The following is a 64,408-nucleotide window of genomic DNA, read 5'->3' as shown; positions in this document are numbered from 1 at the left end:
AAGAAACGTATTTTAACAGTATTCAATGATTGACATAAAGGCACATGTTCAAGAAAAGTCACAGTGAATTTTTGTTTTCAGAACATTTTATCACAAAATAAATGCATAGCAAGTATAGAAAATTAAACAATAAAGCTCATCCAGCCCAACATTCTTATCACATTTGTTTGTCTCTCATCCTTTAAAATATTTTATGTACAGGACAAGGTTGGTTTTGCTCGAAAGCAATTACGAGCAGACAAAAGATTGGGTAAAGTATATTGACTGATTTTTCTTCTCTTTGTCATTTTATGCATATCAAAATTCCTCTTGAAACATGTATAATAATAAACAAATATGGCTAAGAATTTTCAATGAGGCACTTTTGGGTTTCCCAAAGAGAATGAGACTTAGAACATATGTTTGTTTCTCTTTTCTGTTTAAAACTCAATGGAAATTAGAGAATAGATATAAATATATATTTTAAAGAATCAAACTGCATCATACTGGGAAATAATCAAAGGATGAGAATGGTGCACTATACTTTTTGAGAAATTCCCAGAATGTTAAAAAAGCAGGTACAATTGCAGACACACAGATACACAGACACAAACACATAGACACACAGACAGACAGACACATGTACAGGCACACGCAGCAACAGCAGCAGCCATCCTCGAAAGGACTCAAGAGAAAAATGTCAAGAGAAGTTGCATTGATAATTAATTCATTAGCCTCCGATTAATTAACTGATGTTAGCATTTCGGTTGCCCTGCCCCCAGATACCGAGCAGCTGATAGCAGGGATCTTTGCTCCCAGGAGAAAGCCCTCCAACTCAGTCTCCAGGGACAGTGGGAGGTCTGCCCGAGAGATGCTCAAGAAGGAATGCTGGAGCCTGAGAAAGAAGCAGAGCTTCAGATCCTACCTTCCCACCCCCCAACAGATACAAAGAGAGAAAAGCACCTCGTCCGTGCAAGGAAAGATACCTATCCTCAGAGAGGAAAACGTCTCCCACAGCTCCTCCCCCTTTGCTGCAGAGGCTAATGAACTGCTCATGGGAAAAGGTATTTGGCTAACAGCACTTAAAACTGCCCATTTAGCCCACACTAAGTCGAGTGTGTCAATCAGTCTAGACAGTGGTACCAAACTTTTATCTTGAAAAAGAAAGAATTGCCCAGGAGCTTGTTAAAAGGCAGATTCCTGAGCCCCAGCCTTGGAGACTGGTATTCAGCAGGTGTGAGGTAAAGCCCGAGAATGTGCATTTTAACAAGTGTGTCAGCTAATTCAGAGGCAGGTGGTCAGTATGTGACGTAGTGGACCTACGGGAGACCAAAGCAAACTAACAAAGGAGCCACAGCAGACAAAACAAAGCAAAACTTCTCCAGAATAACCCTAGTTGCCTTGGGGTTGGGATTTGCTTGGATTGAGTCCCTTTAGCACCAAGACCCTGTTTTTTCATTTATGAACGTGAATGACCAAAACTGTTACCTGTCTTTCATTGCTTTTAAGGATTGGTGAGGTGTCATTTGCAAAGAGATTTCATGGGTAACTTTGCTCAAAGGTTTTTGGTTTTAAAGTTATGTTTGTAAATACTGTTAACTAATTATTCTGAATTTATCCATAATAAAAGCAATCATATTTTATGAAAAAGATCACAAGTATCCTGATGATATCAGCAATTCATGTAATTAATTTTTACTTTATTTAATATTATTCATTCACCATAGTTTAATATGGCTTTAAAGAGTCCAAAGCTTGTGGATTGATACCTGTTTGTATGAATGGCCTGCTTGGATAATGTGTTTTACAAATATCGGTGGTAAGTTCCAGCATACAGGCTTCTCAGGCCTTATTGACTGTCTAGTTTACAAACAGCTAATAGCTGTGGCTGCCCTTTTGGCTAGTCACTTGGTATTTGGGGACAGCTGTTTCTCTGTCTCAGAAGGCTGTCCTGTGAATTGTCAGGTGCTTAGCGGCCTCTCTGGATTCTGTTCACTACATGCCAGTAACATGTAGTGTGACGCACTCGAAATGTGCCGCAACTGAAAATGTCTCCAGATGTTGCCAGATGTCCCCCTGGAGGACAAAACTGGCCCTGGCTCAGAGCCACTGCTGTAACGCACAGGGAATTTTTCTAGAGTCGTGGGAGGTGCAACAAAGAAATAAAGGAAAAAAACTGGCTGGGCAAGTGTTCAGTGAGGCCTAGGAAACGTGAAAACATCGTGCTCATACGATCATATAAATAGGAGAACAGATGCTACTGAGTAGGACATCTAGAACTTGGCAAGTGACTCAGTGTGTACTTACTCATCTATAAACAATAATAATGCCTGCCTCACGGGGGTAATATAAAGATTAATTTTATGTAAAGTACCCCGAAGAGTAGCTGAATGTAATAAAGCACCAAATAAATGTTATCAGTCAGTATTATTACTATTAACCATTATTTTTCTGCTTGAGTAGGGTAATGTAACAGGTAATAATTCTAAGTAATTTACGCAAACTGAACACTTTTAGCTTGTAGTGACTACAGAGGGCTCCCTTTTGAAAAAGAGCACACACACCAAAAAACCTTAAATCTTTAGTAGAATAAGTGGAAAATGAACTTTATTCGGTAATTTTGCACGTATGTGGTTATGAGTGTATGTTGTATTATTTAGATCTTTCTACTTCCAAAAAGCATATGAGATGATATAATACATACAATACATAATATAAGCAATGCTATTAAAATAGAGGTATTTTCAGACATGCAGAAATAGAAATAAAAGCCATCCCGTTCTAGTGTTTCAGAGCTAGCCAGCCATTAATAATCTAGACATTTTAAAAGCAAACCCATTTTTCACTTTGGCACACAAGTGATGGCTGATGGTGACAGATTTCAGATCCTCACTGTCAAGAGGAGATGAGGGAATTACTGTGCTTTACCTATGGGAATCATTCCTAACTGTATCAGATTCTGGGAGACTGAACATTCTTCAACTCAAATTGCTGTAAAGCAAGATTTCTGGCGTTTTGGCGATTATGACTCTAAGAAAAATAGAGGACAGACATTGCTTCAAATGAAGGTGTTTACATACACACACACACCTGTAAAATAATATCAGTTGTCTTTCTTCAATGCCTGAATCCAAAACTCATAAAACAATACAAAGAATTTTTGACTCAGAGATTTCTGGTGGAGTAGCATCTCTCTCTCTCTCTCTCTCTCTCTCTCTCTCTCTCTGTCTCTCTCTCTCTCTCTCTGTCTCTCTCTCTCTCTCTCTGTCTCTCTCTCTCTCTGTCTCTCTCTCTGTCTCTCTCTCTCTCTCTCTCTCTCTCTCGCGCGCGCGCACACACACACACACACACACACACACACAATATTACCATAGTAGATAGAAGAAAAAGCAAGCAGAGAAATTTAGAGAGCTGTAGAGACTGTTGAGCACACAGTCGCAGATGCAAAACACGCCTGGCCTCGGAAACCTTTGAAAACATGGTCCATTGCCTCTGGTGGCTGGTGGTCAGTGCACGTCTGGACAGTGGGGAACTTTGGGACTACTCCCCGAGGGCCTAGGGCGTCCCTAGAGACGCGGAGCTGGGATCAGAGCAAAATGGAGGGAAGCAGAGAGGGTGCGAGTTGTGCGTGGTGTTAGCAGCGCTCTAGATCCGTTGCCCTAGGGGTCCCCTGGGCTGTGGGACGCAGTGACTCTGGGGAGGAGCGCGAGCGCCTCCCCACTGCTCCCGCAGGGGGCGCCGGGGCGAACCCTCCCCTCCTGGGGCTGTGCGGCCGAAGTCAAGGCCCGGACGCGAACAGCTTTCCCCAGAAGACCGCAGGCAGCAAGCCAGCCTCAAGCCAACTGGTGGCAGGACCCGGATCCACGACAATCGGGTATCGGCAGCTTGGCCCCGGACATCCCCTGCCGGGTGGCTCCAGGCCCGGCCTCCGCAGCTGCGCCGCGCTCCGGACCACAAGTTTGCCCCACTCTCATCAAGTTGCGAGCGCGGAGCTACTCCGGGGCTCCGGGAAGAGCGTCCTGCTTCCCGCTCGGGCTGCTCGGGGCATGGCTCGGCCGGGGGCGGCGCCACACATCTGGGGGTGGCTGCTGTTTGGCGGCTGCCTCCTCGCCCGAGCCCAGGTAAGAGCCCGGGACCCGCGGCACCTGCTTCTCTGAACCTCCGGCTGGACTCGGAATCCAGGTAGACGGAGACCGAGGCGCGCGCTCGCGCTCGCGCTCTCTCTCTCTCTCTCTCTCTCTCTTACACACACACACACACACACACACACACACTCACTCACTCACTCACTCACTCACTCACTCACTCACTCACTCACTTACTTTAGTGGAGCTACAGAGATATGCTTTGACTGATGTCCTGAGGACGAGGCGGGGAGGTGAAGGAACTTTTCTTACGCGTAGTCGCCTTTGACCCCATTTAATTAATCCAAATTATTTTTGTCTGCTGGCAATTTACCATCACTTTTGCGAACTTAAACTTCAAGGGTCAGATTGTTACCACTACCTGAAAGGCCACCTGGCTCTCCTTGGTAAAAAATCATGTATTATCAAAGCAAAAAGACTAGATAGAAAAATATCTCCGAATAGAGCTCAGTTGTTAATGTTAAGAATAAGTGGTAGTTATGATTTTGTACCATGCTAATACCCTTTAGAGATTTTCCAGGCTTTCACAAGGGAGCCTCTCGCATGTGTAGGTCACATTTCATCTGCATATTTTCCTTGTGTCAAATAAAATCTAGAGTTTACACTCAGCTCTTAAGATGAACTAGGAGGATATGTACTAGTGGGTGTAGCGCAGTTTCAAGAGCCCCGTGAATTTCAACTGAATCAACCTTATTACTCCTTCTCCTCGGTAGGGGGCGCGTCTTCACCATCAAATAAAAGCCCCAGTTTTTTTTCCTTTTCAGTGAGAAAATTAGGCATTGATTTATGCACTGATACTATATAAACTCAATAGCATGTTATTGGCTTTCAGATGACCAATTTGGATTACAATTATACTAAAAGTACAATTGTTTTTTAACCACATAACCACAAAAATGAAACGAGATAGTGCCCTGTTAAATACTGGACTTTTAGGCTTTACCTAACACAACCGGGGTGTTTCCATAAACTTGTTCTGTTTAAAAAAAATCAAACAATGTGTGCCTTGTACATTGATTAGTAAGATTAGCTGTCAGAGTGGAGGTTTGTGGGGCTGGATGAAAACTATGGAGGGATTAAGAATGAAAAGAAGACTCACAGTCACAGACAACAGCATAGTGATTACCATGGGGGAGGGGGGAGAAGAGTTCGGAGAGAGGAAAGGGGACACAGTGGTGATGGAAGACACTTGAATTGGAATGGTGGACACACAATACAACATACACAGGATGTGATGTAGAGTCATACACCTGAAACCTATATAATTGTATTAACTAATGTCACCCCAATAAATTCAGTTAAAAAAAGATTAGCAATGGGTGCTTAAGAGTGCGGTATGCTTAAACTTGAAAACTTTCACCAACAGAAGTAATATGGCTGAACTGAAAAAAAACCCCCTAAGATTTTGGTAATAGTTACAGAACTCTGGTGATCTCTAATGTACTGCCTGCATTTCTATCTCCTAAGATATTTGAATAACATGCTTAAACACACTGCTTCCTTGTATAAAAGGCAGGTGAATGCTAACCATTTATTTTAGTCAGTGTTCTAGATTATTTTTTCTAAGAAAACGTGAAAACATCCATTAGTGCAACAACAACAATAAATCACTATGGGACTATGGACAGAACATTTCCGTTACTTTTAGGTTTCAATGAAGCAATCAGGATATTAGACATTATTTTCTATAATTCTAAACCAAGGTTTCTCAACCTGGCACCCTCGACATTTTAGGCTGTATAATTCCTTGTTGCGGGTTTGTCCCCTACAGTGGAGGATATTGAGCGGCAACCCTGTCCTGTTTCCACTAGATTCCAACAGCACCCCGCCCCCTGCCCCTGCCCAGCTGTGACACCAAAAGTGTCTCTAGATATTGCCAAATGTCTCCTCGCAGGCAAAATTGCCTCTGGCTGAGACCCATTGGTTTACAGTGATTTTCATTTATATTTGTGGGTTAAGAATGGTATGAAATGGCAATTTGTGGTAATATATTTCATTTTGGCACTTTAAACAAAATCTGAAAGTTAAAGTGATTGACATTGACATTGAGAACTTTGCTGATCTTCAGTTTCTTTATCTTTGCTCCCAGCTCATCCATACATATATTTAACAAGTCTTTGATCTGGTGCTAGAGCAACAAAGAGAACTCATTCAAGCAGAATTGGCATGTGTGGAATGAGTCTTTAATATTCAATAGACCTTGGATCACAACACAAGTTAGATTACATACACTGGTACTTGTTGATTGTTTTAAAAATGTCTGTGGTTTTTTGTTGGCAAAGATGCCACCTTGGACTCAATGCACAGTTCAAAACTCATTCATTCATGCATCAGGCATCATTACAGAGCCCAGCAATGTATTTCCTCAAGTTAGGTACCACATGGTAATGAGGACCATGATATGAATACGTGTAGTATTTTTTTTTTACTGTGTCAGTGGTTCCTCCTAAAAGCGACTCAGAGATGGAATTAGGGCTGCAGTGGGTATATTGGGGACTGATGCCTGTGAGAGAGAAAAGGGTACAGAGGCAGGACTGGAAAGGGGGAGCCTCAGACTAGGGTGCAAATCTGACAAAGTCGTGGCGAACTCGAAGGAGAGCTCTGGGACAGTTTGTCCATCGGAGGCGTCCCACGTGGTGATAAAATGGCCAGGCCCTAGCGCTCCCGTTGTGCTCAGTCATTGGCTGGGTTTTTTTTTTTTTTTTTTATAAGATCACAGACTTGGCTGCAGGGCTCAGACAGATGATTAAAAGCAGTACAACTGGAGGCTGGTGGCCAACTGACTCCTAACAGACCAATGGCTGGTCTTTCTTGAAGGACCATCTCCATGGTAACCTCCATGGCTGCCTCCCTTACAGAATTATCCAGGAGCCACACTGGCTTTGCTGGGCTGACCCCACGTGACTCGGTTACCTTCTCCAGGCCCCATGGCAGCAGATCGTGTGGCTCTCAGACAGTGTGTGTGCAGGGAAGTGAGTACAAATCAATCAGCATGGCTAGAAAAATTCCCGGAAGCTAATGACATACTGAGTGGAAGCAATAAGTTATACAGAGTGCTAGGTGTGAGACGCTCAGGGAGCAGGTTTTGTTTTTTCTAGTTATTACTCATTTTTGCTGGAGTGGAATCTCAGCGCTGCCATGGACATTCCCCTGCAGGGGAAGGATAGTTCCCATGCAAGTTTACTGGGAAGTTTGTTCATTAGTATGCGTGTGGGAAAGAGTTAACTCAGCAAGCCTGGGTTACTCAAACCCTGTGCTCAATCCCACTATCCTGGGAACCCAGAAAGCTGAGTTCACATTCTTCTTCTGATAACATACAGCCTCCCTGGGCATTAAACTTGACCTCTGTCCTCATTCTGTGTGTGGAGGAGGATGAGTTCTGCTGACCTTCTTTTGTGAAGATTCAGAGTCTACCGGAAAATCCAGAATCTCTTAACAGGGTGGGGAAAAAACTGATAATAAGTTACTTAACATGTGCCAAGTTCTGTGCTAAGCATTTTAATCTATTAGGATCCCATTTAATTCTGATAGTAGCTTTATGGGATAGGCACATTTCATAAATGAGAAAAGGGGGCCAGGAGATTTTAGATAATATTCTCAAGTCCCACAGCTAAAGAGTCATGATTCACACTCTGGCTTCGATTCTGAGCCCACCCCTCAGACTGGTGCCTCATTATGGAGACCAGCTGGGCACTGCTTAGCTGAATTACGTGTGCGTGCGCCTCCCTCTCAGCAGTATGCACCCCTGGGTATAGATCCTGAGGAGTTTCTTGGTGACACAAGCCCATAATGATTATTGCAATAATTCTCTGGTGTTAGAGAGCTGAGGACAATCAAAAGCAATTGATTCAATGTGCACAAAACAGCATGAATAAGATCTTTAAAACAGGATACAGTAGGACACCAACAAATGGGATGTGCGATACAACACCATTCACACACGTTAAAATACATGCACATAAAACATGTTCAGATAAAGGCTATATGTGTATAGATATTTCCTATAAATGGTTGGATATGGGAAGGCAGAGAGGTATGAGTGGAGTATAGTGATAAAAGGGGAGAGACAGATGATAAATAAAGCAAGTAAACCTATACTCTCAATCTCAACCTCAATCTCTTGTGTTTCGGGGGAATTGTGGTGACAGAAGATGGGATTACCAACAAGCCATTACTGGTAGGTTTAAAAAGAGGACATAACTGGGATGTAGGCAGTTTGTCCAAGATGGTGAGCCAGGGCACTACCCTCAGCACAATAAAATGAAACTTACTGCTAATTAGCTCTGTGTTGTGCTTATTGCCGTGAGCACTGTTATAGTCAAAGAGCTGATGGTTGGTTTGTTCTTCCTTCCTGTTGACAGCCAGGTCTGTTTCCATTTGTCTTCTAGTTATGGGGAGACCTGCTACCCCTGAGGGGTGGCATTCTTGGTGACTGCACTAATTGTGGGTGGTCCATTCAGCCCCGGGGACCCAGGAGCAGCAAGATGGATGGGAGCCACAGGTGGCTTTTTCCTGGCAATGTGCAGAGAGCAGGTCTCATTTCCTCAGAACTTTCTCAGTTCATTGTAAGGAAAATGAGAGCATTTTCAACTAACATCCACACGTTCCATTTAATTTCCTACCTTGAGCTTTAGCTGGTTTTACCATCTGCTAGAAATCATCTCCTTTCTGTTTTTGTCTTTCCTTTGAGTTGCTCTTTAAATTTTTCAATGGCAATGTGACTTCAGGCAATTCATTTCACCTCTTTGTGTCTCCATTTCCTCCATTCTAAAATGGGGAAAATAATCTCATTTATCTCAGGAAATGTGAGAGAGTATCAAATTTAGAAATGTACAAACTGTAATTGAAAAAAATAAAAGTATACAAAGCAGGTAAAAGCCTTAAGGCGTCTGATAATGAAGATAGCAGCTCTTTTCTCTTGTTCCGATAACCAATTAATGAAGGATTTTAAAAATGGAATGGTTATTCTTAATAGAGTGAGATGATGTCTGAACATGATTGGGAGCCACTGAAGGCTTTTACATGGTGTGTGTGTGTATGAGTTTTGCAAGGCTATTCTGTCTGCCCGCAACACTCTTTCGTCTGCTTGTGGTTTCTCCTGCAAAGCCTGTTAGACATTTTATTTGTGGTACTAGTGGGGGTTTTAATTTTACATTTATTAGTATGAGTACTTGATTAAAGCCCATCTCCCCCATTGAAGAAGTCATCTGGAGACAGAGCAATTGATCCGAAGGCAGGGCAGCTGTCCTGGCAGTCACTGGTGTGTCCTTGCACAAACGGAGATGCCACAAGGCAGATGGAATCCAGAGACAGAAGGTATATTCAGCCGAAGGAGGATTGGTCAGGGCCGGTCTGAAGAGGCCAGTTTCTAGGTGGACTGAGAGTGAGGAGCCTGCGATACATTTAGTAGGAGGTTGGATATTGGATTATGGAATTTGAGAAAACCCTTGGATTTAGCATCATTACTTTGTAGGGAGTACCTGAAGCCACATGGGTGAATTATATTCTCAGGGAGAGTATACTTGTATTAAAAGGGCCAGTCAGCTTTATTGGAAAAGAGCATGTGGATGGTTTTCTGTAATATTACCTCTGGATTATAAATCCACTGGGCAAAGGGGCTAGTAAACAATTTGGAACTCCCTGTGACAATGAGCATGGTGCCTTTGGGTGATAGGTTCTCTATCCATGTTTGAATAGCTGATTTTATTCCCTTCATTCCAAGAAAATTCATCCTCTTTGATCCCACTTGGAACTTGTCTCTAATCATTTACTCAAGTTTTAATTTTAAAAAGGTCATTCTGTTCTAAAGGGCAGAGGTGGCTGCCATGGGTACAGATGATGCAGTGGAAGCTGCATCTGGTCATGAAGATGGAGAGACAAGCGCAGCCGGCAGAGCATGACTCTGACAATCCGTGTTTCCAGTGGGTTCTTATCGTATAACTGACAGGCAGGCAGGCTAAGGAATGAGCTTGGCAATCATTCCATTGGCTGACTCTCAAATAAAGGAAACCACAGCTTTCTGGAGGGGGAGGTTACTATGCAAAATGGTTAAGGTTCTGGACTTTATCAGAAACAAAATTTGGAATCTGTTTCCTACTCTCTTAGCCCTTACTTAACATCTCAAAAACTCAGTCTCTTCATTTACAGAACGGCAATGAACTAATGCCATGTTCATTGTGTTGGTGTGCAGATTATGTGCAAACCTCAGGAGAAGCATGTAATGTCGTGCCTGTCACAGAGTTTGCTTACTGTGAGCGTTGGCCATCACGGTTGTCAATTGTCCCCCTCCTTGTGGTCATCATCATCGTCTTTATCACAATTTCTATTACATTTTCTAATTATGGCTGCTAGAGGTGATCTCTGATATTTTTATTGATTGGTTCATAACTACCAAGTTTATTCTTGAACAGTAACAATTTTCTCCAGTATGTATCTCTGCTTTCTCTTTTCATTCTGTCTTATAGTGGATTAGCTAGAACTCCCAGTATAATGTTGAATGGTAGTTATTATTGAAGGCATCTTCTCTTGTTTATTACTTCAATAGGACTGCTAAAGATTAATTATTAAATATGATATTTGCCCTAGGTTTTTAACAGATGTAATGTAATAGCTAATTTTGTTGTTACATGTAGGCTAGAATAAGAGTTTTGAATGACAGTGTGTATGATATTTATTTTAAAGTCATAAGTATGTTATTTATTTTAAAAATATCATATTAGTTGCTTTGAGCTTCTGCCATAGATACTGGGCTAGTTGAAAAAAACAGAACTGATTTTCTAGTAATTTTTTAATGGTATTGTGCTACCCAATAGATGCTCATTAAATATTGGTGTTTGTGTGATCATAGGTAGAAGGCCTATAATATATCACTGCTTGAATTAGCAAATAAATCAAATACTTTTGTTAATAATAAGATACAGATTGATAAAAAATTAAAATATCTCACACACAAAAATGTTGTTTAATACTCTTTGGCCAGATATTTTTTGTGATAAGACCGGAGCCATCTTGTATGTGTAATGGAAGTGCCCGAAGGCAGACTTCCGCCTCTCCTCATTGAAACCCTTTACATCGAGTTGCAAACTGGCTGAAATTTCCTAAATGAGAATAATTTATGCTACTTGTCATTTTCCTACTTATATAATCAGGCTAGCTCTGTTTTCCATGAGAAAAAGTTTTTCAGTTATTTTTAAAGGCACTGCTGAGATTAAGATTGTGGTTAACGATGCATTTAACCCAAGACTGTAGGCATGGACCATGTGTAAGCTTGCATAGCCTTCTGCCTGCCCCGAGGGAGGACCTGCCTTCAGAAGTGCACTTGTGCCCGCGATAAGTTCCTGGGTGGAACTTCTCTCACCCTTCTTCTGGCATCTCAGTTTCTACATGTCTAAAGTCTGTAAGACGCAGCATCAGGAGCTTTTGATGGTCACGTGAGACAAACTTCCGAGATCAGACGAGACTGGGTGTGTTCAGTGTGGCATGGCCCTAGACACATGGAAGCAAAACGTAAGCACAACGTTCGTGTTGATTAATGGAACTTAGAGATAGATTAGAGACATCTGAGAATTAGCTGAAACCTTGAGTAGACATACGGGGCTTTCCTGTAGTCTCAAAAATACCTTTTAAAGTCCATCTAAAAGGTACAGCAGACTTCTATTTCTGTGAGGTTGTTAACATATTAGTAACTGCCTCTTGTTTCTGAGACTGTTGTGGTTTTTGTACCACGCATGGTGAGCATGTATTAAGTGCCTGAGAGCCACACCGTCCTCCCCGAGGACTGGATGCACAGTGCCTATAGATGGTGTCTTTCCCAGGGATGGCCTCAATGAATACTTGTAGAATAAATACACGCAGCAGTCCTTGCTGCTAAACCAGCACAAACACTGTAGAATAAGTAGAAGTCGTCATTTCTGTGAACGTAAGGAGATACCCTTCAATTGAAATTCTTCCTCCCGAGGCATCTTCATTTTCAATGTAGTAAAATGACACTGGTCTACTAAGTATTGTGTTCATTGTGCAGGCTCCGACTTCCCGGAGGCTTTCGCTACGGAGGGGACAGGTTGCCTGTAAGCAGAGAGGCGTTCCTTGCCTCCGTTCTTGACTCTCATCTCCTCCCCTGCAGCATCTATTCATTTTTCTTCTTTCTCATGCATCCAATCTGCCTCTTCCGTCTGTGTACGGTGTCCATGGTAGATCCTCACGTGGGGACAGGAAAGGCCTGCCTGATCTCTGCCCAAGGCTTCTCATGTTCAGCATTTTCTTTTCTTTTTTTTTGCTTCAGGAATTTATTTTGATCAAATATTGTATATTTAGAAAGTGGTAGAAGTATAGATTTGGTGGTAATAGCAGCGGTAATAGTTAGTGCTTATACAGTGTTCACTCTCTCAAGGCCCCTAAGTAGGCACCCTATGTGCATTATTTTCTTTCATCCTCACTACCTCCTTATGAAGAAGGTTGAGCATTTGTACGCCTCCCCAACATCCATTCTATTCCTCACCAACTGTGTGGCAAAGACTAGTAATTGGTAGAGTAAGGATACACTGAAAACAATGCAACCTCCTAAATCCTTGCTCTCATAAATTTTACATTCTCTCATTCTCCTGAAGTCAGCTTTACCTGTGGATTCGCATCCATGTGCCAAGAAATTTTACCTTGTTGCTTCTCAGGGGAGGTAGAGGTTTAGGTGCCCCAGCCAGCTGCTGTTGACAGCCAAGGCGAGGAACTCCTTGTCACCGAGGACTGATGGTGTGGGTTCTGCTCTCTTGTATTCCCACCACATCGCAGTGGGGTGGACTCGGGGCTCCTAGACTGACTCTCACTAGGTCTTCTCTGACACCACCCCAGCGGGGAGATGGAGGGACACCCTGTTACTGCCAGGTTGGGGGGGAAGTCCAGGCTCCCCAGAGGGTACCCACTGGCACCTGAGGTGGGAGGACAGTGAGTGGCCTTGTTAGAGACCCATGTGGGTGGAAGTCCTGGCTGTCTACTTTGCTCTGAAACTACTCTGGTGAGGGTGCAGGGGCACCTTCTTATGGCACCTCTTTAAACCTCCATGCACTTGGACTTTGCTGATGTGGGTGGTGGTTGGACTGTGCTTTTTTCTGTGTCTTGGGGGTCAAGTTGTTATTGTCTAAAAGTTTTCTGTCTTGTCAGACTGTCTTTTTGCTTTCTTTGCCATAGAGAACAGGGGTGCTGGGTTTTTTGGGGTTTTTTTTGACACTGTTTTTTGGTCAGTGCCTGTTGGTGTTTTTGAGTTGCCAGTTTCTAATCCAAGCTAGGAATATATGAGACCAAAGAAGACTCAGAGAATTTCCTCTTGTATTATTCTTCAGGATCTGAGGTCCCTACCTGGTCTGCTTTCTGCTTTCCACTTTTCAGAATCATCTTATGTTCATTTTATAGATAATGTCCAGAGTTTTTAGTTGTAATGACTGGGAGGAATAGAGGAAATATGTCTACTCCATCACACCAGAAATAGACATTCTAGAATGCTTCTTTTAAAATGCATCTAATTTATAAATTCATGTTGACTTTAAAATGGAATAAATGTGAATGTTGTGCTTATGAGGATTCATACTCTGACTAACAATTAGTATCTATAATGGCAACATTAGGTTCTTTCAATAAGATACACGTCATCAAATTAGGACTTCCTTAAGCAATCAAGTTATGTGACAAATTGAAATTCAACATTTTATTTCATATTGTAAATGATGACTTGCCCATGAAAAATTACTAACATCTGTTTTCTTAAAAGTACCATTTTGTTTTGGATGCAATTATTACTTTGGGAATAACATAGAATATGAAACACCAAAGTAGACATTGGCTATGAAACTTTGAAGTAGATATTGAGTATGAAAAGTGCTCTTCTGTTTTAAATGAACTATGATTTTAGTGTCTACAGTGAAGAACGCTTGTATCTGTAATCAAGGAGGGGAAAAAGCCATATAAAAGATGTAATAAGCATTTTCTTACTCTCACTTGAAATGATTAAAAATCAATTTAACAGATCAAGACTAAGTACATCTTAATCAAATTTGCTCCTGGATTAAACTGGCTACATTTTTTAGAATAAAGTATGTTTAGAAGCTGTGGTTTACAAAATGCCTAGTTTCTGGAAGGATTATCACAGTAAAAGGACCACCTATACACAAAAGAACACAAAAATGTATTTGGTCAAGTCAAAATGGTACAAGGAGTGATTTGAAATATTTGTGTTTTGTATTGAAGTCAAACTTTTCTGAATCAAATTTATAGTTCTGAAATTTGGTCATAGCTTGCCCAGTATTTTCTAGGATTTAAATCAAAGAAATTAACTATTGAGCTGGAAAACAAAAGTTGGGAAAAAGAAACAACTTGAATATTTCCTGACTTTCTGGAGAATGAATGGGGAAGAAGTCAGTTTTCCTTCCAGGCTGACTCAGATGACTCATGTGTTTTCATTCTATTCTCCCTTTGCGATATGTGAGATTTTATGGCTCGCTTTTTGTGTGGCTGCTTGTAACTCAGAGTCTGCATTGTGTTGGCCTTAGGTGTTGCTGTAAATCCTGTTGTGTAAGCCAACACACTCCCCAAATTAGTTTTTGAGTATTCCCTTTTTTTCATGAAAAAAATTATTAAAATATATGCGGGCATTGAGCTATGGATATTATCTAGCAATCTCCAAAACTATATACCTGATTATTTATTGAGCTACTCTTTATATTATACATATATCAGTATTAGAAAATGATGAACTCATAATTTTTAGGAATAACACATTTTTTGTTACTGACACTAGTTCTTTTTTTTTTTTTATAAAGATTTTTATTTATCTTTAGAGGGGAAGGAGAGGGAGAGAAACATCAATGTATGGTTGCCTTTCTTGCATCCCCTGCTGGGAGTTGGCCTGCAGGGAACCAGCCTGCAACCCAGGCATGTGCCCTGACTGGGAATCGAACCGCGATCCTCTGGTTCGCAGGCCCGCACTCAATCCACTGAGCTACACCAGCTAGGGCTCTGACACTAGTTCTTATGACAGATACTTTTTTTGTAAACTTCATTTCAGTTTAACCTATCAGTCTACCGTTTTGTGTCATTTATAATAGTTGTATCATAATGATTGATAATCTGTAATTGTTCTTTTTTATGTCTAGTGGTATAAATATCTTTAAATTTCTAGGTTCAGTCAACAATGTCTTATTATAAATATAATATTAAATATATAAAAAAGGCTTATTTTCCACTTTCCTTAAATAATGATTCTCGGGAATGCGTGTATTTGCAGCTGAAATGAAAGATCTGGGATTGACAAAGGATTATAGGGAGTTTGTCACTTAGATAAACTGATAGTTTTTGTCATCCCTTTGGATACAGGAATCGCTAAGTCCCTAACTGACATGCAGCACTCTGGGCCCTAGTACCATTAATGAACCTACAGAACACAGAGCACTCAGCATCTTCTTTCCAGAAAATAGATGATCACGTGCAGAAAATTGTGGTTGTTTCAAAATATATTTACAAGGTTTTCGATACTTCCCTTTAAGAGGTGAAGATTAATTTCCCTTTCCTGGAGTGAGAGTTGGTGACTCTCTTTTAACAAATAGACTGTGATGGGACTGATCACGTGTGACATCTGAGAGTAGGTAATAACAGGCTTGTCATTTCCTTGCTTTCTTTCTGGAATCACTCGCTGTGTGGGAATGTCCACAGTTGACATGCTGTGAGGACATTCAAGCACCTGGACAGAGAGAATGATGTGGTGAGGAACTGAGTCCCCCCACCAATAACCATGTGAGCGGGCCATTGTGGAACTGGGTCCTCTAGTCCCAGGCAGGTCTTCAAGTGACAATAGCTATGGCTAAGTCTTGACGACAGTCTCCTAAGAAGAGACTCTGAGCCAGAACCACCCAGCTAAGCTTCTCCAAGCTGTGAGACAATTAATGTTTGCTATTTTAAGACAGAGTTTTGGGTTAATTTGCTACACTACCATAGACGACAAATACAGATTTTTTCCTGCCTTAAAGTTCTGTTCCTTTGGAATCACTTTTGGTACAAAATAAATTGCATCATGTTGGATAGAAGCATGACTTTGTTATCGAATGTTTTGGAAACTGAGTGGTTTAAAGAGATCTGTATGGCGCCAGGTTGACAGAGGTGGCTTTTGGTGGCTTTGTAATGTGTAAATTTGGCTGTGTTAGCCTGTACTTCCCGGGATCATTTTCCCTTTATGTTTCTCATTAGGGTGAGCCATGAGAGGCAATTGTTCCTGAGTGTTGGAGGCCAGAGATGAAGCAGCAACTGTTTTGTTTTTTTACACCCGAAGGTCAAGGCTGGCACTTCTGTATCACACAGGGTATTCCTTATCTGTGGGCTCATCTCATTAGAGACGGGCTGTAGGCAGACTTGCAACTGCTCTCCCTTCCCTGGGTCCGCCTTTACCTTCTCTGATTCCTGGGCCAAGTGCATGTTCAGGTCTATGATGAACCTAAAGGGCTGAGTGATTTGCCCAAGGTTTCACAGTCATTCTTCAGTAGAGCTAAATTTAGCCTTCTTGTCCATTCTCTTTCTGTGTGCTATAACTGACATATTGCAAGAGAATGAATAAAATATCAGGTCTCCATAACATTCTAGGAAATTTCCAATCTGTTTATTATTATTTTTTTCTAGTTATATTATGCCTGATATAATTACTTAATAATATTAAAATTTTTTAGTATGGGAAAATTTTTTCTTTGTGCAAATTAGGTGAAAGTAAGCTTATCTTAAGATCTTATACATTGATGAATTTTGAATTTTGATTCAAATAAAGGACTATTTCAGATAACTTGATATCAAAACTTTGATTTTCAATTATATCAGAAGGGAAAACCACTCAAGTGTATATATCATGGTTTTAAAAACTGTTGTGAGAGTGTTTTTCACTGCTTGTGTTCTGCTCATTTCTGCAGCTGGATTCCGACGGCACCGTGACTATAGAGGAGCAGATCGTCCTTGTGCTGAGAGCCAAGGTGCAGTGTGAACGCAACATCACGGCTCAGAGCCAGGAAGGAGGTGACGTCGCTGAGTAAATCGTGTCCTCCTTGTGGCCCTACCCCAGTCTGCACCAAGAGTGCAGATTCCCCTCCTTATTTAGCATCAGGAGAGCCCCGTTAGGCATTTCGTTTCTGTGTGGAGGGGTCTGTGGAATCAGGCTCGTTTCATCTCTTGGACCCACTAGCTTTTCCCTCGCCATGGCAGGAGGAACTTGCCTGAGTTGTGAGCTTGGGAACAGCAACTGGGCATACCAGCCTGTGCCTCTGGCCTGTTTCTGGGAGCTGTCTGCAGGGAGCAGGCCTGCTGGTTTATCCATGATCAGGCAGGAAGCTGGGAGGGGTGGGCTCTGTCCCTGGGGGTGTGGCTGCAGTTCTGGGTAGGATGTAAATCCAGACAAACAAATAAGCAAGCCCTTTTATATGTACCTAAGTCATGTTCTCCAAACAATCTTTTCCTTAAAGTGATATTTAATCTTTGTCTGTCTGACTCCTTATGTAGTTCCTCAGATATTTGCAAATTCAACTGGGAAGGGAACTACTATTTACCCAGCTCCCTAAATTTCCAACAGTCTGAATGCAGCAGATAATGTTCTTAAAGCTATGTCCTGTAATAAAATATGTAGCTTGATATCTGCTTGTTTCTAGTCTCCAAATATTACAAAACTTTTGTGATGAGTTCTCAGTTGGTTATTGTCAAAGAATGTGTTCTGTATGATACTGATTCTTAACAATGTGTTGTGACTTACTGGCTTCTCTGTGGTCAGTTTTAGTAAATGTTCCTTGTGGTCTTCAAGGGAATGTGATTCTCTGAGTCCATTGTTTTACAGTGTCCACTAGGTTAAGGTTATTGGTTGTATTGTTCATGTATTCTGTATCCAAAATGATTTTCGTCTGCTTGGCCTATTCTTGTCTGAGGTTTATATCTTAAAATCTCCCACTATGATGGTTCATTTTTTGCTTCACATGTTTTGAAAATGTTAGGTACATACAAGTTTAGAAATGTTATATTTCCTGGTAAATTACACCTTTCATTGATATGAAACAGCCCTCTTTATCTCTGGTGGACTTTTGCTTTAAATAGACAATAATATAAAATCTTTGTATTAAAAGTACCAATATTTAGTAAAGGAAATTTGTTTCTTTCTCTCTTGATAGGCATTTGCCTTGCATATCTTTTTCCATTCTTTAGAAATGTCACTAATTATAAAATACACATAACATTACCATTCTTAAACATTTTTAGTATACATTTCAGTAGTGTTACATATATTCACATCGTGGTGCGAGCAATCATCTTGCAAAAATTGATACTTTACGTCCATTAAACAACTCCCTATCTTTTCCTATTCTTTCACCAAACTTTTCTGTGTATTTGTGTTTTGGTAGTATTTCTTATAAATAAGACACATGTGGATTCCTTGTTATCTATTCTGATGATCTCTATCTATTAACTGAAGTATTTAGTCCAATTCCATTAATTTCATTTATTAATATACAATACCTGAATTTAATTCTGCTATTAATTCTTCTTATTTGGGCTTTTCATTTTACCGCCTTTTCCTTCCTTCCACTATTCACCCCAGTTACTTTTGGGTTCTTTTGAATTGAGACTTGTGTTTTGGTTCCTCCTTCCTCCCCCCCGTTACTCTGTGAAATATATATTATGTTTAATTATTTCAGTGATGAGCCTAGAAAAGCCTCCAGTGCAGTGCTTGCTGACTGCTGACCCTGTAGAATAATTTCTGGCCCCAGATTTATTCTTGTAATGCATAGCCAGCCCAGCCATGTTTTAAGAAAGAAGGTCTTTATCTTATTTTAGCCTTTGTTGACCCTTTGCACTGGGAAGCAGCCGTGTGAACGGCCAGACTGACGGTGTCAAAGGGGGTCAGCCATGCTACCTGGAAAGGCCATGGAAGGAGCACCACACTGTGAGGAATTTGTAAGGATTATTCTCTACGGAGGGCTGGGTGAGCTATTTTCTGTGAAATCTCAGGACATTTGAGCTGGAAGATACCTTAGGGATTACTTAGTCCAACATTATCATCTTCAGTGTCCTTTTCACATTTGTCAAATACCCCGTGTGTATGTGTCCCCAGTGTGTCGCTTCTGTACTAAACAGTGGAAAAAGTGAATCCGATTCTGTCTTTGCCCCTCGGAGACTGTGACATAGTTAGGGAGACTGATAATTTCAGTAGGAAGTTACTAACAACAGAGGCACCACGACTGTGGAAAATGCTGCTTAATTCATTGGAGGGGTTAGAGGAGGCTTCCTGGGGGAGCAAGAGGTGTAGAGGGGAAGGGAAAGATGTTCCAGGCACAGGGAACAGCACAGGTGAAGGCAAGTGAGCGTGAGTCAGTGACGCACCACAGAGTCGCACATGAAAAGAGCAGATGATCTGGATGTAAACTTATTTAACACCTAAAGGTGTGGAACATATAAAACAAGTGGATGGATAAATATTAAAGGGGAAAAGGCACTTTCTTTGAGATATTTCTCCATACAAATAGGATTGAATTAAATCTGGTCAAACTTTGGTCTACATTTGAGCAAAAGATATCTAATTATATGTGAATTGACTCTAAATTTCTTCCCTTTGTATGTAAAAATGTAGAATGACATTTTGAATTCACTAGCTAACTTAAGAAATTTTTATTTTCAATTTTTTCTAAGAGCAAGAGATGCATATTAAAATATTTAGTAGTGGGCTGTTATGCTATCTGCAACTTAATTTAAAATACCACTACAAAAAATAAATATGAAATAATAAGGCAAAATATTAACAAGTGTCAATTCTAGATGATGGATATATAATATTATTTGTTTTATTAAAAATTGTAATAAAAAATAAAAATTTTCATGTCTATGAAAGAAAGAAAAAGAAAACGTAAATGCAAATACCTAGTTATAAAACTATTCGAGTGCTTAAAAACACAAACCAAAATATCACTGACTCTGGCTCCACTCACAAATGTATGGTGACTGTACAACTGAAAAGAGACAAAGTCAGAGCCTAGAAATTTTAGGTTGTCCTGTGACAAATATCATAGGTTAATAAACTTCACTGATACTCCTTTGTCCTATCACATACAAAAGAGAACAGGAAATGTGATTAATGGTATTAATTTATAAAGGGAGATTGGAGAGTCATCAGGCAATTAATTAGTTTCTTACTAAATAATGAAAGTATTCACTCACATAAGATGTGAGCTAATTATCAAAGAGTAGATGTTAATTCAGATCTCTGTATTACCAGTGAGGGCATGGCTTCCTCAAGCTTTTCAAGCTTTTGATAATATTTATCATAATGTGTTTGTCAGAAAGCCACCAGAGAGGTGAACATGGTGTATAGAAACCTTATTTTGGGGAGTATTGGTTTTCTGGATTTTGGGGGTTATGCCTGTGTACATATATGTGTGGACTGGTACCCTGTAGGGAGCTAGAAAATTATCCAAACATGAGGAAAAAGCAGAGATTTTTCTCCACAGCAGCTTAAAGACCACCAAACTATAGAATAAACTGATCATTGGCTTTCAGTCTTATCTGAGGACCTTATTCCATCACGTGATCAACTCTGGCCGGAACGCCTCACATGACATTGCTAGGTGCATGTTAGAGGGACAACTAATTACAAGAACATAGGGATGTGTGTTGGGCTTTAATTTATGTAGACTGCACAATGGATGTCTACCAGGTAAAGGATTGGGCAGCGCGGATGAGCAAGGATGCATGGCTTGTTAAAGACAAAGCGATGGATGGGAAGCCATCTGGAATGCTGTCAAGATAGAGAAGAGTGTCTAGTGCAAAGTTGATGGGAGAGATCGATTCATTCCACTCTGTTTAGATGGGAAGGAAAACAACCAGACAAAAAGCAGGTGAGGGTGGAGAGGCAGGTGAGCTGTGCCTCCGACGCAGGAGCCAGTGTGAGGAGTTCCTGGTTGCTTGCAGAATGTAAAGCCCAGGCTTTTATTATGTGAACAAAGTGTGGCTGTTTCTGGGAATAGGTTCTCCTCTGTAAGAAGAGTGTGGGTGGGGGAAGACATTTTCTTTCTTTTTTAAAAAATTGCCTCAGCAAGGCACAAAGCAAATCAAATATGTGTTTCCATGTGACATGGTGGACACTAAGAAGTGCATTTCAGATTTATGCTGAACTCTGTTTTGCAGAGATCTGTGTTTGTGGGAGGTTCTGTTATGCTGAGTATTCAAAAGGGAACAAACAGCTTGAGGTCATGAACATTAGTGAGAATGAAAAAACGTCAGCCACAGTTAGTATAGTTGGTAACTAAAAAATGGAGAGAGCTGTAATGGATAGTACCCGTACTAACAAAATAATGACTGTCCCAAAGATGTCCGCTCCCTAGTATCTGGTGTTATGCCTGTGTATGTCCTGTTACATGATAAAGGGGCCTCGCAGATGGAATTGAGGTTATGGGACTTAAAAGAAGTGGATCATCCCGGGTTACTTGGATGGGCCCAGTGTGATCACAGGGGCTCTGAAACGTGGTTAAGGAAGGCAGATGAGTCACAGAAAAGGAAAGCGAAAGAGATACTCAAAATGTGACGAGTATTCGACTTGCTTTGTTGACATTACAGATGGAGGAATGGGGTCTTGAGCTAAGAAATGCATGTAGCTTCTAGAAATTGGAAACAGCCCTCAGGTGACAACCAGCAAGGAAATGGGGACCTCCGTCCTACAGCTGTGGGGAACTAAGTTCTGCCAGCAGATGGAATGAGTAAGGAGACAAGTGCTCTGTCAGAGCCCCCAGAAGGGAACACAGCCCTGCCCATACCTTGATTTTGGCCTTGTGGGTCTGGAAGCAGAAATCCAGCCATGCTTGCTGGACTTCTGACTGACGGAATGGTGAAGTAATAAATTGTGGTAATTTGTGAAGGTCGTACTAGGAAATGAAAGCAGCATTTGTTAAGAGTGTGGTCTCTGTTTGGGAAGTCGGAGTATAACATGGCTGAAATGCTCTTTTTGAAAGATCAATACACAACTAATGGAGAGGAGTCCTGCAGAACCGAGTGTTGACACCCGCTGACTCTTGTTCAGCCCCTGCCAAGGGCCAGGTGGCTAATCCATGGGAGTAAACAGACAAAATCCTCCACCCTCAGGGGGCTTCAACCCCATGGTTTAAGAAAACAATAGTAAAATGACACAATATCAGAGGTAAAAAATATACCAGGAAAGACAATACTTAGTGTGTCAGGGCATAATTTCACAAGGGGAAAGTCTGCTCAGAAGTTGAAGTTTGGGTAAAAACCTGTAGGAGGTAAGGGAATATTCCCTTGGAGGCTGTCCGAAGGAACGGCGTTGAGTTCACAGGAGAGAAAAGAGGCCTTTGGCAGGGGTTGGGGTCAAGGAGGTAATCTAGGGGAGAGGGCCATTCTGTCGGGGCCTTCAGACATTGTAAAGGCTTGGCTTTTGCTCAGAGGGAGATGGGAAGCCTTTGGATGATTTGGGGCTATTGTGTTAGGAATAAATAAAAGGACTTATTTCACTTAGCATAATGCCCTCTAGATCCATCTGTGCTGTCACAAATGGTATGATTTCCTTATGGCCGAGTAATATTCCATTGGAGATATGAACCACGTCTTTACCCACTCATCTATTGATGGACACTGAGAGTGCTTCCATATCTTGGATATTGTAAGTAGTGCTGCAATGAAAATAGGAATGGATGAATATCTCTTTTTGAGATAAGTCAGAGAAAGACAAATACCAGATGATTTCACTTATATATAGAATCTAAATAACAAAATAAGCAATCTAAACAGAAACATACTCGGATACAGAGAACAAACTGATGGTTGCCAGATGGGCGGGGTGTTTGGGGGAACTGGGTGAAAAAGATGAAGGGATTAAGTACAAATTGGCAGTTACAAAACAGGCATGAGGATGTAAATACAGTGTAGGGAATATAGGCAATAATATTACGATTACTGTATATGGTGGCAGTAGTACTAGGCTTATGGGAGAATCACTTCATAAATTATATAAATATCTAAACACCATTCTATATACTTGAAGCTAATAAAGTATTGAATGTCAACTGTAATTAATAAAAGAAGAAGAAATGAAAGGAGAGCAAACACAGAGTCAGGAAGACCATGTTGCCGATGAGGGGCGTGGACCATGCTGGCGGCAGTGGAGGCTGTGAGAAGTGAGAGGGTCCTGGGTGCACCTCGAGGAGAGGAGAGCTTATGAGAATTTTTTGTGAAATGAATGCTAGACACAAAGAAATTGCTAAAAGTATTAGTAAAAGGCAAACCCACATCTTGGAGCTTACCTGTGAAGCTCAATCTGTTTCATATGTCATATTTTTAACAGTAATTTTTAAAATAAAATCTAGGGTACAAAATGTAGCTACAGCTGTAATAGTTGGAAAAATTTTACTGCAGAAGTTGTTCACAGTGAATTCTGATGTTTCTTATATATTAATTGCTATAACTCATTCATGTTGGAATCACTAAAATATTTCTAATTTATGCAAATCAAGTGTTCCTATCAATGGCCTTTTAATGGGGCTGAGTGGGTGAATCTTGGGACATTTACATCCTATCTACCTCATTCTAGTTTCCAAAACTACATTTTGCTACAGGCAGTGGCTTGAAATTCTGTATTTTGAATGAATTTACTCTCTGATTCTAACTGCATTTTTGTTTATTTGCTTTTAAATTTCCTTTTTATCAGAGGGAAATTGTTTTCCAGAATGGGATGGACTCATTTGTTGGCCCAGAGGAAAAGTGGGGAAAATATCAGCTGTTCCATGTCCTTCTTATATTTATGACTTCAATCATAAAGGTATTGGGTTTTTCTGAAATGGTTAATTTGGAAGAGAAATTTACTTTTTTTTTTTTGGTAATGGACTCTGAGGGACCTGAGCAATCTCACTGTTTTTCTTCCTGTCTTCACAGGCATTGCTTTCCGACATTGTAACCCCAACGGAACATGGGATTTTATGCACAGTTTAAATAAAACCTGGGCTAATTATTCAGACTGCCTTCGCTTTCTCCAGCCAGACATCAGCATAGGAAAGGTAGTGGTAATTTTGTGTTTGTGGACCCCTAAGGGAAAGCAAAATAGTGATTTTTTTTGCAATTTTTGATTGTCAACCATTATGTGTAAAATCCCTTTTGTTCTAATGACACAAAGATTATAAAAGGTAAAAACAAGGTTGGGATCTTCAGATAACTAGTTAAGGAAAGATCCAGGGCCTGAAACATTCTGGTATTTTCTTTAGGTTAGAGTTACCTGGCTAAGATACACACATATATGCTTATAAATATGTGTCTCTCTGTGTATTGTTGTATTACATTATGTTTCCATTAGATTATATTATGTATAAAGATTTAAATAAGTACTCAGCATCATGATTCCTGATTTTGATTAGCTGTAAATGGCTGCTTCTCATCTCATTCTACATTCTAGGAAAAGCTTTGTATTTTAGAGATATATTTTCCATCTCTTAAGATTTGCCATAGTTGATTTCATTAGTATGTGAAAGAGTAGAGTTGCAGAATTAAAGAAGAGCAAGGGGCGTTCTGCAGGTCTTCCGTCATGGTACCTCAATTTCATACACGAGAGTCAACTCGAAACCGGAGGTTAAGTGTTGACCAACGTTACACGCTCATGGACGGCAGGATCTAAAGCACAGTTCTGATTTACAAATTCCTCGTGAGTGCTGTTTCTTGGAGAGTAATGATATGTAAACTTTGAAAAGTTCTAGATAGTTACTTTTAAGTTACTTTTTAAGTTATATGTGGTGCTTTACAGTCATGCTTAAACTCCTGTCACTCAGACCACGTGAGTGAAATGCATGATGACATGCACAGGGTGCTGGGAGTGAACGTGGTAAACTGGTATGTAAATGATTTTTGTGAGGGCCCTGAGAGCAACCATCGTACGTAAACTCTCCCAACAGTTGATATTTTTCTTTATGCTTCATGATTTTTTTAGAGGGTGAGGGAGAGGGTGAGAAGTGGTGAGTTGAAGATTTCTTTGATTTTTCAGTAAAGAGTCAGACCTTTTTCTTTTCTAACATAAGGCATTACCACCTAAGTGAGCTGTTAGTAAGTTGCTGGAAAAGCTTCAGTTTGTATCATTGTTGACAAACTTAGATAAAATTAGTTAATGTGAGATTGCTGTATACTCTGCAGTTGAACTAACGCCAGCAATGATAGTATAAAATGCTTCAAAATTATTTTGGTTCCATTGACACAAATAACATTCATAAAATCTAGTGTACTTTGTGATGAATTTATTTGTGTGTTTAATTATGAAAAATGCAAGTCTTCACAGGTTTTAAAGGGCCTTTAAATTTCAATTGTTTTATTTACACTGAACTCTAATTTTATGACCATTTTTTGTGGTTATGATGTATTCTAAGAGTCAAGATAGCTAAGGATGGCAATGTACCCAAGATATACACTATTTTACATAAAAATGATTTAAAATTTAATTGAAAAATTTGAGGAATTTTGCTAGCATAAATAATTTTATCTCTTTAATTAAAAGTATAAAGTGTTTCTATTGTTTACAACCCATAAGCAATAATTTGAGAAAACTTAAGAAAAGTAAATATCTTCTAATAAGGAAACTGGATATTTCCTAAAATTTTTGATACTTTAGGGAAAAAACAATATTACTTACTTAAGTGATATTAATTATTAATGGTTATAAAAATTTTGTATAAAAACACAAAATAAAAAAAGCATGCATTTCAAATAAATGTAGCATCTATGCAGGGAAAATAAGACTAAAATATTTTAAATATCCATTATTTTATTCTTTAAATAATTTCTATATCGTTGGCTTGACAGAATGAGATAATTACTTTTAATAAAATAGAAGAAAAAACCTCTTATGATAGATCACAAGGTTATTAAATTCTTTAGCGTATGATATCTAAAACACCAGCTTATTGTATAAATTACTGTATCATATATCTCTTGTCTAAAGGCAATGTATATTTCTGGGAAGCTTTTTAGCAATATATATTTAAAAACTTCAAAGGGTTCTATCCTTTGAGCTTATAATCCTACTTCTAAGATTCGAGCACAAGAATTTGGAATCCGGGGGAACCAAATGGATTTATTGAACAATTAAGAAAAATGTTTGTATCTCTTAGACCAGCTGTGACCTCTGAAGGGTTAATAATTATGTGGATATTGTGAAGAATTAAAATTTCCAATGATGAACTAGTTAAATAAACTGAATTTTTTTGTTAAGGGTTTTTGGCCTTGGAAAATTCTTTTCTCATACATTTAATTGAAAAAAAAAAACGTGTAATAAATGTGTATAAATTGGGGATGAAGATGCCCAACACAATAGGCAATGATGCATAGAATAAAAAAATACGTGAAATACCAGCTGTTTCTTTTTGGTTGGTGAGAATTTGGGAGTTTTTTTCTCTGTTTTGTATTTTACACATTATCCAACTATTTTATATAAAAAGCTTTAAAGTTTTATTAACAAAATACTATGTAGTAAGTGTTAAAAAAAGAACCAAAGGCAGAGTCTTCAGCTTCCAGTCAGAAAGTTGCGACAATAAGTGGAGTGAGATACAAAATCAATAATTTGTAAAAACCACACTAGTGAGTAAAGGACACCAAAAATGAAAATGAACCAAATTCCAGAGGAGGGCAAGCCCCTTCTATGAGCGAAGAGACCCGTGGATACATTTGTTCTGGGTCTGCGGCCGAGCAGGAGCAACCAAACCATGGAAAGGGATGAAAAGGATAGAACCAGACTTTCAAACCAACTTTTAACAGACAAGGTTGGCACAGGGGCTTAGGATTTTAAGGGCCGAGTCCCACCCACAGTGAGCTATCGCCCACCAGCCGGTTGTTTCCCCTGGGGCCTTCCTTCCCTGAGTGCCTGGAGGCGGCAGTGTGCCAAAGGCTGGGACAGCGCAGGTGGACTGAGAGAAATTCCCCAAGATGTGCGTGGGGCCCTCATGCACGGGGAGAGGAAGCAGCTGGCCGAAGGCACAGAGGAGGTGAGAGCCATGCGTTGAGGTGCACGGAGCCCTCACTAAGTGCATGGGTGTTGCAGCCCACCGGCCAGGGAAAGATGGAAGTCCCCAAGGTGCACGGATGTCAGTGCGTGAGAGGCAGCAGCCAGACTAAGCAGAGCTGGGGAAGATTGTTCCCAGGCACAGAGGCTTTAGTCTAGCGGGGCTGTTCAACCTTTTGGTGTCTCTGGGCCACTCTGGAATAAGAATTGTCTTGGCCCACACATTACGTAGATGAACACTAATGAAACTGATAAGCAAAACAAAGGTTTTAAGTAAATTTATGATTTTGTGTTGGACTGTGTGTGGGCTGCGGGTTCGATGCCTTTGAAAGCAAGGCAGTGGCTCACTGAAGACTGGGGCAGGGCATCAGGGTGCAGTGAGATCTGCTGAGATGCAGAAAGCCCAGGGAAGAGCTGGAGAGCCAGGCGAAAACCCCCCAGCAACTTAAAAAAGCTGCTGGGTGGTTCAAACAACAGAAAGAGTTCTCCTGTGGCTTGGGGACTTGTCAGAAGGACTGAAGCCCATGTAATGGGCACCAGAGGTTGCCAGTGGTAGGATCCTGGGGTCTGCTGAAGGGGATGTCTTGATGTCGCTCTCAAAGTCTAAAACCAGGATGGAAGAATCATAAGAAAGAAGGCAAAACAAAAGCTACAACAAAGCCCAACTCCAGTTTAAGAACAGAGTAATCCAGTCACCCCACCAAGAAGCCTGAGAAAAGGAGAGGTCTGTCCTTTTCAGGCCACTAAAATTATGTACTTGGTCCCTGCTATACTTTGACCTGCAGTGCCTGGAATATCATAAAAAATTACAAGGCAGGGATCCACAATCTAGAGTAAAAATAACAGCAGAAAGAAACAGATGACCCAGGTGTTCAAATTTGCAGATGTCTCCTTAATGATGACTATTATAAATACGTTAGATGATTTAGTGAAAAAGGAACATGAAACCAGTGCGAAAATTAGCAATAGGAAAAGAACATACTTGATGATACATGCAACAACTTAAGTGGGTTTTGAGGTCATTATTTTGAGTGAAAAAAGCCATTCTCAAAAGGTCACTTACTGTATGCACAACTCTACTTACAGAACATTTATGACATGACGGAATTGTAGAGATGGAAGCTGGATGAATGGTGGCCGGCTGTTGGGGATGGAAGGGAGGAGGGGCAAAGGGACAGCACAGGAAATGTGTTGTGGGGATGGAACAGCTCTCTGTCTTCATTACAGTGACGGGGATAAAAATTTTCATGTGCATTAAAATGACACAGAAAACACACAAATTGCACCAATGTCAAATTCCTGATTTTGATATTTTAGCTTAGTTATTTTTTCTGTAACCACTGGAGAGTACTGGATGAAGGGTACATGGGACCTTTCTTACTATTTTTCCATTTCTTGTGACTTTTATTATTTTCAAATAAAAAAATGAAAAGGAATGAGTTTGATTCATGCAGCATCACTGAGTTTCAAAACAGTATATTGAAAAAAAGAGCATATATTATATAATTCTAGGACTCCAGGAACAGTCAAGAAGTAAATGAAATACATGAACAAATAGAGCTAATTTACGGTGACAGAAATAAGAACTGGAGTTTACTGGGGGTGGATGGTGGGTGGTTTTTTGACTTGCAAGGGGCACAATGAACTTGGTTCGTCAAAACCCATCAAACACATTTAAAATTAGTACATTTTAGTTTATGTAAATTATAGCTCAATAAAAAAAGTTAAGGGAAGCTAGAAATAATATGCCAAAACTGACATATTTTTGCCAGTTTCTTTTTAAAATAGTCCTGTAACGTGTTTCATTTACTTCATTTACCTGATGTTTTATTCCGATTACTTAAAATGAACAATACAAACATATATGAAATAAACATCACAACATTTAATTTGACTTCACTTAAGTAAAGAAATGCCAGATATCATTATTACATGTTTAATTATGACTTGATTTAGGAGATAAAAGGAAGACCAGTAGGGTAATCTATAGTATTCTATGAATGTGATAACACACTGCCTCTCTCTAAACTGCTAAAAGCGTGATTTTTAAGTTTCTCTCCATCGGCTGATTTGCTCAAACCTGCTTTTCTAATTAAATCTCTTCACTTGCAGCAGGAATTCTTTGAGCGCCTCTACGTCATGTACACTATTGGATATTCCATTTCCTTCGGCTCACTGGCTGTGGCTATTCTCATCATTGGTTACTTCAGGTGCGTGTTTCCCGTTCATATTTTTATTCACAGAAGACACGGAGGCCTCACGACTTGTGTCCCTGAATATTTTTCCCAACTCAAGTTTTCAATTCAGCTTCATGTTATTGTATTCCTTGACTTTGACAATTTATTATTTTCATGAGAAGGGTTTTATTTGTCTAAAATCTGAAAGTATCAAAGCACTATGACACCCTTAAGCCAATAGATCTGCATCGCAGTGTATGTGTTTGCAAAGTGATGCAGAATGGAATTGAACGAGTTACATACATTTTCATTCATGATGTAAAGACTTGTGTCACTTTTCCCAAATGACTTTGGGAACACTGGACAGAAATTCATTTTAAATCTCCCGAATTATTTGATGTCATATATCAAGGAGTAGAATTTATTACATTTGCTCTGGTGTATTCTTTATCTACTTATTTGTCCGAGTTAATTCAACTTAATCTATATCAACACAAACTTTTGATTACCACTAGGGAAATAGAACAGCAGATGACGTGTATAGGCTATGGATGCTCATGATGCTTGCAGGTGGCTTGTGACTCAAATGGCTGAGGACACCATTAGTGCACAGCTGGAGAAGGGCAGTGGTCCGACTGGTGTACAGTAATTTGGGAGAGCAGAGGAAGGGGGTGAAGGAAGACCTCCCAAATGGAGAGGAATCTCAAAAATACATGAATACAAGTAAGATTGAACCCAAAGAGAAAACTGGGGAAGAGAGTTCCAAGCCTAAGTTTCGATTTTAAAAAAGCATATAATATTTGTGATCGGAATTTTGGTGTAGGTAAGTGATGGGCATCGAGACCATCAGAGGAAACCTGGGTTGAGAAGGTGTTGAGAACCATAGGTTATAAGGAGCTGAACATAACCCTAAGAGTCAGAAAGAGCCATTGAAGGATTTCAAGCAAAGGAGGGATAGGAAAGGGCACTTGCATTGGAAGGTGGATTGTGAACTGGGGGAGGGAGACAGGAAGAGGCTCCCATTTGGAAGAGGCTGGAACAGTCCAGGACAAAAGACGGTGGCCTGGGCCGGGCCAGTGGCAGTGAGGACTGGATGGAAATGGAAGGTTTTGAGATACAGTAACTGTGAGAGTGCACTTTTAAGAATTTAGTGCTAAAATATGTGTGGGAAAAGGAGTGAGGACATAGTTTAAAAAACTGGAATAGAGCATTTAGAAGCTGACAGAAACTGCAACTAGAAAAAAGTTTTATATTTTATTTCCTATCACATTATAACCATCTCTTGAGACATCATACGTATTTTCTGCTTTGTTTACTTCCTTTTATTTGTTGCTTTCTAATGTACTACCTGATTTACTTATTTATCTTTTTATTTTTTGTCTCTTCCTCTAGATTGTGAAGCAACATGTCTAGGCATTTACTTATTTTGTTCTGTTTGCTCATTGCTACATTTTCAGTAGCTACAATGTACTTGATCGGTGTGCACTGGTACTCAAATATTTGTTGAGTTAATAAATAAATGACTAGTTCTAATATTTCAAAGCTTCTTCTCACACAATTTTCTATATTGCAGTGGCACAGTTTATACTCCCAAAGCTTTTTCTTTATTGATTCACTAGGCCATTTATTGAACAAACATTTTTCTCTATCATGTGATAGACTCTTTTGGGTGTTGATGGTGGCCAAGTTATGTTGTACCCCAGAAAAATAGTGTACATACCCTTGAGAGAAACCAACCCATTGAATAAAATAGTATTAGTACTGTCACTATTAAATAAAATATTGTTAGTACTATAATACCAGTTTCCATTATATAAAGGGCTTTGGGAACACCAAGGAGGCAGTCCAGAAATGGCAAGATGGGAAAAACTTCCCAGAACAAAGACATGTGAGCTGACATTGAGTGGTGAGAAGGAGTTCAGCACATTCCAGAGGCTGAGAACAGAATGTGCAACAGTCAGCGGCACAAGGAGCAGAGGACAGTTGGGGAAATAGAAGGGTCCTACACAACACAGCACTCCGTGTGTAGGGAGGAGCGGCCAATTGGGATGTCCTGGAAGAGACTAGATTTTGTGGCACTAGGTTTTTGCAGGTGCTTGTCAGGGGCTTCAAATTTTGTCTTCTAAAAGTAGGTAACAGGGAGACAATAAAGTTTGAAGTAGAAAGGTACCACAATCACAACTGTGAGATTACAAAGGGGTTCCTCAGAATAGCCTTATGAAATCGGCTTGGCAGGCCTTATCCCATTTTAGAGACCAGGAAAAATGGGGCTCATTGTCCGAGGTCACAGGTGGTGGGTAGTCCAGCTGGAGACAGAGCCTTCGTTAGTTGACTCCTATCCAGCGGCCATTCCATTCACCAAGCTCAACTGTGCTTATTCAGGATAACACACAACTATTTATAAGAAATGCACATTTCAGGAGCATGCATGTGACTGACAATTCTTCAGTTTACATAACAGTTCATCACAGTATTTGACAGTGAACTTTTTAATGATTACTTTCTATGTAATTGCTATACTATGCGGAAAATGTCATACAAGAATTCAGAAACTCTTCTGTTTCACAAAACAAAAATCTCCTCTCTTCAGATAGCAAATAGTGTCGAGACTCTGAAAAATCACAGCCTACTATATACTGGGGTGGCACTAATCACGGTAAATAATCGTCATGCACTCATGATAAACTCTCTGGCCACATGCTGCTCGCCTGCGAAGACACTCCCCTTGAAGAGCCAATCTGAGAGGACCACAAGGGACAGAAACATATGCCCCTAACATATTAATGTGTAATACTTGTGGAATGTCTAAATTTAGCTTAATTTTATCTGACCTTCCCATTCTAGGTAATGACATAGAGAAAGAGGTTATTACCCCCTTGCACTTGGGCACTTGGTCTTCTGCAGGAGAAGTGGTACAGAGAGTTGTGTTTTCTCATAACCAAGCAGTGGCAGAGCTGGGCCTTTGGACCAGATTATACAACCTTTTCCTAGAGTTTTTTTTTTCTTTTTTTTCATCAAAGTTGTAGAAAAACTCTTTTTTTGCAGTTAGCCCTCTTACTGGAAAGCAGTGTTATGATATCTAACAAACTAAGTACGTCACTGACTTCACTTGTGTCTATGATCCTTTTGTAGTTTCAAAGCTTTTTATGTTAAAATAAGCTTGTTTATGCTCCATCATGCCTAGAAAATAAACTGTATAATGCTATAACAATATCTTACTTTTTCTTATAGAGAATGTATTGAAAATGGGAAAGTTAGCAGTCTTAGCAATGTTTATCTCTGTTCAAGTGGTTCTCCGTGAACTCATATGCAACATAATGCTCTAGTGTAGCTGAGTATAATGTTTAACACTGCAGAATCTGAATGAACGTGGTAGCAGATAAGGACAAATTTGAAGTTCATTTCTGAAAAGTCACATTCTAGTTATTGATCCCAGTTGTTTCCATGGAAAAATATATGATAATGGCTTTCTGTCTTTGTTCAGGTTTATTACATTTTCCTCTTTTTTGGGGGGGGGAGGAGGTCGGGCTCATTTGTATATTTCCTTTGCCCATTTCTACTTTTAGACACATTTATAACTGATTATTCCTTCCCCATAGACGATTGCATTGCACCAGGAACTATATCCACCTGCACTTATTTGTGTCTTTCATGCTGAGAGCTGCAAGCATCTTTGTCAAGGACAGAGTGGTCCATGCTCACATCGGCGTGGAGGAGCTGCAGTCCTTGACGATGCAGGGGGACCTACAGAACTTCATAGACGCGCCTTCTATGGACAAATCACAATATGTAAGTGTTCTCACCATTTTCTCTCATGACTGACTTGTAGAACATTACACATAAGTAAAATCTTACGGGCCACTGAATGTGTATTAACTTGTTTGGGCTTATCTTTATCTCTGGACTAACTGAAGTAGATGACTAATTTGTGGGCTGATGCTTACTATCTTAATTCTGTTCTCAAGTCTCATGTTTAATCACTCATTCAAGAACATTCTGGAATGGCAACTGCCAAAAGCACATGATTGAAATGGCATTTGATGTATGCCATAACAGCTGTCACCACCTCCAAAACCAGAAGCTTGGAATTTAAAAGCCCATGACATTTAGATCCTTTATTGTGGAAGTACAGGCTTGTTTCAATATAATATTCCATGATACTTGATCCTGCTGTTAAACACTCTGGTGTTATTTACTAAATAGAATCACCTAGTGTTTCAGTTAGCTCCTTGAAACAATATATTTAGACATGAAGTCTAGTAGATTATTTGTCTTGTTGGTATGAGTCAATGCCCTATCTGCATCTTTGCCCTTTGCCTTGTAGCTTTGTATTCCCTGCTGACTCCGATTCTAGACTGGCTTTGCGACTTGTTTTACACAGCAGAACCATGTGGAGGTGCTAGTGTGCCTGTTGAGGGTAGACCTTTCTGAGGACCAAGATCAGCTATCCAACCAAGATCAGCTGAGCCTGGCCCAGATCAGCACAGTCACCTAGCCAATCATTAGATTCATAAGATATATTTATTGTTTTAAATCATTGACTTTTGGGGCATCAAAAATACCAGAATAAAAGGAATTTATGGTAAAATGATAGATAATATTTTCTTCTTATTGCTTTTGTATACTTTCCTCATTTGCTCTAGTGATCATGGATACTTTTTATAAACAGGAATAATTAAGAAAAAGTGATTTTTAAATAATTTTTTAAGAAAAAACCTTATTTTAAAAAAAATCAAATTTACTATCTTAAGAAAGAACATATGATGAGAGACCCCCCCCCCCAAAACCTGGAATTATCTTCTGGAGGGTGGGCTCCTTGTAGTACACTAGATGTTTGTTCTGAGAGCCCATCTGTATCAGTGTACCAGCTGGTGTTGTTGTGAGAGGAAATGTTGGCTTCAGTGAAATTTTTCGAAGACTTTCAGCACTTTTTCATTTCATGATGTGTGATTTACAAGCACACCAGCCTAGACTGTGCTGAGTGTTTAGCAGTTTTTGACCAAAAACTGCATGACCCCCATACCCGACCCTCCCTATTCACCTATTCTTGCCCAGAAGAACTTTTTTTTGTTTGTTTCCCCGAATGAAAAAAAGTTTTCAAAGGGAAACGTTTTGCTGATGTGGAAGAGGTGAAACCAAAAATGGCAGAGGCACTAAAAGGCATCAAAATTGATGAGTTCAAAAACTGTTCTGCACAGTAGAAAAAACATCTCAATAGGTGTGTTGCCTCAAGTGGAGAGTACTTTGAAGACGACTGAAGTTTAAGATGTAAGAATAAATACATGATTCTTTTATAAATAAATTCTGTTTTCGGTCCCCCCTCATGTATGCATACGTGCAAAGCCCATGGATACAGACTACAGTGTGGGGAAGGCTGGGGTTGTGGGGTGCTGGGTGGGGGGGGCAAAGAGAGGGAAAATGGGGGACATCTGCAGTTGTGTCAATGATAAAAACGCTATGTTAAAATAATTTTATTATAGTTTTTTCAATAGCTGGCCTTGGTGTGCCAAGAGGCAGATTATAAAAAGGAATGAGGAGTCGTTTTTCAGTTGTCTGACATTGGCACTCAGTAGAATGAGGAGTTCTAATATGATACCACTCTGGTTTGTTTGCAACAGATTGGGTGCAAGATTGCTGTTGTGATGTTTATTTACTTCTTGGCTACGAACTACTATTGGATCTTGGTGGAAGGTCTCTACCTGCATAGTCTAATCTTTGTGGCTTTCTTTTCCGACACCAAATACCTGTGGGGCTTCACCTTGATAGGCTGGGGTAAGGAAATGATGTCTCTTTTTCTTTGAAACTGCATTATGGATGTTAGGGCTTTCTGCCATGCCTGTCATCAACATTCTTTCAGCCATTTTCCTGAAGCCATCCCTTCTCATTTTATCTCTATCCCTCCCTCTTTCTCTTTCATTGTTCACTGAGGGAAATTATAAGAGCAAGTGTATAACCTTCCCAGTGGCAACAAGCTTTTCATGGTGAACGTATGGCTCGTGCTCTTAGGCTGGATCCTTGAGAGGATTTTCTGGTGGAAAGACAAAAGAACACACTGTGTGCATTACACATTTAGAGCTGCTCTGTTCATGTCTTCTGCCAATGTCCTGACTTAGCAATAATTTCTGATTTTTGAATTTCTGAGCTAAAATGGCTCATTGTTGATTTGTGTTTGTGGGTTGTCTGGTGAAAATGCCAGACAGGAATTTATAAGACCAGCTTGACTGCATGTCACAATAAAAATTGCAAAATAATTATGTAGATTTAGTGTGTCTTTTGGACAGAAATAATTCAAATTCCTTGTGGGATAAGTAATGTAAAAAAAAATATTCAGCTCAGATTTCAAAGATGCCTTATCAGGACTGGAGGGATGACTGGACTAGGCATGAATGCAACATGATGTGGAGAAAAGGATGTTTGTTATAATTTAAGAGAAATTAAAACTCATATGTGGTTCATATTAAGAAGTTTCAACATTAGCAATTGCATATCAGGGTTGCTATTTTAATATGAAATTATGAGGTGCTCAGCATAGCAAAAAAATTAACTAAGTGGCTCAAGATGAAATTGGAAGGATTTTTTCCCTCTCCAAAATCAGAATATTTCTTGGCCTATTTTGTCTTCAAGTAAAAATTATACCTGGATACCTACATAACTACTAGACATTAGGAAAGTGTTAATTTACTGACACATTTATCAATAAATATTGAATTACATTATATTTTTTTGGACTTCTACAGCACTGGTCACACTTGTAATACATTCTTTTTTCTTTATTTATGCATTGGTTTGATAGCTAACTTTCCCATGAAATGTTATTTGGGCTGAAGCAGTCGGTTCTGCCTCTCCTTATGGTCCAAACTTTGTTTCACTGAAATCCAGGAAACTAGTTGTCAAGTCTCTCTTGGAAAAAGAGAATTAAAAAAAGCCCAATGAGCTTCTATATAAGTATGAGTTTCTTACCTTTTTAAAAACAACTTCTTTAATGTGTTCACAAAAGTTTTGTGATAGGAATGATAACTACAATAAAGAGATGTGCATCATTCTTTGAAATCATTTTATCAAATGGCTTAAGAACATACATGAAAGCGAGGAGGGTTTACATGCAAGCTCACTTGGAAAATGCATTTACATACGATATTATGCTCACTCAACTAATGATAGTCTGAAATACGAATAACCAATCTTTACAGAGTTGTGAGTCTAGGGTTGGTCTCTCTTCTGACTCCCTCTCTTTTAAACTACATTTTTTAAAAAGTAAGTGCTCCAGTTCAGTACATATATAATTAGGTGAATAGTAATGTTCTTTGAAGACTCTCTCTCTGCTACTCAAATGCATCTATTTAAGAAAGTAAATGTCTGTTTGATTAATAGACCATTTTTCCCTCAGTACTGAGAGTCTGATCTTAAAACATTTTTATTTCTTACTCATTTTTCCAAATTTCTATGAGAAAAATAATGATCAAAAACATTACAGCTGCTTTGCCAGGGTCCTTGGCTAGAATAATTCCTTCTTTCTTTTGAGGATGTGATTTACTGGCTTCACTAGAGACGAGAGCTTGCTGGGACTCCTTTGTTATTCATTTAGACACAGTCACCCTAACTTTAGCCCTCTTCAGCTGGGTGTGCAGTTACATCATTTATATTGATTTTGCTGATTTTTAACAATCCGTTGGAAGGGAAGGAAGTGACAAGCTAAAAAGGATTGGATGTCACATCTGACCTTTAGTAAACTGAAGGCAAATATTTAAAATTACTGCTTTTACACATCTTTATTACAAAACAAGATATACAGAGGAGTGAAGCCAGATACTGATGGTGTGTATGTTTCTTTTCTTTCAGCCACCCTTGTTCTTCGTTTTCCTCATCTCTACTTCAGTTTTCTCATAAATATGGCACTTTATTCTTGATTCTATTTTGTCTTTTTAACTACACATTCAAAAAACATAGTTCTATATTTAAAAGGTGCCAGTCTTGTTTCTTTATCTTTATTGAAAGTAATTTATCTCCATATCAGCAGCTATTTTTTTCCTTAAACTTTTAAAAAAAGATTTTATTCATTTATTTTTAGAGAGAGGGGAAGGGAGGGAGAAAGGGATGGAAACATCTATGTGAGAGAGAAACATTGATCAGTTGCCTCTCCTACCGGCCTGGACCGGGAACTGAACCCACAAAACAGGCATGGGCCCTGACTGGGGCTGAAACAAGTGACCTTCACTGTGCGGGACAACGCCCAACCAGCTGAGCCACATGGGTCAGGGCTAAGGAGCCGTCCTTAATCTTCAACTGTTAAGTGCTGTGTCAGAATGTGCATATTCCTATAAAAGCACCTTTTCTGGTTATACCATGTGGTCATGTCCCTATTGCCAAGCTTTCACGTAAGAATATTTTCATGTTCTATATCCTCTGAAAATAAGAGGAGAAGGTACTACACTTCTAGTGTTATTAGCTCTGTATAGAATGATCTCAATCCAGTAGCACTATTTGATTATTCATTTGGCCGTAAATACAATTGAAATTCACGGGTAGGGGCAGAGACCCCCCACACAAGACGCATGCAGTCTGATCACTTGGCTTATTTTGCTTTTTGTTTGTCTGTTCTGATGATACATATTCTTTTTTTTTTTTGATGATACATATTCTATTCAAAATATTTAATTTATAAAACCTGTTTAGCCCTAACCAGGTAGCTCAGTTGGTTAAAGAGCCATCTTGATACTCCAGGGTTGCAGGTTTGATCCCCGGTCAGGGTACATATAAGAAGCAGCCAGTGAATGCTTAAATAAGTGGGAAAGCACATCGATGTCTCTCTCTTTCTCCCTCTCTCCCTTCCTCATGCTCCAAAAATAAAATAAATAAACTTAAAATCTGTTTATGTGATTATTTTGATAGTCAGTATTACAGCTTTACACGATTAAAAATCTCATTGTGTACTTCAAACATAATTTAAAAGAGAAAAGTCTCTCTCTCCTCCCTTATGATTTTTAATATCTTTATTAATTCTACTGAAAGCTACCTTAAAGTAAAAATTACATTACCCATTCAAGTCAATAGAATATCTGTATTTTGGCTTTGCCTTATAAAAGATAAGGAACTTACTACTGTCTGCTTATCACTCTTCCTGCACTTTTAGGCTGTGATTTGGGGTTTTACTCAGTCATTTACATAGATTATTGCCTCTGTAAGTGAAAATGAATGATAGCCAACTTCAGATTCCCATTTGTAACACTGATGCAGATTTATCTCTGTGGGTTTACTTGGTTTCAAAATTTTACCTCTTCCCCACCAATTTGATTTTCTACAGTTTCTGCACACTGGCAATGCTTCATTCAGCAAGCACATTCTCTTTTCCAGCTCTTCTGTTTCATGCTGGTCCTTTTTTTTTTTTTTTATCATGCCTTGTTCTAGTCTTTGCAGGCATTTTGTGGTCTGACTATAAATTAGGCATATATTTTAAAGATTTCTTTTGTTTCCTGTAATAATTTCATCTCAGCAGGAGGTAGGTTTTCTACGGTTTCATGTATAGACAGTCTTCTTTGTAACAACAAGACTTTCAAGGGCTCTGCAGTTTTTCTGACAGAGAGATGCTTTTATTCATTATTGGCTTAGAGTCCCATGAGAAGGATTCTGCCGAAGTTGTGTAGGGGACTTCTGGGTTCCTTAAAGAAAGGGCCAGCAGGGAGGATTTGCAGCATGCTGCCACGAATAGCGAGGGACCTGGGGGCACAGCACGGAGCTTCATGTCTGGGCAGTCCATATACGGGGTTCCCAGGGGCGTCCAGGGTTCTTGTTTCTAAGACGTTGTGTATCTGTAGCAAATCTAGGAGTCCCCATGTCCTCATGAGTCACTAATTTCTAGGACTAACTCTGTGATCTGTCTGTGACTTCGCAAGTCTGGAATAGCACCACAGGATTAGGGCGAGGTGGAGGTGGGGCTCCGTGAGGCCTCTCAAGGGTTTAAAACATGATGAAACTACATAGACCAAGACGAGGAAAACCTGCTCCCCCTCTTTGGCTTCAAAGCATCTGTCTTTTTACTGCGGGGGGCTGTATGTGTTTTTATTTGAAGAAAGAGTATTTCTTTCTTCAAAGCATTTTTGATTATTAGTTGAAACCTTTATTTGAAAGGAGAATACTAATGGAGTGACACCGTAACCCAAATCTACTTATTCTTAGACCAGAGATTGCCTCTCAAAGTCACTTACCTATGCTGAGAGATTTTATGAAAATGACTTAGCTCTCAAGGTAAATGCGTATATTCAGTAATATTCAAATTTACATTAAATGGACACTTAAAATAACATTGACTTTCAAACATTTTCCTCGTATTTATGTGTTCTCAGTTATGTAATAATGTGATACTAAGGGTGGTGGTCAAAACAATCTTAAAGAACCCCTAAGTGGTTTCCGTTCTTTATTCCTCCACGGTGGTCTTAATGCTAGTCTTGTCAGGGGGAATCTTCCAAGAGCACGAGAACAGCAATATTTATTAATATGCAGTGCCCGATATAGTATATTTGTTCTGATTATCATCTGAAACAGTATTCTAATTCAAGCGCCATTAGTCAATGCATGCAGTAGCACATCATTCAGGAAATTGCCTGATCAGGAGATGGTAAAGGAAGCAGAGGATAAAGACCTGCAGGGGAGAGAATGTGGAAACTGGGCTCAGAGGAAGACAACCATCTCTGAAGATAGCCAAGGCGCCGGGCACAAAGGGGCCGTCTCAGGCCTTTGTGAACCACGCTGGCTCCATTCTGTGGTATCATTCTCGTTTTTCTTCAAGACGCTATTGATAACTGAAGTTGTACTATTAATTTTGCCTCCCCGACTATAAGTTTCAGAGAAACAAGGATTTCCTTTACCTGTTCATTGTTTTATCTTCAGAGACTAGAAAAATCCTTGCCCCAGGACAGACAATAAATGCTTACTGGATGTATGGTTAGACACTGGGTGAACAGGGGGGCAAATGCATGGATGGCTGGATAGATAGGGGGAGAGAGAGATAGAAAGGATAAGTGAGCTGAACCTAAGAAGTAATCAATCTGTTATGACAAAAACAATTTTTCTAGAAGATAGAATTCAAGCAGATTTTTAAAGATAGGCGTTACATACAAGCCATAAGTAAAATTGGAATGTAGAATCATAAAATTAATAGTCTTGCAGGCAGGTTGAGGTTAAATTCAATGAAGTAATTTGCTGAGGAGAACTCTCTATTGTAGAGTTTCATCTTATTTTCATGAAAGATTTTTTAAATATATTTCTGTTTTGCCAAGGAGTAATATCTGAAAAATTACAGATGTGTTGTTAAAAAGTAAAGAATTTAATATTATGTTTAATAAAAAATTCTAAGTTAGATGAAAACTTTTTCTCTCCCTTTGCAAGATGTTTCCTAGCTTCTGTAATTTTTTTACATCATGGTCTCACTCTTTTTAAAATTTTCATTATGAAAGCCACATAATGAAAATTATCCATCAAATCCTTTGGTGCCCTAATGCAATGTTCCATAAAAGTTACAGTTTGTAATTACTTTCTGTGATGTCAAAGTCTTATCAACTGCAACATAAACCGAATAGTCGGCCTTTCCTGGGGGCAACAGACTCGTGGAAACTCAATGTAATAGATTTGACGTTACAAGCTCACAAGGTACTGTCACCCAGGAGGTGCAAACTTGTCACACTAACATAGCGACCACCCTTCGCTAAGCTGTTAATATTTGCAAATGCTTCTGTCTTGAGTCAATATGAGTAAACACACACACAAAAGAAAAAGTGGCTAAACTGATCAAAACCTCCTGATTTTGTAACTTTCAGAATAGCATCTTCCAATTTTGGAATGAAGACTTCTGATTTTTGGAAACAACACCCTCCCTGCAGCTCCTCACGAGTCCCTCTTGTGGCTCTACTCTGTCTCGGAACCACGTGGCCGTGAGGGAGCATGGCAGGAGTCACACCTCAATGCGCCAGCTGCTGCCTGCTCTGGCCCCGGGAACCTTAGTCCACTTCCCATGTGGCTTGACCCTACATGTGTCGAGTGAAAACTGAGCCAACCTTCATCGTCATGCTTTTGGGACCAAATAACACCCCTGTGTTGGCTCATTTCTCAAATGGCCTCAATGAAAATTAGACTTTTTCTTGTTCACATAGTCACATTTTTCATGTCTATTTTTCCTCTCTCCACTTTTAATGGTATGTTTTTATGTGTGGTGAATATAAGAAAAAAAATCCCTTAATCTTAAAAGAAAGACAGCCTCTGGGTCCTTTTCTGATTGCAGGGTTCCCAGCCGTGTTTGTCGCAGCCTGGGCCGTGGCACGGGCAATGCTGGCTGATGCAAGGTGAGTGAAAAGAAGGGGCAAAGGGAGAGCCTCAGATTTTCTCAAGATGCAGACTTGCTGCTTGGAATTCATGCTCGATGGCATCACCCTTTAGGGATGTCATGTGGGAAATTACCTTGATGTAATGGTAGCCTCTGATATATTACCAGGAAGCTATCCATCCCAGAGGTCTTGGGATTAGATTAGGATGCTCAAATTTCCTGGCTTGTGAAATCAGTTGGCTACAAGGGAAAACAGATGGGTGAGTTAACACACTTAGGATATGGTGCAAGTAGGTGGGAGGACCTGAGTCCTGGGATGGGCAATATTCATATGCCCTCTCTTGCTCCATCTGCCACATCAGCTTTCACCACTGATGGTGTGTGTACCAGCACCAGTGATGAGATCGCAGCCAGGGGACCCACAGCCAGAAGGTGCCCTGAGCCAATGCCGTGCACTTGCTGTCTCAGAGAGATGCAGGTGCAGGTATGCTGGGCCACAGCTGTGGCTTCCCAGGTAGCCAGCTGAAGAGCTCTGGACTTTATTTGAGGTACTTGGGCAAAGGACGTGTGGGCATGGGTTTCACCAATCAGTGGCTCAATTAAGATGTCACGAATATTAAGCGTTCACTGTGTATCCAAGATATTTTTTTGCCTTATATATTTGGTGTATCGTGAATATTTAGTGCCCAGTTGCCGCATATATGTAATACCTGTGTTTAACATACATGTGCCCGACTTATTACTTTACTTATTTATATTTAGTGAATACGGTGGGTTTCATCCATTCCATTTGTTTCCTTGTCTTCTATAGTATAATTACATATTTTTAAACAACAAAGCAAATGCGTGTTAGAAGTGGCATCCATCCTAGTGAAACTGCCCCGCTCCCCATTTGTCTATGTTTGTCTTCAGGGGACACGTGATTAATGGATACTGAAACATTTACTTTTTCATATTATTTCTATTTTTAGTAATGATGAGTCAAAGAAAGAAAAGGAGAAAGCAGAACAGCATTCAGGTGCCTGCTGTGTGCTCTTGTAGTCAAACTGATTGCTATGGAGTGGTCTGTGTCTCCCCAGACCTGATCTGTGGAAGCCCTAACCCCCAATTGGACTGCATTCGGAGACAGGGTCCATACTGAGGCGATTCAGGTCGAATGAGGTCAGATGGGTGTGGCTCTGACATGGTAGGATTAGTGTCCTTCTAAGAAGAGACACCACAGAGCTTCCTGTCTCTCCAGGTGCACACAAAGTGTAGGTCTCATGGGCACACAGCAAGGTGACAGGAGGAAAGGCCTCACTAGGAACAGACCAGGCTGGGCCATGGGTCTTGGACTTCAGCGTTCAGACTGGGAGGAAATGAATGTCCGTTGTTTATGCCGCCCGGTTTGTAGCGTATGGTGATGGCAGCCTGAGCAGAGTGGTACACTTACGGTAGATGAAAAAGTGATCTGAACAGAGGCAGCTTTGGCTCAACCTAATGCAGTTGTGTTGATCATTCTTTTATGTTAACGCAATCCAATTTAATATCCACGAGTTGTGTACATTTCAGGACAGTATATTTTTGTTAGCTCCTGGGACCCTTTCTTTAATCTGAGCCTACATGTTTGTTTTGAGTTACCAGGTATTTTCTTCAGAAATAATTTGTCTGCTAAGCAGTGAAAAAAAATGCCACACTATGTGAGAATGTGGACTGTATAAAGAATCTGTCTCTGTTTCTGAAAATCTGATCTCTATAGATGATTGTCTTCAGGTACAGCCTCCCACTACCTGTTCCCACACTCCCTGTTCATCAGCTTCCCTTAGTCCTTTGTTATCTTTCCATTTTCACTTGCCTTTATCTCTTAATGCTATTTGGAGATTTTAGCTGTCAAGGGCTAATGTTATCTACATTATTGTATTATAGAATTGTACACCTGAAACCTTTGTAATCTTATTAATCAATGTCACCCCAATCAATTCAATAAAAAGGAAAAAAATGTATGATTTCTTTAAAGTTCTACATCAAAGTTTTAAGTGGAAGTAGTTTTAATCAACTCCACACTAGTTATTCTAGTGAAAGATCAGCTTGGGTGAAGCTGAGTCAAATTTACTTTGAATTCAGTTCAGTTCAACAAATATTTATACCTATATGCTATGTATTAGTCTAGGCACTTTTATAATGCAATGGAAGACAAGAACCAGATGATCCCTGACCTTGTAGAACTTAAAGTCTGGTTGGGCGGGAGGGAAGTAAAAGATAAATATAACAATTAGGTAAGTTACATAGTGTTTTTCATCAAATACTGCTAAAAACTTTAAAAAATGACAGGTAACATTGTGGATCTATACAAATATACACGATCACCTGTCGAAGGTTTGTTCTTAATTCAGTAATAAATGACTGAACCAGTAAGATGTTATAACTGCTTCAAAGGAGAAATAAAAGAAATACATTTACAAATAAATGCAAAAACTAGTCAAAATTCACAGGTCACTGATCAATTAGATTCCACCTAACATGGCTAATTTTTATTTCTATGGGCAAAAATAATCTGTATTCAGTTTTCTATTGCATTCCTATCAATAAGACTCATGTGCATTATTACAAGTTTTCTTTTTTGATGTTGAGAGTACATTGATTAAAGTGGGGGACAGTGAGACAAGGAAGGGCCTAGGATTGAAGAAGCAATGGGAGAGAGCCCAGGTGGCGCTGCTTTGTCTCTGTGAAATGCTGTGGGAAAGAAGTGAGCTGGGCGGGGCTGTGGTGAGCTCACTGGGGAGTCAGAGCAAAGGGGGCCTTGGAGACAGGTTCAGGGGGTTGGCCCAGGATGAGCTGCCGCTGCCCTTTGCTCCCCGGGTTGCAGGTCTTGTGGGGACCGTTAGAGTTTAGGAGACAGGAAGTTCACTCCAAAACGATATTTGAGTGGGGGTGCCCCAAAGATGGAGAGGCTGTTGTATACGTTTTTCACTGCATTCTTTTAGATAAGAATGATTTGCATTATTGTCGCTGTTCTATGAGTTATGAAGCTATAACAGAATTGCCGTGACTGCTGAAAGTCAGAGCGCTTCATCATTCCCATGATAATAAAAATGAAGTGTCAGTTGTGCATAATTTAGAAGACTAATTTTTTTGTGGCTCTGGAAATGTGGTTTTGACTCTTGTTACTTGGGAGTAATTCACCAATATTTATAACACTTTCTAGCTAATAGTATGGAAACCATAGCCCCTTACACATTTTCCCTTCACTGGTTTGGGTGTTTTATAAAACTCTTTTTTGGGGGGGGGGGTTCTGTTTGTTTCTTAAAAGCTTGGGGGCTGGAGCTTTTGGTAAACTTAAAATACTACTTAATTCTCATGGCTTGTTTGCTTTGCTAATTTATTTATGAAAGCTCTTTTCCATGTCTCAGATGCTGGGAACTTAGTGCTGGAGACATCAAGTGGATTTATCAAGCCCCAATCTTAGCAGCTATTGGGGTAAGTCCAAAAGCCTGTATAGTTTTTTTTCTTTTTTAAAGAATGCATGATGATGAAGCTGCTGCTAAAACCCAGACTACGTTTGTCCCTTTGTTCCAGGAGAGTGTAGGAAACTCACATAACAGCAGTAGCAGCTGGGAGTGTCTAGGTTGGGGATCAGACCCTTATTCATGGCCGACACTGAGGAATTTATTTGCTGAGGTTTCTAACTCGCGAAGTGAAGCAGTAAAGTGACTATAGACAGTCTAAAGGATTTACATTGGCGAGGAAGAAGTACCAATGATGGTACACTCAGTAAATATGGAAGAAAGTTCGGTAGAAAAGGCCATTTTCATCTTCTTGAACTAAAATGATGACAGCTGCAAAGCAAGAATTCTTAAGTATTTTTTCAATATTACATTGTCCATTTAATCTCCAAAATCAGAGAAGAGATTCAAGAGCACCTTTCTGTTCACTGAGAGTTACCTTTTTGTTGCATTACGATTTAGGGGCATCACAATTTCCTTTGCAGTAAGGAGCCGTCAGTAAGGGAGGGGTGGACTCCAGACCTCAGTCTCCGCCCACTGGCCGTGGTGTTCCTTCCACTGAGCTGTTCTTGGCCTGGAGCCAGGAAAGATGCTCTTGGTAACAATGACGCACAGTGCTCGCCACTGCCGGGACCCCTTTTAAGTGCTGTGTTATATTAATTTTTCTGATGCTTCCCATCACTCTAAATGGGGAAACTGCCCAAGGTCACACAGCTAGTCAGAGGTGGAGCTGGGATTCTAACTGCAGGGTCAGTGTCTCTACCCATTGAACTCCCTGTACTTTTACAATAAGATTGAACATCCCTGATACTCTGGGGAAGACCCTGTCACTTCCATCTGCCCCCCCGCCTGCTGCTGTGCCTCAGCTGTGATGTTTCCCTCCAGTGTCTTGAACTCGTCTACTTCTGTCCCTTTCATTGTACCCTGTACCCCGGTAAGGCTAGGAGGTGCTTCCGTCTACTCCTAACTTTATTTCTTATTTTATTTTATTTCTTTTGTATCTTTATTGTATTTCCCATTACCATTTTGTTCCCTTATAGGCCACCCCCCCAACCCCCCACCCCCCCGCCCCGGCTCCTTCCCGCAATCGCCACACTGTTGCCATGTCCCTCCCAGCTTTAAATGCCGCTTCCCTGGGGCTTCCTGGATTCCCCAGTTTAACTTAAGTCACCTCTTAACACCTGTCCAACACAATGAGATTTTTTTCTTCTCAAGGCCCTTACAGTGGTTATAATGCTTCTGACTATTCGTCGAATGCTGTCTTGCTGGCTAAATTGCAAGGCTAAGTGAACAAAACCCATGTATTTTTCTAAACAGTATTCCCAGCACCTAGCAAGTTTCCTGACAAATAGTGGTCGTTCAGTAAATACTTGTTGAAAAAATAAAACATGCCTATAAATTAGATATCCTGGGGAATGTAGGAGGGAAGGGGGGAAATAAGAGCACAAAACAACTGTAATTTCCGGACTCTGAGTCCGTTTCATGCAACCTTTTCATTTTCCTCGAGGAGGAAACTATAACCCACGCAGGTAAAGGTCACGCAGTTTGTGTGGCAAGAACAAGAACTACAACCACTATTTTTGACCATGTTCATTTCGCGTGCATTCTAAAGCATGTCAAGACTGTCTTTTTGCCCAGTAAATGCAATAATAAATAAATAAATAAATAAATAGTGTCTTGAATTTATAGAAAAGGATCTTTCCACCTTTATGGCAGTATTTATGTGTTTTTATGTGTTAACTTTAGGGTAAATGGTTTGTTTTTTAGTCTTATATTACATGTAGCATGCTTTTATGGAAACATAATAGGTAGGCTCCATAGATGCTGCCCAAAAATTATTTGCCAAGAATTTTAAATGTGTGTTGGACCCCTCACTTAATTCAGGCTTTGGAAATCATCATAGTAGAGATTTTAATAATTTGGTTTTTGTATATTTGGGAGTAAAATCTAGTAAAATGGGATCAGCATTTCTAAGCAATATGTGAAGCAAAATAAATGTAGGAAAATAAAGGCATCTGCAAAGGATGAGGACTTACAGGTTCTTATTGGAGTAAGTCATAACAAACTAATTGAAATTTAAGGGTAATCACAGACCTCACTCAGTACAAATTTGGAAGGAACCACTTGATTTTGGAATCCTAGAATCTAAATTTGTAGCACTGTTGTTTTTTGTGTTTTGTTTACACATTAAAATTATGTTAAAGAGAACTAGAGTCATTAGAAAACATAATTTAAAAAAAATAAATCTCTCCTTAAAAAATCATCAGTAAAAAAAAGAAAATAAATCTCTCCAAATAGAACTTAATTGTTCACTGGCAGCATCTTGATGTTGATTTGACGATTATTGTGAAATTCTTCTATGTAACATAAAAATGTGACAGGAATGTTTCCGAAGTGACCACAGAGCATTGGCATCGTTTGGGTCCTGGGCCCTCCAGACCGTCACTAGAAGGAACAGGGTGTTCTGCCCAAAGGGCGAGGGTAGCAGCGGGCAGGGTGGCATGGTCTAGAAGCCGTAATGGTGAAGTCGACAGATGGAATAAATTCTGACCAAGCACTGCCCCCTGAGACGTGAGGACCTGCATTTACATTGGTGACAACTAAGAGAGACTGTAACAACTGAATAGAAATAAAACCACAGACAGAAGACTGCAGGTTGGGAAAATGAGCAGACTTGTTCATGAGTACTTAGGAGATGGCCTCAAAGATGCCAGTCATATGGGGTGGGGACAGGTTTGGTTCTGGCAGAAATCGGTGATCTTGAATTTATCAGATAAGGAAAAAGAAAGAGGAACGCTGTGGTATTTGTCTTAATCGGTTGTTTCCTTTGTCTTGTGTTTGTTGGCTCCTCCCACCCATCACCCACTGCTAGGCGATCAAATGGTCTTTCTAGTCCCTGCTCAATTTTATCCTTACTAAAAAGTTTTTTAATTAATTAATTTATTGAGGCTAGGGAAAGAGGAATGGGGAGAGAAAGAGAGAGAAGGAGACAAGGAGAGATGCATTTCTCGGCCCACCCATCCAAGCATTCCCTGGCCGATTCTCTGCCTGTGTCTCGAGTGGGGGTTGGACCTGCAAGCCTGGCACATAGGGGACCACACTCCAGCCCACGGAGCCGCATGGCCAGGGCAAAAGTCTTTTCTTTTGTCCCTTGACAGAGTTAAATCTTTTACTTTCTATTCATCGTTTGATGCATAGATATGTTTGAGTGCCTTTTTGCTTCAGGATTGTCTCAGAATCTTTTTTGTATTAACCCTCAAACAACTTTGAGATAGTTCTTTGCATGAGTCTCAGTTTTAGTCCCAGAGAAGTTATATAACCTATTGGGGTTACACATTTAGAAAGTGCTGAAGCAGGGACAAACCCAGGCGGAAGACTGTGGTTCTTGAGCCCACAGTCTGTACTGTAAGTGATGATAGGATTTAAGCTGGGCTCATGTTTCCCAAGGTGGGTCACGTACTCGTGGCGAGAGAGGATTTAGGTGGAACTCACATGGTTATCAAGTACCATTGAGTCATGTAGTGATGGGAACATTGGTCCTTTCCAACCCTTCTGAACACATCAAGGAGAACTTCTCATGTTGGTATATTTACTTATTTTTAGATATTTATCATGATTTAGCACCATTGTGCTCCCATGTAAAGAATGAACCCCAGTGTTGAACATGCAGTTAGTGGTGTGTGTCATGGGCTCATCGTGTGAATAATGATGTAATGTGAATGGCTGACCAAGTAATGTCTCTGAGGAGACTGCAAGCTCCTTGGGGTGCATTAATGGGGTCCTCCAGTTTTCAGTGTTTTTTTCCATATAAATGGTTTTCCCCCACAAATACCTTTCAGAATATCTGAGGGAATTCCAGAAGAAGGAGTAAGGTGGCACTTTTAATGAAAAGCCTTTAAGAACAATTTTAAGTAACTTGTTTTAAAATACATCCAGTGCATTTTGTAAAATAGGGAAAGAAGGAAACAAATAAGACCTCAGTTTCTCTGTGGCCGCTGGGTGGGCAATTCATCCCCCCCACCCCTGCTCCCGCTTGTAATTAAAGAAGGCTCAGTCATGAAAAACAAAGGGTCAGGGTGATGGGGACGACTGGTAAGAGGGGAAAGTAAAATGGACAAAGTTTCATCTAGTCTTTGACGGAATTGCAAATACCAAATTGATTTCTTTCTCAGAGGAAGATTGCCACTCCAGAATCCCTTTCCTCTTTTAAACCAGCCACATGTAGAACTTCAGTTGAAGTTAAAGCTTTAACATCATATATAGATGCTGTCCCTAGTTACAAGTTGATTTCCCGCTCCAAGTCGCTACGGAAAGCGGTGCAGTTGGTGCGAGGGGCCTGCTCCGTGGGAGGGTGGCAGACAAGGTGGCGGGGCATCAGGGCTGACACGGACGGTCAGCTGGAACGGGGAGTGGGGCACAGTGAATCACCCCATGACCAAAATTCTTCAAATTCCAGTGACGTTTGAACCCTGCAAGACGGTGTATCCCTATGAACACAGCACTGGCTGGGTCTTCCCCTGTGGCTGTTGCTCAGGCATGGACAGGAGCCCACTCTTGGCAATCTGCATCCCCCCTTATCTGAGGACTGCAGGAATAGTTCCGAATGAAGGGCTCAAGGGGGCAGGATTCCACTTCCTAGGACCCCAAGCCCGGAGACCAAGTTCTTTTTCTTCAGTTTGAATCTCTTCACTGATCCTTGAGGCCCTCACACATAAAAGGGCTTATCCTACCAATACCTTCCCTTTGTTTTTAAAGCCAGGACTTGATTGTTTCTGGTGGTGCCTACGCTTTTTTTCAAATTCAATTTAATTGCCTATGAGAGTGGGCTTGGGGGGGTACTTTTCTTATACCGCATCTTATTTGTGCTAAAAAACTTATCTACGTCATCTAATATTTTTCATACATTATGAGAGAGACAGTGTACCCCAAACAACTCTTATTTCTCTCCCTAAAATAGAGGCAGAAGCTGGGACTTTATTTCAAAAATAACTATGATCCTTTGTCCTGCCAGTTTGCTCTAGGACTTGGTCTGCACTTTGGTTTGGAAACTCCCTGTGGATTCTGGCAGATCATTCCCCGATGTTTCTGGTTTCCAGAGCTCTTGAAACTTTTTCTTCTTGTGTCTTCATGGGGCCAAATCAAAAGTCATTAGCTCTCCAATAGCTTATCTCAAAGTCCCTCACTGATGCCTATGGAATGGGTCATTTTTAGTCTTTGAATATAAAAAAGTTCAATTTATGTAAATTTGATAAACATATTGAAGACAGACTTAATAATTCTTTGTAATCTTACCTTCTCTTTCAGCTGAATTTTATTCTGTTTCTGAATACGGTTAGAGTTCTGGCCACCAAGATTTGGGAGACCAATGCGGTTGGGCATGATGTAAGAAAGCAATACAGGTAATTCCAGGACAGGCATCCATCAGAGCAAATGTTCAGTTATTATTTAGTGTAGAGAACAGATATTGATTGGTTTGAAATGTTTCTAAGATATACATTTATGAATGTATATTTTTGTTTGGTTCAATTTGTGTTTTATCAGAAAAGATATAGATATATATTTATTAGGAAAATATATGTTTTAACTTTTTAATTCTCATCTGAGGATAATTCTTTTAATTGCTTTCAGGGAGAGAGGAAGGAAGAGAAAGATAGAGAGAGAGGGGGAGAGGGGGAGAGGGGGAGAGGGAGAAGGAGAAAGAGAGTGGGGGAGAGAGAGAGAGAAACATCAATTGGTTGCCTTCTTGTGTGTGCCCTGACCAGGAATTGAACCCACCACCATTTGGTTTCCAGCACTGTGTTCTAACCAACTGGGCTACACTGGCCAGGGCAGAAAACATAAATAACCCCAAACGTTTCCAGTATGCTTAAGTTTGTAATGTGTGTGTGTATACACACACAAATATATATACACACATATATATATATGTAACAAATACATATATATTTATATATGTATATATATGTATGTAAGAAATACATATATATTTGTTAGTAGCAGATTGGGATTTTCCTATAAACTATGTGATGCTGTGTTAGACACAGAAAGGAAGAAATCATAGTCAGCATTTTTTAAAAAGATTTTATTTATTTAGAGAGAGGGGAAAGGAGAGAGAAAGAGAGAGAGAAACATGAATGTGTGGTTGCCTCTTGCATGCCCCCCACTGGGGACCAGGCCTGCCATCCAGGCATATGCCCTGACTGGGAACCAAACCAGTGACCCCCTTGACTCCCAGACCCGCACTCAACCCACTGAACCACACCAGCCAGGGCCATAGTCAGCATTTTGATTCCGTCTCACAAATGTTCTATAGGTTCTTTGTTGAATTACTCCCCTTCGACATTTAGGCAGCATTTCCTTTGGGCTGAAAAGACTCCAGCTGTAGACTGGAGTGTGGACGAAGACTCAGGGGATGAACACACCAGCAGCGGCGAGCTCATTATTTCCAATGTACTGCAAGTGAGAGTGTTATGATATGAACTGTGCACACGAGTTTACAGTGAGGGACCTTTGCTACTGTAATGTAGCTTGTCTCACGTCTCATCCCATTGGTGAAGACAAAGGCCAAAAGGGGACAGGGGGAAAATATAAGTAGCCTTTCATTTGTCTTCAGAAAGTGGAAAAGTGCAATGGCATTGGAAAGCTTCTTATATTTCTGAATAAGTTCTAATAAAAGCAACTTATTTATGTGGTTCTGAATGATATGAACTTGTATTTTCAGTTAAAAAGTCACCCAAGAGCTTTGAGAACCTCTGGAGAGAGCAAAGGGTAGAGCATCTTAAAAATCGGGTAGACAGTATATTTTGAGTTTATTCATGGGGATTATGTTTCAGAATAATTGAAGAGAATAATTTACCAAGGATTAAAATGCTCTAGTATTAAGAATTCATAATCAATTTTAGCCCTGGCTGGTATGCCTAGTAGATTGAGTGCTGGCCTGCGAACCAAAGGGTCACTGATTCGATTCCCAGTCGGGGCGCATGCCTGGGTTGTGGGCCAGGTCGCAGTGGGAGACATGCGAGAGGCAATCACACATTGATGTTTCTTTCCCTCCCTTCCTTCCCCGCTCTCTAAAAATAAAGAAATAAATGAAGTCTTTAAAAAGAGAATTCATAGTTAATTTAAAATAATCTGGTGCCCAGAAGTTTCTTAAGTTTGAAGTGATTAATTAGAACATGGTCTAGATTAATAGTTGTCAGGGAAAGTATTTTTCAGCCAAAATACATTTTGTTCCAAGAAGAAACATATTTAGTATTTTAACAAAGTTGAGCTACAGGTGAAAATGTAGTGGGGCATGACATTTTGGGGGGAAAAATGTGGGAACCGATTTGGCCAGGATTTGGGAATTCAATTCAGTATGCACTTTCTGGGGCCATCGGGGATCCAGTTCAAATAGCTTCTGACTTTTAAACGAAGAGATTTAGGCAAATGGAACCTTCGTTCTGTCCCAATGATATTTCTTATGGGAGGCTTAACAGAGTATTTAAATTTACACCCACTCATTTTTGTACCTTTAAACTTATATTTTACTTGGTTATTATCTTTGTCAAATATTCAAAAATTCTTGTTAAAATGAAAAAAAATGTATTTCCAAATTGTGGCACCTGAAACCGTTTTTGAGCACATTTCCTTGCACAGTACTATCTAAAGGACTGAAAACAGAGTCTCGCCAGGTGAGCTTGCACACAGAGAAAGAGACTTAAGACAGAAAACTGTACTTGAACAAGAATTAAATTAAAAAAAAAGAGACTTCTGAAAAGTATATGATATCACTTCATCCATATAATGGCTTAAAATTGAAATTGATTAGTTTGGCTAGCTTTAAAAACTTTTACTTTGAGGTAACTGTAGAATTACATGCAGTTATAAAAATAATACAGAAAGACCCCAAATGCTTGTCACCCACCAGCCCCTGCAGGTGCCATCCTGCATGACAGTAATTTACAGTCGCTCATTTTAAAACGAGGTTGATGTGAATCCATTAACCAATCAGATTTAACATCAGAACTAATACATTTTTTTCTCTTTTAAATTACAACTCAATTCCTTTGCAAGTTAAGCAAGAATTGCCAATAATAGAAGAACATGAGAGAGATGAAAAATGCAAGATTCACTAGAAAAGAACATTTGAATGTTTTGGCTAATTAGGCTTTACATTTAATATTAGACAAAGCTCATATTTAATATTTATATTTTTGGAATAAGTGCAATGAATATTTGTTATGCAGTTTGATAGTAAATAGGACAGATTTTAAAGTCAAATCTACTATTAACTGTGTAACTTTGGATGAATTCTTTGCCTTTATCTTCACCTGGACATAGGATCATAAAAGTTCTCTCACATGGTTTTTGCCAGAAGAGAGATAGAGATAGAGCTAGAGCTGGAGAGAGGGGTATATGCATAGAAAAGAAGGAAAGATTAATTTAAGGCCAAGGGGGATTGAAAAGGAAGAAATAGTTGTTGTTGTTGTTTTTTAAAGCTAAGTTAACTCTTAAAAGACAAGTAGAGGTTTTTCAGAACTTTTACCCAGGGAGAGATGACCCAGGAAGAGATATCACAAGAACTGGGTATCTGTTGTCTACATAGGACACTGAGTCCAGTGAAGCGTTTGCCCTTTTTGTATTCCTCTCATGCTTTTGTCCTATGGGCCAGCACCATGCTTTGGGCAAGTCACAGGGCCACTTCCAGTTTTCACCCCTGAGTCATTGCACGAGGCAGCTGTGCCTTTTCAGAGAGCTGGGCTGCAAAGATATACAATGTGCATCGGTGAGCAGATGGACCCTGAACCAAATCAGTGCCCAGGGCTGCTGACTGATTTGACCTGTGGGAAAGTCCATCTTTATAATTGAATAGACGGATGACCTACACACACATTGGCCTGGGATGTACCACTACTTTAACTTGTTCACTCTCTTTGAAGGATCAGTTTTAAAAGAGGATGTAACCATAACTCTTACACAAATATAAAGGAACACATTTCAAAAATTTTATTTGACTTATTAATGAAGGAACTGGCAAGATATTACATATGTTTAAAAGAGAATAATGAATGCTGAAATGAATTGACAAATGGGTGTGAATTAGCAAAACATGTCCATAACCAGAGAGTTATAATTAGTGGCATTCTGTTGGACACAATTTGCATTTCTATGGGCAGCAATTATTTGAACTGCTGTGAGGGGCAGATTTAGGCTACATTATGTGGTGAAGGTGATGTAAAACTTCATCCCAGGAGCCCACAGAAAGATTCTCTTGCTTTGAAGAAGTAATCTGACTCATGCGAGAGCCGAGGGCTGGGACCTGAACACAGCCTGAGGGGAGTCTGCAGAACTGAGCGACCCCTGGCCAACAGCAGCCTTGCAATGGCAAGGGGCTGAAACTGTGGATGGGAGGCCAGCCAGGTGGTCCTGAGCCGAGAGGAGCAGATGGTCCAGGTGCCGAACAGAGGTGAGGGAGGCAGAGGAGAATGAGGTGGAGCGATGTGCAGTCCGAAGGTCTAAATTAGGCATTTCACTATGAATCGTGGGACATTCCAGCTCCTGCGGGAGCTGAAAGATAGTTATGATAAGATAAAGGATGTGTCCCGTAGATGATCCAGAGGAAAGCCTTAGGCTGTCAGAGTTCCAAGGGATTTCTGGGCCCCACGCCCTCATGTCAGAGACAGGAGAACTGAACAAGGATCACACGGGTAGTTAGTCTCTGGTCTGACACCTGAACCCACTTTTCGTCAGTCTCAGTCCCGTGTGATAGTACTTGCCCACACAGTTCATTTCCAAGAAGAAAAATAAGTAAGTAAGTAGGTTAATAAGTAACTAAGTAAGAAAGAAAGAAAGTAAGTAAAGTACCTGGAGGGAAGGCTAGTGAGAAAGGAAGGAGGTTACAATGGTTTGAGATTACCAGGGCATCAACGGTTCACAGAGAAAAAGGAATATTTGAGAGATAAAGAAGCCAGATGTGACAGTTCCTGGGATAGACAGTGCAAAATACAAAACAAACAAATAAATAAGCCTAAACACGGAATAACCAACCCAAACATGGGAAAATGATGAATTGGCTGTACTGGCTGTCTACTGTGTAAACGAATTATTACAAATTTAGTTGCTTAAAATAACATACTTGTTCTTTCACAGCTTCTGTGGGTGTGGAGTCTGGGCCCGGCTTAGCTGGGCCAAGACCCAGCCTTACAGGCTGCAACGGAGAGGTCAGGGCTGCGGTCCCATGTTAAGGTTGGACTGGGGAAGAATTCACTTCCAAGTTCATGTGGTCGTTGGCAGGATCCACTTTCTCACTGGCTGTTGGCCAGGTGGACATCTCAGCTGAGTAGCCCACAGCATGGTCATTTGCATCACCAAACCAAACGAGGGAGGGGGTCTGCTTGTAAGATGAAAATTACAGTCTCATGCAACTAATCACAGAAGCGATCTTAGCTGTACTCTGTTCGTTACAGGCAAGTCCCAGGTCTTGCCCACATTCAGGGTAAGAGAATTCACAAGGACATAAATACTAGGAGGTGGAAATCATTGGAGGCCACTTGAGAGTCAACTGATGAAATCAGAAAACCTAGCATTTCTCCAAATATGCAAGAAAAAAATATGGAAAGGCCGTTAAAGTAAATAAAGTAAAATTGATTCGCTTTCAAGCCCTCAACCCCCAAAATGAAACCTAGAACTCTAGACAATTTGAGGTCGAATATTTTGGCACCGACTGTTTAGAGAAGGTGACTGCCTGTAGCACCTAACAAAATGTGAAATGATAAATGGAGATCCAAGTGTACAAAGAAACTGGGGAATAGCAGATTTGAAAATGAACAGAACAAGCCAAAATGGTGCCTACAAAAGTAAAGACAGTTAATTTAAGTGGAGGGAATACTTACTTAAATCTCAAAAATCGAAATTCAGGAGGACTTGGGGCTGAAAGAAAACAAGGCATTTCATGGCTTTATGAAAATGGTATCCTTTAAGCAAGAAGAGCAGAATGAGATTAGAGAGATTTAGGGAGTAATACCCATGGGAAGTGAGAATAAACTACCTGATTTAGTATAAAAGTGACTGGAAGAGGAGAGAGGGAGAAACTAGGAGAAGCCCCGGGATCCAGGCAGATGGGAAAAGCCAGCCCCTGTTAGCTCTGCTGAGCTTGATTTTGTCCCAGCAAGCCGTCTCTGCGGGCAGGCTCGCCAAATTGATCGATAATAAGGCTTTGCACTGTCCTGCAGGAAACTCGCCAAATCCACCCTGGTCCTGGTGCTGGTCTTCGGCGTGCATTACGTCGTGTTTGTGTGCCTGCCCCACTCCCTCTCGGGGCTCGGGTGGGAGATTCGGATGCACTGTGAGCTCTTCTTCACTTCCTTTCAGGTAGAGTGCCATCTGGTAAATCGGTTCTCGTGATTTGCTTTTTCTGCCCCTGCCCCTTGCCGCCTCTTCCTCTGCCCCCTGGCTTTCTTGCACCCATCTCCTAAGGTCATGAGAGGGCGCTCTTCTCTGGTGCCTGTGCTTTTCCATCCCGCGGAGGTCAGGTCAGCCTGTGACCACAGCAGGAGCTGTTCCTCACAGATGAGAAACAGTAATCCATATGACAGATCACTGGTGCGTGTGCGTGTGTGTGTGTGTGTGTGTGTGAAAGTGTGTTTTAAACTGTGTGCCACCTGCAGGATAGGGTGTGGGTATGGAAAACGAATGAAAACAAGAGAAGGAGAAGGCAGGGATGAGAAATAAAGGAGGTAAAAGAGAGGAAGAGTTGGCTTCTACACATTTTATCTTGTTTGAAAGTAATACTGTCATCCGCCATGTGGATTACTGCAGACGCCTCCTGACCCTCCTTCCTGGGGAGGTGTTTGCCACCACCTCCCTCCTTCCCTCTCATCTCCCTGCAATAGTCTGAAGAACCTAAAACATAAGTTTGACCGTGCTGCTTATCTGACAGAAGCATCCAGAGGCTGCCTATGCACTCAGAATAAAACCCAAATGCTCTTTCCTGGTGTGCACAGCCCTGCGTGGCGGGGTTCCTCAAGCTCATTCCTGCCTCAGGGGTTCGCCCGCGCTTTCCCTTTGCCTGGAATGTTCTTCTCCTTACTATTTACAAAGCCTAACTTGTCCTTGTCACTCAAACCAGCTTAACTGTCACCTCCTCAGAGAGGTCTTCATTGAGTTTCTTATCTAATTCATCTTCATTCTTCTCTGTCAACACCACTTGTTTTGCCTGCATAGCCCTTAGCATCTTACGTTTTTCTTGTATGGCTCTTAGTTTATATTTTATCCATTTGTATTTCCTTCTAGAATGTAAGGTCTAAGAGAACAAGGACCGTGTCTGTCTTGATCCAACTGTTTATCCCTGGCACACGAGCACTTCACATTGCATAAGCTCAATAAATATTTTTGAATGAATGAAAACAACACTTTGTCTTGTTTACTATACAATACCCCGTGTCTGTAATTTCCAGCATTCACAGTGTATAAACATCTCTTCCCAACCAGGGGATATTCAGTGACTCTTGAGTAGCAACATAAATGAAACGAATAGAAGAGAAATCAGTTCTTTGTGTATTTTGGCATGTTTTATTCAGTTACTTGCTTGGTTCAGCTAATACCGAGGAAAGATCTCAGATAAATTTAATGTACACTTAAGGATTTGGAAACGTTAGGAGGGAATATTAAAAAATTTTCTGAAGGACTAATTTGACACGAGATACTGCAGTGCTGCGAACTTCATGCATGGCCAGTGCCTAATGTGCTCTTTCGTTCCCCAGGGTCTCTTCGTGTCCATCATCTACTGCTACTGCAATGGAGAGGTAGGCTGAAGGGACCCCCGACTGCCCACGGGTCTCCATCACAATGTGACCGAAGCTCCTTAGGATCCCCGGGAGTTACAGGACAACTTGGCCAGGGAGAGAAGAGATGTTTTAATCATAAGTTATTTTGAGAAAGCAAGAATTAATTTCAATGAGCTAAGGTCAATTCATTTATAAGTGATGATATAAAAAAACCCCTCTTTGAATGCAAATTGAGACTTGGAAGGGCAGTGGACTTCTTATTCCAGTTCATGCTTAAGTTTATTATTCAATTTCAAGTTCTATAAAAAATTTAAATATGTATTCTCAGGACAAATCCATTAGAACACTTTGACATTTTTTAAACTACGAGATGGTGATGGGATAATTCACCACCATCCAGGAGTTGGCTGAAGGGGAATAACTGAACTGTCCTTTTAGGTGACATGAGCTTTCCAGGTTTCTGCTCTCCTATGGGACTTCCAGATAAGCTTCCTTCTGGAAAGTGGCCATAGCAGTGCGATTCACTCTCCAGCCAATGAACAGAAACAAGAGTCCCACCCCATTAAGACCACCGTTGAGTGCCTGCTTCTCAGAGTCCAATCCTCTCCTGTCTTTCTCCTTCATATGTCTATGCAAGGTGATAGAGTCACATCTCAGGTTGAGTTCCTTTCATGCCATTCCTCAGCCATAGCTGCCACTATTTATTTCTCTTTCAACCCGAGTCCTCTTTTTAATCTCCCACAAGTGAGATATTGCTGTTGGCTGTGTTTCAGCCTCTCTCAAAATTCTAATCTTGGACAATGCCCTTTACCCTCTCCGTAAGCCTCAGTTTGCTCATCTCCAGTAATAATACCTGCCTTGCAGATTTTTTGAGACTGAGAGAATATATATATGAAAAGTCCCTGGCACACATCAGAGCCTTAATTAATGACTATTACATTCATTGCAATTGGGGCAAACATTCATCTAACACAGCTGCAGCGTCTCCCTGATGGTTTCCGATGCACATTATGGTTCTCGCTGTTTAGGTTCAGGCTGAGGTGAAGAAGATGTGGAGCCGGTGGAATCTCTCTGTCGACTGGAAACGGGCGCCCCCATGCGGCGGCCACAGATACGGCTCCGTGCTCACCACCATGACGCACAGCACCAGCAGCCAGTCGCAGATGGCCACCAGCACTCGAATGGTGCTCATCTCCAGCAAAGTGACCAAGACGGCCAGACATCAGCCCGAAAGCCATGTGACCTTACCTGGCTATGTCTGGAGTAACTCGGAGCAGGATTGCCAGCCACACTTGATCCAGGAGGAGACCAAGGAAGGTAAAGCGTGGCAAGGAGATGAAACTTTAATGGAGGTGTCTTCCAGAGCATTGGAATGTACCCCAGGCCCTGAAGGAAGCAGAGGAGAAGTAGAGGATATTCTCTGATTCAACATCTGTGGCTCAAAAGAGCTGGCCCATCTGGTTGTTCGAGAGCTGATGGTCCAAGGCGTTGGCTGTCATTCATCTGCTTGAGACCCAGAGCTGAAAATTCAGGGGTGAAGCAGTACTTTGCAAACATTTCAGGCTCCATGAATTGGCTCCTAGAAATAGTAAAGATACGAAAGGAGAGGTGTCAGTGGGGGACTTTGTTACCTTATTTTGGCATCAGATTCTCCTCTAAACCAATGTGTGGTACTTGCTCTGTGATTGTTTAGTTTTCTGCTACTTTTGGGTAGAACACGTTTTAATTGCTTGGCTTGAATTTCTCTTATATATACACCACTGAGTATGATAGAGATCATTTTGTATGTGTCAGTTTCTTTTTAGAGCATTAGTATTCTCTTTTCTTCTTTCCGGCTTGAATATACTCCTATCCCGGCACTCACTTTGTCTGTGTGTAAGAGTGATCAGGGTCTGAAGATGAGTGGTCAGAGACTGAGGACTAAGAACAAGTACACTCGGGAAAGTGAGTGAGCTGGACTTTGGTAAGATAATACACTGACGACAGCCAAACTGGTTTCTTTCCAGGAACAAGGGAAAATTACTTTAAAAAGAATATTGCACGTATTTGTCCTTCTGAATGTCCCCCTCTGTGACCAGCCATATCTCAGGACTTCGCTCCTTTGTACACCTTGACCTGTCACAAGGTTTTTCTGTCAGTGAGCTTGTGACACAGATTAATCCTATCTGTAATCATTTCTATTTATTGTAAGTCATTTATATTGATCGTAAATCACACTGCACCTATGCTTTTTTCTGCTTTGTTCTGTTACTGTATTCCAAATGGCATGTGGGATAAATTAAAAGTTTGTCTTAAAAATATATTTTGGGTCAGTTGTCAAGATTTTCTCTCAGCACCTCAGCTTGTTTTGGGGAACCGAGCAAATGTCCCTTCTCCACATGTGCAGAGGTCAGCATGTAGCTCCAGTACGTTTTTGAACTTGACATTTCAATGTGTTGCGGTAGTAAAACATTTCCTCCTGAGTAAATGAGTGCATGTCAGGTACCCAGCATCCTGCTCCCTAGCAGGATGGCATTGTTTAATCCTCACGACAAACTTATGGAACAAGTCGTATTACTGTTGCCCTTTTTACAAATGATATTGTGACTCAGAGAGGTGGAGTCACTTACCTAAAGTCACACAGCTAGTCATTGACAGCACATGGTTTCAGACATAGATCTGTTGACTTCAAGGCCACGTTCTTAACCATTATGCTATACTGTCACCAATATAATGTCACCCGTTAACCACTTGAAAAAATTCAACTGAATTCTTTCTGTGTGGAGAGTTCTTGCTGTTCTGTGTTTTAGGTGCTGGACCTCATGAAGTTTTCTCTCTGGTGGGGGCAGACAGATACACCCAGGAAATGAAAATATCAGAGAACAGTGCATTTTCAGATGAAATGACACTGGTCCACGCAGTCTGTTTCATTTTACTGGATGATTTAACCACCATGCACATCGTGTCATGATAAGTAAGGTACTCTGATGTCTACACACCCTCTCGACCAACGTTACATTCTCTTTCCCTGCTCTTTCCTTCCTTCCCCCACTGTGCCACAGTACAGGCCTTTTCCTTCCCCTCTGGTTCATGAGGGTGCCATTGTGCGTATTTAATTAATCTGATTTGTCTCTACGTGGCCACGCCCCCACACTGCCTCCCTGTTGGGAAAGAGCCATCTCGGGCAGAGCCGGAGACTAAGAGCCGCTCCACTGCTAGCTCTGTGCAAGGCTTTGTAAAACCAGTTAACTTCCCTTGTTGTTCACGTGCTTTAAAATGAAACAATGTCTGTCTACCTTAGGGAGATGATCTGATGATCAGAGAAATCACATATTGAAAGGACTTTGCAACATAAGAATTTCACACAAATACTTGGTTTGGGTTGTCGTTACATTATTGTTTTCAGTTCAACCCCTTTTACCCCATCGCATTATACAAGGCCTCATTGGTCAGTGCAATATAATAATTGTTAGTCTATCTGTCTGTCTACCTACCTATCCATCTATCATCTAATAATATAGAAAATATTAAGGGTTTTTACTTTCTAAGCCAACCTTGAATTCTAAGGCTGGACTACTACTTCTTTATAGTACAAGTATGAATCATGCCTTCAGAGTTAGCAATGTTTTCCTTAAAGTTTGGTCATTCATTAACTCATAAACATTTACATCGACCCTACTATGTGACAGACCCTACACTATATGCTGGGGCCACAACCAAATATAACGGCATGCTCTGTTCTCTCAAGAAACAAGGAACCCCTCCGTTTCTAAGACTCTTGGTCTCATCCGTGTCCACACAGTTTTTTTCTTCTAGGTTTGGATGATGTTTGCATCCAATTAGTCAGCTAAGACGGTACGTTATACTACTCTCTTTATTTTATCAAGTAAAATATCAGGCAGTTAATCAAGGACTGGCTGATCGAGACCCAAAGGGGCCGACTACTGGCTGAGAAGCTAAGGTCGGTCCATTTCTGTGTTTTATTGCTCTGTCATTGGGTGGTAACAATCAGCTACTGCAGCTGCGTGGTGGCCGGTGGCCTCTTCAGGTGGGGCCACGGGGCTCCAGTATGTTCAGTGCTGATTATTTCTACCACCTTTTGGGCTCCATCCCCTGATCTAGACAATGCACCTACATAGAACTTTAACCCAGTTTTCTAAAATATTATTGGGTAGGGGATATGACGTTCTATATAATTTTAATTTTTCTAATAAATTAATGAAGTATTTTTCTATGTATTGGATTTAACTTAAGTTTGATATAATAACAAACACTGTTTCAATGAGCCCATTAAGAGAAAAATTCATCTCATGATGTCTGTGCTTTCAGATCCCACACAATACCATTTAAAGCTTCTTGTCTAAGTCCTCATTGGGAGATACTGCTAAGACAAATGATAGTTTTCCCTTTGGAAATACAGCAATTCCTAGATGCAAGTGGATGAAATGATATGGTAGGTTCCAGAGGTGTGTGAGGACGGCCTCATAAGGCTTGTTGACATGGATATTACATTTTGATTCCCTATTTCTCCTGGAGCCAAAGAAAGCCTGACAATCAGTGATAATCCATTTTCATCACCGAGTGTAGTCAGCTCACAGAGCTCTTATTGTCATAGCATTGCCTCTTTCTGTTCTTGTTAAATAACAAGGAACACCTTTGCTTTGCAGGTTCTAAAGTTGTCAAAAAAGGTACTCTTCTGTTTTTGCATCGTTGGAGGGGAATGAATAAGGTATGTGTGAGTTGCAGTATATGATTTACCCCCAGAGATTAATGTTACAGAATTCAGAGGTAATCTCCTTTGGAGATTATGGTAGAACGAATCATGTACCCCCGCTCCCCCGAATTTGTGGCAATGTTAGATTATGTGGCAGAGAGGAAGGTTGTCAGTAAAATTAAATTATTACTAATCAGGGAGATTATCCTGAGTTTTCTGGGTGGGCTCAGTATACTAGTAACAAAGGTCCTCGGAAGCAGAAGAGGGAGGTGGGAGAAAAGATCAGAAGGGCGTGTATAAGGACTGCCACTTGTTGCTGCCTTTGATGATGGCAGAAAGGGCCCTAAACTAAGGAGTGTAGGCAGAGAAGCTAGGAAGAGACAAAGAAATGCACTCTCCTCTCCGGCCCCCAGGAAGGAAAACAGCCCTACTGAGTGAGACCCTTGTTGGACTTCTACAGAACTGTACAAATAACACACTAGTATTGTTTTAAGCCACTGAGCTTGTCATGATTTGTTATGGCATCTATGGGAACCTATTTCAGAGGTTTACCTTGCTTGCCTATCTGGAAAGAACTGCAACAGCTGGTTACTTAGACTATGTTGTTGCTGTTGCCTGCTTGCTCCATGGAGTTTAATTCTTGCTAGTGTTTGTGGTGTTCTACGTGCTGCGTTTGCACGAAGGAGTGTTGGCTCACTTGCCATTTAACTGTAATTCACACTTTCACCAGTGGTTGTTTCCTTTTAAGAAATGTAAATATTTACATGGTTGGGTTTATTCCAAATCTGTGGAGAACATTCTCATGTTTTCTGAAGAGTTATTCAATATCTTGTACGAGTCGGACTGCAGTCTTTTTCTCTCATCAAGCCTGCTCTGCCTATGTCCTCCACTGTCGGACCCTCTCCCTAGCACACAGGCCAGCGCTCACGCAGGAAAGCTCTTCCCTGCTCATCCTGGGCTGCTCTCTGCTGAAGAGATGGCCTTGTCACTGTGGGTTGTTTAGGAATAGCACAGGTAAATAGCTGAAGGATGCCCACTTTGTTTTAAGAATTGAGCTCAGTATTTTTGGCATATTACTATATAATCTTCATAACAGACTATGATGTAGTTTTTGCCATTTCATGAAAATGTTTGGACAATCAAAAGTTAGGTGATTTGCTCCAGGTCGGAGTGACTGAACCATGGTTTGAACCAGTTCAGTTTGACTACACGGCCCCTGATCATTCCCTCACTCACGTGGTTCTTTTTACTTTCTTTATCAAGAGCCTAATAATATAAAAAGTCAATGAGGAAACAAAAAAGAATTAGTTCAATTATTTTAATAGTAGAATTAGCAATAGTTATAGGAATATAACACATAGTAACATGATTATAGTTTCAGATTAAAGTATTTGTCTCTCAGTATTTTATGACTATAACAATAGAAAAATAACATTTAAATCTAAACTCTTCTTTTAATTCTACCCAACATATCTGAAGAGGTATAAAGATCTAAGTCCTGTTCTTAAGCTGTCTCATGAGACCATGGAAAATTTGCTCACATATTGTTGCAGAAATGACTTCTGACAATTTTACTTTAGATTACTCATCTCTGTGGCATTTAAAGATAGCTTTTATGTAGCTTTCCACTTATTTACGATCACTCAGAAACCACTCAGCAATGGCAGTATCTATAAATGGTGCAGAACCAGGCAAAATGGTAAACACTCTCACCTGTCACTGACTCTCGATTTAATGCTGTGAGCATTGAAATTCAGCTCCTACTTAGACCTCTAATCTCTTCCAAAAACTCATTTCATTTGGGGAGCTTATGTGGTTCA

The 64,408-nt window shown here is 40.4% G+C and overlaps 1 protein-coding gene across 1 annotated transcript; it reads left to right on the top strand.

Moving 5' to 3' along the window:
* The first annotated feature begins 3,753 nt into the window (after window positions 1-3,753).
* On the top strand, window positions 3,754-60,116 carry PTH2R (parathyroid hormone 2 receptor). Its single transcript, XM_037029787.1, has 13 exons — window positions 3,754-4,100; window positions 17,057-17,159; window positions 23,833-23,943; window positions 24,057-24,178; window positions 29,269-29,366; window positions 32,933-33,122; window positions 34,952-35,105; window positions 41,605-41,665; window positions 45,036-45,102; window positions 50,433-50,527; window positions 56,342-56,480; window positions 57,872-57,913; window positions 58,924-60,116. Exons 1-13 carry the CDS (start codon window positions 4,026-4,028, stop codon window positions 59,317-59,319), a joined length of 1,653 nt encoding a protein of 550 aa, XP_036885682.1. The 5' UTR covers window positions 3,754-4,025; the 3' UTR covers window positions 59,320-60,116.
* Window positions 60,117-64,408: the final 4,292 nt, after the last annotated feature.

Source organism: Sturnira hondurensis, unplaced genomic scaffold, assembly GCF_014824575.4.
Source record: "Sturnira hondurensis isolate 20B ecotype Veracruz unplaced genomic scaffold, ASM1482457v3 Scaffold0001532, whole genome shotgun sequence".
NCBI lineage: Eukaryota > Metazoa > Chordata > Mammalia > Chiroptera > Phyllostomidae > Sturnira > Sturnira hondurensis.
The sequence above is the reverse complement of the archived record's forward strand: the minus strand, read 5'-3'. Positions and strand labels throughout refer to the sequence as shown.

Bases quoted from the DNA above. Each gene is read 5' to 3' on its own strand.
- PTH2R (XM_037029787.1), top strand. From the start codon at position 4,026: ATGGCTCGGCCGGGGGCGGCGCCACACATCTGGGGGTGGCTGCTGTTT. The intron at 23,944-24,056 runs GTATTGGGTTTT...CTGTCTTCACAG, and splicing joins TTATGACTTCAATCATAAAG to GCATTGCTTTCCGACATTGT. The intron at 24,179-29,268 runs GTAGTGGTAATT...CTTCACTTGCAG, and splicing joins CAGACATCAGCATAGGAAAG to CAGGAATTCTTTGAGCGCCT.